Source organism: Anneissia japonica, unplaced genomic scaffold, assembly GCF_011630105.1.
Source record: "Anneissia japonica isolate Jap-2015-1 unplaced genomic scaffold, ASM1163010v1 scaffold21_len1647178_cov195, whole genome shotgun sequence".
Classification (NCBI taxonomy): Eukaryota; Metazoa; Echinodermata; class Crinoidea; order Comatulida; family Comatulidae; genus Anneissia; species Anneissia japonica.
Genome location: NW_022750455.1, coordinates 3,830 through 62,075, shown reverse-complemented (window position 1 = coordinate 62,075; position 58,246 = coordinate 3,830). Strand labels below are relative to the sequence as shown.

Below are 58,246 nucleotides of genomic sequence, written 5' to 3'. Positions count from 1 at the left end.
CTGAACATTAAACGTCCCGGCATATATTCGATTCAACTATAAAGTTCCTTGATAGCAGGCCTATGGATATATCATGCGCAAATATAACTCCCGTAATTAAATAGGTTTTAAGGTAAATATGTTCTGTATACCAACAAATCGGTAAAACCTGAAAAATTCAATTAAGATCTTGAACAGCTCATTTAAATATGATCAATTATTAACTCCTAAAATGAAACCGATAAAAAAAAAAAAAAAAAAAAAACAGTTTTCGCTAATTCACGGAAATTTTACTACAGAAATACTTTAACTGGTCAGTCAATTTAAGTTATTTAAATGTCTGTTAATTGACGGGGAAATTTTTTTCACATTTGAATTTTGAATTCATAAGTTTGTTAGCTGATGAGAAGCAGTACGGTACATCTTTAACCAGAGAAGAATCGATTTAAATTTACCGGTTAATTGAAGGATAGCAAAAATTGATAATAAATGTTCCTGTTACAAAGAAGCTGTAGGCATGATATGGAATCCAGTAAAAATAAAACAAAACGGATGTGTTAAATTAAAATACAGGCCTATCCATTAAACTTGCCAAGATCGTTACTACTTATGCATACAACAGTTAGCATACTACTAGACTATGCGTCGCGTAATTTATTAGGCATAGGCCTACTGTATGTATGGACCAAATATTTTGCAAATGGATGCTTAATTTTTGATATTTGTTTCATCGATATGATGAAAAATAAACAGCAAAAACACAATATCGAGCGACTCCCGAATTAAATTTAAATGTTATAGAAATCGGACAAAATGTACCGTAAATCATCTGTACCCAAAAAAAGATCGAAGTCTCTACGGATAAGGTCACACTTAATCTCCAGAGAAATGGTGTAATGTCCAACCAAATTAAGGACAGTCAATAATAATGTTTTCCTATATCCGATCTACGAAGTAAACACAATTTTCATTCAAACTCATAAAATTCCATAATAATAAACGTTTATGATGTTCCAGACTTTTTTTTACGAATGCGATAAAAAAAAAAGTTCTTGAATTTAGCCCGTGGTATTCTGAAACTCTATTCCCTGACGATGGTGACCGAGGTCTCATAATCTGGAACAGTTAATTCAAGATTACGCGTATAGTTCTGATCAACAGTTCGACTGTCTGCATTACGACGATAAAAACGGATCGAAGTGAAATCGAAACCTTAACACTGACAATATTACATCTAAATAAAATATGAAACAAAAGTAAAGTCTTAGTCTACATTTCTTTTGAAATGATAATTAACTGTATCGAATGTTTATTGCCAAATGCGTTGCGCTTACCGGAGGATCATCTTTATTTAAATTGGTGCTCTATTTCAAAATATAACGGTTCATTTTTTTTTGCATAAGCTATAAAAGTTTGATTTGCACCTAACACAATAACGTCAAAACACATCACATCTTGTTTATCGTGTACATGGTCGTCCTATTTTGACGTCAACACATTGGGACAGATACAAAGTGAAGTTTATTTTATGTTCGTCTAATTTGAGCAGGTTCTTCAATCTATGCAATCTAATTTGATGCTAAATTTGATATTTTTTTTTGTGTTAAACCTTTTATTTAGTCATCTCTAAATGTCATTGTTATAAATCATTTCGACGACATGTTATTCGTGTAACTAGTGTGCCCGGGCCATATGCAAACCTACCCCTAAAATATAATTAGTCATTTCTAAATGTCATTCTTATAAATCCTTTCGATGACATGATATTCGTTTAGCTAGTGTATCTGAGCCATAATACAAACCTACTCCAAAAAATACAAGATATCACAATTTTATATTTGCCTTAATATTTCTTCGTCATTCAAACTTCCTGTGAGATGTAGGTTGGTAATAAATTACATAGGGCATTATTAGAATGGGTGAATATCTTATTCAAAATGACTTGAATGGGAAAGACAATGGAATATCTATTTGATTTTTATATGCACATAATAGGGCTATAGCAAGAAAACACAGTGGAATATCTCGTAAAATGTATCTCAGTATTCTATGCTGTCAACGTGGTCGAGTTCCTGTTCCTTTATACTATAAACGACGCGCACATAAAACATTATATTAAAGAAGGTTAACGAATATTGTTCAATAGAAAAAAATATATCGCATTAATAGATGACATGAAATTATAGATGGAATGTGCTGAAAGGTATGTTTGGCAATTGAATATTCGTGATTTGTTAAAGTATCATTACTTTATGTTCTTTTACAACGATTGCAAATATGAATTTTTGTTAATACAAACGTTTATAAAAGATTTTGAATGGAAAATAAAAGTGGTTTTGAACCACATTAAATTATATATATATATATATATATATATACTGTATATATATATATATATATATATATATATAAATCATTATTTAAATATAAACCGACTTGCAGTAATGCTGAAACTATTTAGACGGTTAAATCTATTAAATCATGATTTATTTATATAAAGTATCTTTTCTCGTCTTTGTCTCGTCAAATTCTTATAAGAAGAGGGTGTATTGATCTCTGTTATTTGCCATGCATCAAGGACTAGTGTTGTTCGCCTATGCATGAGTGTGAAGAATTTGATGCTTTAATCGGATTTGAATTCCCAACAAAGCTTGNTCAATTTGAGACCACTTTTTCCAAAGAACCACATAACTATCTCCCATCTTTTAACGCCAACTCTCCAAATTTGAGACTGAACCCAAGACCACCCCAAATTTTCAGGTCCCAAAGGTGGTCCCAGATTGGATGGCGAACTGTATATATTTTTTAATTTATTTATTTTTTGTTAACATGTTTGAATTCAGAGATTTAAAACCCAATTAGAATGCAATGCATAAGGATATTGTTGCAAATGATATGAAGAAAAAACAAGAAGTAGAAGTATCACACCTCATTATTCTTTATCTCCACCAATTTCAGATCGACAGAATATATATATATATATATATATATATATATATATATATATTGTATATGTATACAATATTCAAATTAACACACAATAAACAGATAAATAATAACAACGCTTAAATAGGAAATTATAATGTACAGTACATTATTATAACATATCTCACTCGGATATATTTTTTCACACAACCGATAAAATTTTTTTGTTGAAGGGCTATGATTGGTATGTATATAACATTAATTTTCACTAAATGCGAGCACTATTTCTATCATTAGTCTAAAACAAACTAAGCAGGATGTTCTAATTAGGAGGTTGATAATGAATGTAGGAACATGGATTCGGGTCACCAAACAATGTAAATTATACTTTAAAATATATTACACTTTAATATATATATATACTAAAAACACCACATACTGCCTCAGTATGACCATTCATTCATTTATTTGGCAAAAACACAAATGATTGAAGAAATATTACACCAAGAAAGGCATTAGGCAATTTAGCATTATGTAAAGTATAGTTGTACCAAAACATTATCTAATATATATACATCATTATAGTCTAATGAAGGGACGTATTTAATAAACGTTGTGACCGAAAAAGCAATTCCTTTGTTAAAATGGATGTCATTACTCATACAAAACTGTTATTGTTGTCCATTAGGGTATATCTGGGGTAGTCAAGGACAGCTATACAGTATCGTATAATGATAATTGAAGGAAAAAACACTGTAACGACAGTGCAGCGATGTTATGGAAACAGGGCCTTACAACCATACACAATGGACAACCCTGGGAAAAATTAATTGATGATGCTTCAGCATAAACCAAATGCATTCAAGACTAAAAAGTATCATACTACGAGATACTTATTTATACTCCTCGGTTGATATGAGGGAGCTTTCGATTTGTGCGACGACACGATTCTAGAACGGAATCACTCATGCGTGACCATCCTACCTGGCGTCCTACGTTCTCTGCACACGTAGATTTGGCCAAATTGTGTTCCAGAATCTACTCGACGAGGTGACCTTAACGTTCTAGCATGCGCAAATGACGTTTAGTGACGTCATTACGTCCTACCGTCGTCGTACAATTGAAAGCTCACTAATGATGCAAATTGGACACCAATTGGTTGGTCATCTTGAGCAGTAGACATGCACACAAATGTACAGGGCACCTTAACCCAGATCCTTATATTTTGTGTTGTTTTGAGATGCTTCTTGCTCATGGTATGTGTGTAGTAGGACCAAGTCTTCTTGGATAAGGACTATAAACCATAGCCCCAGTGTAATCCAGTACCTGTTGTGGATTTGACCCCTTGGAGTGGGAGTGGAAGGTGATGGGAATGAGTTAATCCAAGCACTATGTAACCATACAAAAAAAAGGCAATATATAAATACATTTAACAGTTTGAGAATCGAGTCCATCACATTAAATTTAAGAGCCAACTTCTGCGCTTCCACAAATTAGGATATGTAATATAAATACTAAAATGGCAGCACAGTGCATAGTAATATATCAACTTTCAAGGCATGAACCATTTCAATTTCAATTTATATTGCTATATTTTTTTTAATTGTTTAAATTTTATTTATTTACTATTATTTTTTATTTATTCTTTTTATTTATTTAATTTAATTTAATTTATTATTTGCTTATATGTATACATATACATTGTGTATATTTATTTATATTTCTTCTTATTTTTTAAAGGTCGAACATAAGAAATGTTCTTTCTTCTTGTTTTGACCTCTAATTATTGTCTTTTTTTATTTCATATTATTGTAAATTTCTATAATACATTCAAATAAACTGTGCAGTTTGCGCAATGCAACTGATATCATTTTTTTGAAAAAGTTACAAATATTATCCAATGTTTCTACCATATGTACAAAAGATTTGGTTAATTTGGGACCTTAAGTCAACAGCCATCTTACCAAAGCAACATGTCTTAGACTGCTACCTTTAATGAGGTTATCACTTTTTGGACGACAGAGACCGCGTCAACCAGTCAGCAAATATGTCGTGGATTGCTACCTATTATTCTTGGATTATTATCCTTAAGCCGACAGGCAATATCAAAGGAGACAACAACATGTCTTTGATTTCTAGCCTTACTAGGATCATCACCCTTATATCAAATCGACAGATACGATGTGAAAGCAGTTTGTAACATGTCTCTATCTTCACTTGGAGTCATAAACTTCAGGCCAACAGACACCATATATGAAAGCAGTCACTGATCTTCGATCGCTACACTTAGGTTGTCATCATTGCAAATTTCAATATAATGAAGAATATGTTGGAATCTTTGATTTTATTATAGGCACACTTTCCTGTAAAGAAAAAAAAATATGGAAAAAATTACAAAATCCAACAGATGGAAACATACACTGTATAAAGTTTATATAATTAGTTTTATACTGAATGAAAATATGCATTTCAAATGGCAATCAAAATGCAAACAAAGGTTTTAAAAAGTTCAGTTATTAAATTTAAATGGAACAAGGTCAAAATCATTGTATAGAATTTTTACAATCAGTTACAATGCTTACATCAATTAATGAGAGATTCAACCACATTTTCCTTTTTTAATCATTTATTTTGACATAATAATAATAATAACAATAATAATAATAATAATAAAAATAATAATAAAATTAAAAATATTTATATAGTACATTTTCAGATTTACATTTGTTCAATGTGCTGTACAAAAAAATAAATAAAAAACAACATTAAAATATGCAACACTATACAAATCTATTCAAGCAGGCCTATGGAATTTGTTAAAAATGTTATCTAATTAAAAACTACAATATTAAAAGCAAACATCATGGATATGAAAATTCTCAACTCAGTCATAAAAATATTATGTATTCACTAAAATAAAAATCATAAAAATACAAGCATTACAACAAGTTAACATAACAAGACAGAGGGCAGCGAGTTATGCTGGGATGCTTGATTAATAAGGGTCTCAGTTTGGCGCAGTGCAAATGGTTTGGCAACTTTGAGGTCTAGGTTTCAATCCCTTGCTGTGCATTTCGCTTGTGTCTTTGAGCAAGGCTTTATAAATGGGTACCTGGTGAAGGTTACCTGCTCCTGCTCTCAATACCAGTAGCAACACTTAAAGAATGTGGACTCAATGACCAGGGAAAAACAAAGTGCTTTTTAACATAAAGGAATAGGCACTATATAAATATACAAACTAACTAACTAAATACACAAAAAAAATATCATAATTTTCTCGCTTGTCATTCATTTTGTTTATTTATTATTTATTCTGCCTTCAATGTGAAAACATTTTCAGTGACACAGCACAAGAAAAGAAATGTGGAATGGATTGCCAGACTCAGTTACTAGCTGTTCTTATTATTCATTTAAGGTCTCCTGTAAAAATTAATTTCTACAGTTCACTTAGATGCTTTTGTTTATGATGATTTTATGGTAATTTGTCGTTAAGTGGGTATTGTTGAGGGTTCTTCTCGGCAGGACCAACGTTTACGAAGTTTATTCACTTTCTGTTGGTCTCGCTACTTGGTTTTCCCCATAATAGTTAATACAGTACTGTTGAATTGTATGTTTGAACCAAGTTAAATAAATTAAAGTTGAAGTTGAAATAAAAATCAGAAAAAAAGTACCAAAGTTAAACAAAACGATACATAAATATAAACATAGAGAAACATAAACTTAAATGTAAACAGAAAAAAAATGTTCTTCTAGATGAAGGCAAGACAACAGTGGGTGGTCAGAAAGACCTTATTAATTTTATGTTTTGATTTTAAGAATGTCATCCTGGGGCATTTTTTTCTAAATGTTTTCTTTTTATCAATTGTGGTGTTTTTGATAAGTTTATTGAATAAAAGTGATTTTAAATAATAAATATAAAATATTACAGCAGCACCAAACTTACAAAATTTCAATGGTATTAATTAGATACGTTTTCGTTGTATGGTGAAGCAAAAGGAGCTGTGGGCCAAATGAGCATCCTTTCCTTTTCTCTGTATTCCCACTTAATGTAAATAACCTGGCTAATGAAACGCTAGTCAATATCATTAATTTAATAATGATACTGTAAAATCAAACGCTCCCTTTCTTCCTGCCAAATTATACAAATCTTCTATTCCTAAACCAACATAACGGTATTAAATTAAAAAAAAACCTGGCATCTCCATTGAAATATAATTTATTGAATAACAAGTACCAAACCAGATCCATCTTGATTATCTATTTATTATGCACAATTAATAACGGTAGTTATGAATTATTTAATAGATCGGAAAGTTAAAACGAGTTAAATGTTTATTTAGTTGATTTAATGATTGTATCAATATAAACTCATTGTGGATGATATAACTTACATTTCCACAAGCATTCTCAATGCAGTTTAATGCTGTAAGTACTTTCTCTCTCCATGCCTTATTCATGGCTTGTTTAGAAAGCTGGAAAGAAATTCAAAATGGTATTATATTAACAGACAGATGAATAACATAGATTCACAAGCAAGAAGATCAGTGACTTCAATATTTTGACCTAATTTTCATGTATTAATATTCTACTGCAACATAAAAACAATAATAATGGTGATAATGACTGACGATTCCAGAACCCAGCACATGAATCTTTTGAGATGAGTAGGGGTTATCCCGGTGTACTTGATCATTCGGTCCCTGTTGTGAACATACGAGTAGCTGGCACAGGTTTACCGGTTAGCTCAAACGCGAAAAGTCCATCAGGGTAGAAGAAAGTTACTGTACAAGCCAACCTATGCTTCGAGCGCTTTAAGAATTTGGTGTAAAGCGCTATATAAATCCAACTACTATTGCTGTTATGATAATGATAATAGTAGTGATAATAATTGTAATTAATTGTAATGATGATGATCATGGTGATGATCATAATTATGATGATGGTCAATGAAAATGATGATGATGATGATGATGAAGATGACAATAATAATAATAATTAATAACATATTATGTACACACCAGTGTTAGCAAAGACTTGAGATGGGGAATCATGCCATCTCCAACTACGTTACTAAGCTGTACTAAAGCATTTAAAGCGCCCTCGAACACACAGTCATGTGAGGATGCCTGCAAGAGGAAAACATGTTTTAAACTGTTACAATTTCGTATCATGGTAAAATTGTAGTATCATTATTACATTGTACTAGTTTCTATAGTTAAAACACAGTGTGACTCTCTTATAATATACACATTCTAATTTATCCTGATTAAAGATAAATAAAAGAAAATACAGTATCTGAAAATAACTTCAAATATGCAATTAAAACACTGAATTTTCCTAAAATAACCTAACAAACCTTCCAATTAGACACTGATTGAAACGATTTCAGTTCTCACTGACTTATTAATTAAGAACTTATCAATTTAATGGCGGAAAAACATTTTTTGATATGTTATACAACTGATTTTTTAAGACCCAAAATGGGAGTTTTAATGAAAAACTTAGATACAGATTTTTAAATATTTAAAAACTAAGAGGGGACCTCCTTTTTTTTTTTATAGGAAAGAACTAATACAAGTTTATGCAGGTGGTAATTTTGGTGAGGAATATATTTTCTTGATTAAGTTTCAATTGAAACAAATAACCAACCATTAACAAACAATGTTCTTGTTTAATTTCTTGTGACAGTAGCATATTAAATGCCTGTGGGCTCTGGGGCGCCCCCAGTCCAAAGGGGTCCTGGAGTGTACGAAAATAAAAGTTGACTCCATGGTTTTGTCACACAATATAATTATATTCTTTATAAGAATACAGACATTGCATTTAATGTCCTCTTTTCAGCATTGATAATGGTTTAGTGAATACTTCACTGAAATTTATGGGCCCGAACACGTTTTTCCCCTTGGGCCCCATGACTCGTTCTTATGCCATTGGATGTACTGTCTACCAAAACCTTTTGGAAAAAACCTCAAAAACTAAAATAAAATTGTCTATAGGCTAGCTCATATAAAAGGATCAAATAATTTATAATTATTTCATCCTGACTGACAGATATTTTACTACAAAAATCTTTTAAATGATTACCAGCCAAATTTAAGCAAAAAATTACAGGAAAGGTATTATTTTTCTGTCAGTTAATTGACGGGGAAATTTTTCTCATTCAAGTTTTAATAACTTACTTAAAAATACAAATTAGGCAATTAAAATATGGAATTGAATGTGTTTTAGCTCATGACAGATAGTATATCATTAATGATGGCAGATCTGTAATCTCCCTATTTGCAGTATCATTTCAGTTGACAGATTACTTTGTCTGCCCTACAAATATTGAAAGATGAACATAACAGGCATAAACAGCATGTAATAATTTAAATTAATGTAGATATATCGGCTATAGGTTATGAATGTATATATCGTATGTACTGTGTGCTTGTGGGTTAATGGCTCTGTATCATACACCTATCGCAATTTTGGGATGGAAATTACATTTAAACATGGATAAAATATATTGAAATGATGATAAATATTATTAATAATAATTATTAATAATAATAATAACAAATTAATAATAATATATTAACAAAAAAAAATAATAATAGAAAAATAATAATAATAATGATAATGATAATAATAATAATAATAATAATAATAATTATAATAATAATACAAAATAATAATAATATAAATATCAACAATATATAGTGACTTACAAACGCAGCTCTTATTGGTGGGATGAGACGAGGGAGAAGAGGCATGGCCTTGACTTGTGCATCTGGAACCTCTAGCAGCTCCCTGAAGCCGTTCTGGGCCACAAACATATAGGGATGCTTAAACTCTTGAAGACCCTAATTGAAGTTAGGGCGAAAAAACATAAAACTAAGGCATGGTACATTATAAATGTTTGCCTCTCTTTACCAAGGAGTATAAATGGTGGAATGATATCCTTAGGCTTAGCTATGCACTTAATCTATGTATGCCTGAGACAGGGCACTTTACCTATATATGTCTTTCATCCCCCAGGAGTATAAATGGGTATCCAGTAGGACGACATCCTTAGGCATGGCACTTAATCTATGTATATTTCTCTTTACCCAGGATTTTGGGTACCTGGTAGAATGTTGCATCTGAGGCGTCTTGATGGTATGTTTTGGGGTTGATGAATGATGGAAAAAGTAAGGCGCTCTGGCTATAGAAATGAAGTATATGCGGTGAACTTTAATATGAGAATAATGTATTTGATCAGCAAATTTCAAGTAGGGCTGCAAACTTCTTCTTTTTTTGGGATGTGTACATGCTAACTGGCAGAAGAAACATGAATACTCCACATGTAGTCCGGGGGCATATGTCGAAAAATGGGCTCCCGTGGGATTTTCGTGATCATTTTAGTTTTTTGGATGGAATATATACTTTGAAGTATGCTGAATCCAATAAAATGAGTCGCCAATTTTTTTACGCACATCTTCATATGTAAATTAGTTAAAATATGCAAATTAGTTCTGAAAATGTAGGGTACTTATATCTCGGTAACCACTTGTCGTAGAAAGTTGATTCTTTCTTAAAGTTGTTCAGAACATGCATGTTTTTATTTACCCTAATGAAACATTTTCTTCAAAAATGACCGGAAGTGCCATTTTGCCGACCTTATTAGCATAAATATGCAAATTAGGGGTGGAAATATAGGGAGCTATATCTGTTTTTCTTCTCGACCGGGGATACCGATCGTTTCGGTAGAAAAGTCAGTTTGTTTGTAAATAATTTTCAACCACAACAGCCATTGAACAACAAACAGCGGTGGCTGATTAATTTCAGTCCGAAATCCAAGTTGATGAAGAAGATATAGAAACCTCCAGAAATTTCATGTAATTTTTTGAGGAATTATTCAATAATAATATGAATATGCATATTGTACACATTTTGTTACAAAAATAACTCTCTACAGCCAGTGGTTGCGAATATATATATCTGTCTCTTATACACATCTAGATGTGTATAAGAGACAGTTATAAATGTTTGCCTCTCTTTACCAAGGAGTATAAATGGTGGAATGATATCCTTAGGCTTAGCTATGCACTTAATCTATGTATGCCTCAGACAGGGCACTTTACCTATATATGTCTTTCATCCCCCAGGAGTATAAATGGGTATCCAGTAGGACGACATCCTTAGGCATGGCACTTAATCTATGTATATTTCTCTTTACCCAGGATTTTGGGTACCTGGTAGAATGTTGCATCTGAGGCGTCTTGATGGTATGTTTTGGGGTTGATGAATGATGGAAAAAGTAAGGCGCTCTGGCTATAGAAATGAAGTATATGCGGTGAACTTTAATATGAGAATAATGTATTTGATCAGCAAATTTCAAGTAGGGCTGCAAACTTCTTCTTTTTTTGGGATGTGTACATGCTAACTGGCAGAAGAAACATGAATACTCCACATGGAGCAGTGTGTGTTGTGCACTTCACGGGACGTGGATAATTAATTCAATGACCAGGAATAATAGTGTACCACAAGCTTCTACTGTCGGGAGAATCCAGCGGTATGTAAGGCTCCACCTATGCTTATTATTACCACGATACAATTAATTTATTTCACCTTTAAAGAAAAGACTTACCTCTGCTAGAGTTATCAAAAGAGGATCAAATGATAACATATTTGGGTCTGTACTCCACTGTAACTTGTGTTTAACAGAGCCATGTGATAGCCTAGAAAAACAAACATTTTAATCAATTTCAATTTGCTACTCAACAAATCAAGGATATATGCATTTAACATTATAAACAATAATAACAATAGCAATAAAAAACACAAAAAAATAATAACATTGATAATGATGATGACAATTACAATAAAGTTGTATTTGAATCTTAATTTATTTAATAATAGGTATTACTGTAGGAACAAATAAAGAATAAATATAAATATTTTCCTTGAATTGTTGCATGTAGAATCCTTATGAAAGGACAGACATTGACAGAACAAGCTATGGCTCAGTAAAATTGCAAAACGGTGAAGACAAAACAGAGTAAGATGGTGGCAATTCATTGAGGCCCTAGGCATGATTGATTGAATGTGGATGAACGCGTAGTTTATTAACCTATGAAGTTAGATATATTATTATTATTATTATTTATATTATTATTACTATTATTATTATTATTATTATTATTACTATTATTATTATTATTACTATTATTATTACTATTATTATTATTATTACTATTATTATTATTACTATTATTATTATTATTAATATTATTATTATTACTATTATTATTATTACTATTATTATTAATATTAATATTATTATTATTATTATTATTATTATTATTATTATTATAATATATGAACAGACTGCCATTACCTGCATGGTATCCCACCATTAGAGTACACACTGGCAAAAGCTGATTTGGGCTTTTTTGCATCTGCAAACTGAAAATCAAGAGTTAATGATACATTTTTATAGACTACCTTGCTAGACAGTAAATGAACACTGAATATATATATATATATAATATTCAATACCATTACCAAACACCCGGGAATTTATTCCCATTTTTTCGATTTATTTTTCCAAATAGGTTTTCCCGCTGATTTTTTTTTACATCAGATTATTTTCATTTTACTTTAAAAGGCAGAACATATTATTTTTTTCGACTATAGTATTAATTATTGTCTGAGTTGTAGCGTTATTCAAACAATTTGGCAATAAAAGTGAAATGAATGAATGAATTGACTAATTGACTCTTGATGCATTCGCAATACAGTATTAAGAAGCCTAAAGACAAATTGTGAGGAACGTTTTAAAAAGTTTAAATCCGGGTTTACATTTTAAATAGAGGAATGAAAACAGGATATCTTTATAACATTTGCTCTTTTGGAATTTTGATATCACACCTGAAACTAGTCGTTCTATATACCCATATTTGTCTGAATCAACAAAACAAAACACTTTGGCAAGGAGCTGCAATATTATTTCTGTATTTTGAGGTCACTGCCTATAGTGATTTCTACGATTATTACGCCTACTTTTATTGTGACAACTTGTCATTGAAAATGCTTTTAAGGGTGTATCATAATGTCCAGTGTTTGCAGTGCATCAAAAAGTAATGCTATTCAACCATGAGTGACCGAGGGGTAAAACAGGGGTGCTGCTAACTACAGCCTTAACATCGGCACTGGTTCCAGCCGCTCCACGCCCAGGGTTTAGTTGGTAGAAGTCTACTTGGATCTTCTTCTCGGGCAACTATGCAGCTAGTGTGTATGATCTTGCTTACGTGGTGTGGTAGGATTTGCAGGTAGGATACCTGACATGGGCCGCGACGTAAACGCTATTTCTGTGGTTGGACAGGGGGCTGAAATGAACCAGTACACCGGGGTAACCCTCTACTCTTCTCGAAAGATGTACCGAGTTCTTTAAGGTGCACATGAGCCAATTTGTGTACACTGGACCTTTACTTATAATTGGGTACTGGGTCCAAACGTCTGGACATAGAGCAACTACGGCATCTAGGTAGTCACGGACTACGGCCACCATACGCATTTCAGTACAATGACGCTGTGACTCTGAGTTAACTTATGGGTTATCCTATTACATTTACCTTCACATGTGCTAAAAGAGTGTGAAAATGAATCAGTTGCTAGACCTATGTTGCCCAGGCTAGGCCTCTCTAGGACTAGCCTAAATATATTATAAATAGGACCTAGGCCTACAATGATGAGTATGAATAGGGGCCTAGGAAATGGCTTTCCTTACTGTAACTATGCCTAGCCTCAGCCTATATGACTATAATATTATTATATAGGCCTATTTATTATTGAAGTAAATGCGGGAAATAGATCTTACAGGATTCACTGTTTTGGGGTTCAGTCGCTGAGACGGTTTTACATGAGTTACACCAGTGGAAGAAGCTGATTTTGCTGTACTTCGTGCCGAGCTAGCACTGCCGCCACTAGGCCTAGACCTAGCAGGCCCAACATGAGTATCGCCGCTTGGGTTAGCTTTGACCTGGCTGCTCGATTTTGCATTCGTCGTAGGCCTAGCTTTACTAGAACTTGATCTCGGTGGGCCGAAAGAGGACATTATAATTTACTTTGTGTCCTCATACAATATGCAACATTCTTAATGGGTATCCATACATATACGACATATCCAAATAAATACAGGTTTGCAAATAAACAGCAGTTTTACAATGAAACAGAGGAGGCATAGACTGCCTAAGCTTCGTGTTGCTGCGTTACAAAGAATGCATAGCGCCACCAACGTGTGATGACCGTCTGTTTTTTTTAGAGAGAGAGAGAGGCGGCTAATGGTTGATTGGTGGATAGAGGTTTGTGTTGCTCTTGGAGAGCGATACAACAAAACAACCAGGCGTATTTTTGAAATGCACAAACCTACAATAAGTATTTGTCAAAATGGATAGCAACATTAGGCAACTATTAAGTGCATCGCAGATATATGGTGGTATGCTTTCACTAATAATGATAATATATCTGAAATTATCCTTGAATTAAATGTAAACGCATTTATTAGGCGTAGGACCAAGGCCGGAGCCTGCTGCTTAGGCTCACAGGCTCAGAAATACAGTACAGCCAGTAGTGACACACTGAGATTTGAAGACCTAGGCCTAGGCTAGACCGGTGAGGTGACCTAGCACCTGTACTACTACGTAGGCCGCCCTAGCTATTTTCAGAAGACAAATTGACTTCATTCACCTTTTATAATATTATAATAATAGGAAAAGTAATTAATTTTATAATTAATATTAATATTAATTATTGTAATAATGAAAATATGAGCACCCAAGCTACAAAAAAACACATACCAGACTGTATAGTAAAGGTCTGTGTAGTGAATGTATCCTTCGCGCAAAAATTTGGCCCAGAAATCTGTCTGCACATTTCGTAAAATCAGGGCCGATTTCCACGCAGCTTTTACCAAAAATTAAGCTTTCCTTTGACCAAAGCTTAATATGTAACCAGTGCAATTATGCAGCAATTACGATTCTGTGCACCTATTTTCCTAGCAATTTTCCGCGCAAATTTGAGCTAATTTTTTGGATATCCACTGCGCAATTAAAAAACTTTACAGTATGGCAAGGTGCAGGCGCAAGACTTTTGAAAATTGGATTTGGTACAAGCTGGTTTTGCTTTCGAGTTGGATTTAAGTCCGAGTTATTTGTTTGGACCAATTTGGTTTTGATTCGAGTTGGAACTGGTTCAGTTGAATTTTTTTTAAGTGGGTTGCCAGACTCAGGTTGGTTCTGTTTTATATGTAGCCAAGTTAGCTTTGTTTCGAAGTGAACACCACCAGTCATACTTTCAATGGAATGCATGTTACTACCACACAAACCAAGGGGCCGACTAGAGACTTGGCCATGGTAGGGTTTATAGGGAGAGTTTGGTGCCACCACTGCTACCAAAAAGCTGCAGCAGTGTCTTCACTTTAATGAAGTCGACTTTATCACTCAACATTTGTATCATCATTTTTTACTGTATTACTCTATTGGAAATCAGTCCTCTTCCAAATGCATAAAATAAATCTAAAAATTAATTAGAAAAATATAAAGATATTATTGTGTCACAATATTTTTTTCATGTAGTTGAGGGAGAAGATTCCTTTCTACATCAAGCATTCGAGCAACTGAAAGCAGCATCTGATAGACGGCCTTCAAGTGATGGTCCGGAGCCTTGCGGTCAAGATCTCTATGTTCAGTGTGCAGAAATAGCTTTACAGGTAAAGAACTGGGATTATGAGAATAAAAGAATGTTTTTATTGATTGACAGCATATTCATGTCATTAATATCACACATACATGTCAAGGAGGTTAACTAGTCTCTAGATGCAAGTGAGGTTACCTCCAAGATCTCAACCAATTTGATCATAAAATGATAAATGCCGCCCCAAATTGAAATATTAACTTCTCAAACTTTTGCTTCACTATCCCTCATGGACCCTCTTGTCAGATGTTCACTTTTCTCAATCAATTAATATTAAATTGAATAATTGTATCATATAATATAAAATGGGGCAAACAGTCACAAAACTGGGAAGATGGGTGCTTCACTGGCCATAGAACTTCAAGTGCTACAGGAAAGTTCCATGAATTGAAAAAGGTCGTGAAAGATAATGAAGTCTATACAAAAACTAGAAATAAAATCTTAGAGGCTTGTGTTCGGTCCAGACTCCTTTACGGTACCCAAGCCTGGTTTCCGAATGAAAGTGAGATTAAGAAGTTGAAAGCGTGTTGGTACAAACTGCTGAGGCAGATGTCAGGAGAGGGTTTGACAGTGTAAGAGAACTATCGGAAGAGGAATGCTACAAACTTGTATATTCTACTGCACGGATAGGAGAAATTGTTGGAACATCACCAATGAGAAACTTTATATATAGTCATATATTGGTCATGGTTGCAGAGGGCCAAATACATCTCTCACAAAAAAAGATGTTATTTGCTGCTCCAGCCAGGTGGTACTACTGTGACCTCTGGCTTAAGATATCTCGTATTTTAAGCATAGAAGTTGGGTAAGCCGAAGCCATTACACAATCAAAAGAAAAACTCGACGAACACCTAAGTATGCTGTTTAATGCTTGACAGGTTTTTTGCTCCAGCTCTACAATGTAGAAAAGAAGGATCACATACGTAAGTAAGTAAGTAAAATACCGAGCACTCCCTCAAATGGGCGCGTCAAGACGTTTTACAATACACCTTTTATAAGTCGAAGATTAGATTAAATTGGAGAATTTTATTCCTCCATGTATTGACCAAAATTTTTAGTATTATTGGCAGTAATTGAAGTTCTTTTTTTCCAGTATGGGTTGACTGACATGACAAAGGCTTGTCTCAGCATGTACCTGCACCGTACACCACCTTCCAATCAGTTCCTTTGTAGGGCTTATCTCTGCCACGCACAGCTGCTTGCCCCGAAATCAGCGGAAGAGATCGTGAGTAAAAAACAATTGGTGATAATACTATACAATAGTATTATTAATTCAAGAGATATTACATATCTTTAAAACTATTTTTTTTTAAAGATTAAGTATTAACATAACTATTCTTTATGATCGGTGATACCAAAGATTTTTTCAAATCTGAAAAAACAAAATAAAGTTAACCTGTTTTTCGCATTGCCCTCCCCTTTTACCAGCCTTTCATTTCTTGCTTGTCCATCTTTTTACACTTCCTTTCGACCTGTCCCCTTCCAATTTCTTCTCTTCATATTTCTTATCTTGCCCATTTCCTGCCTACCTCTCCACTTTCAATAGATTCTCTGACATGCTTCTCAAAGGATTTTCCCCTAATGATTTTTTTTCATCCACAACAAACTCACTCATGATATTTATGGTTCTGTAGTCTTGTTACGTTCCTCTTATTCATTTTTGTTTCTTCCAGAGTCAGTTGGATAAGGCTGTAGTTTATATTTTGAAAGCCATCCAGTTTGCTAAGGAGAATGCAAGGTAGTGAGACTACAAACGATATTTGGAATTTACATATTTTACAAGCCGTTAAACAACTTCAATGTCTCATACTATTAGGTTAAACATATTATACACTTCTGTGTTTAATAATTATTGATTTTCTTCAGATGACAAATATTAGATTTTTCAGACTCTAATATGCATAGTTTACATATATTCTCTTCTACTTCTAGGTATAATTTTCTTGTATTCAATGCATCAGTCCTGTATTGGCAGTTCTGTCGACCATTCCTGAAGCCCAACTATCGGCAGCATCTATCGATCAGTCTGCACAGTGTAGTGAAGGCTCTGGATGATATTGATGACAAGGACTATGAGTGGAGAGCTCAGCTAATGTTAGCTCTCATTGAGTGTCATGTTGATGCTGGCAGAAGTAAAGAGGCTGCCGAAGTCAGCAAAGCTGCAGCGGAGTTCACAAAGGCCAATGTGCCTAAGCTATACAAGCAAGTCCTGCAGTTACAGGTATTGGCAGATATAGATAATTACAAAAGAGTGATAGGCCTAGAAATTGTTAGGTCTAAGACTTCTTTCATGACTAGTAACTCTAATCTGTAAACCCCAACTCACACTGCATCAGTCGACTATTTAAGAATGGAGTTGTATAGCTTAGTGGTTAAGGTACTTGCCTTCTAAATCCATGGTCCTGGGTTCAATTCCTGTGAGAGTAGGACTTTTCTCACGACTAAAAACAACTCCATTCCCTAAGCCTCATAAAGACACTTGGTTTATATAGCATTGTCAGTCCTGTAATTGTCTGAGTTAATCGCTGTTGGATGCAAATGCAACTGAAATATAAGATAAATCCATTATGCTGCGTTAGCACCTGTATGCAACACTTCATCTCGCCTCTCATCAGCCAACGTGGCATAAAATTTGATTTGTAATTCATGAAAAACTTCCATCTTCTAATAAGCCAGAATATACCAATTGTTGGTTAAATTAACAAATATAATGTTGATGTAGAATTTGATATGTTATGCATATTTTATTAGCAGTTGTTTTGTGTTATTTTGTGCTATCTGTCTGACTGTCTAGTGAAACCCACATAAGATACTAATCCTTGAAGGAGCCCACAGGTAATAGTAACACAATTTAGTTCAGCTTAGAAATTGTCTCAATCCGTTGAAGGATTAAAACACAACATCTGAAATTGTTCAAAATATATGTTTATTTTACAGGTCCAACATAACTTGGTTGAAAGCAACAAACTGGCCAAGGAAATCAAATCAAACGGAGACCTTACAGGGTACTATAAACTAGCCAGAATGAGACTGTAAGTAGTTGATTAGTGAGGGCGCTCTTTTTATTAACCTCATAATAATTTTTGAAACCAATGGCAACCATTTTTCTCTATTTAGTTGTCAATAACATCAAAACTGGCAAGGATTCTATTCAATGGAAAAGCATTGCTGGGATAAAATTCTGATTGTTTCATCTTTTGTACATTGTTCAATTTTAGCACATAAACATAACATGGTTTGATGTATAGATTTTGGGGGCAATACATACAACATCTATGCCAGTGTATTTTGTCATGTAACAGGCAGATTTAGAATGTTATATGTTTAGAATTATAATTATTGTGTGTATCATTATTCATTATTTTAGATCACTTGAACAGAATGATGTGCCGGATATAAAAAGTAGTTTAGAACGTCTACTCAATCAGTTCCTTCAAGAAGATGATGACATTACTGCTAACTCCAGGGCATCTAGCGTTATGTCAACATTTGGACGCAAAACGCCTCAGGCCGCAATTCCGCAAACTCCAACAATAGAAGAAAGGTAAAGTAAATTGTGCTAAAAAGTACACATTAATTTTCTGATCTTCATCCATTTTTTTTAGAATTAGATAATTAGGTTATATTTTAAATGGAATGATGAACCCATATTGAATTAGTTAAATTGATAATATGTCTACATGTATTTGTTAATGGAACACTTGACAGATAGTCTTTCCTCCCCCTAAACTACCCCCCCCCCCAACACCTTTTTGATTTTTGATTTAGTAGCATTATTATGACTTACAATTAAAAAAAGTCTGTATATAATATTTAATGTTTTACAGAATTATATATAAAGAATAATTATAAAAAAATGTATTTATAAATATACAAATATATATATCTTCATATAAAATTATACAAATGTATATGTTAATATAAAACATTTTGTTTTATATTCAATACATATATGTATATATGATGAAACTTACATAGCAACAAACTTTATTTTTATTATGTCATTGGTGAATTATCTGCTGTTATCCCGATAAATTGACATGAAAGTAAGGAGATTATATTAGTCAAATTCACTGTAACACATGTCTACTCACTTTAAACGTTTTTGAGGGAGAGAATATATGACAGTGGAATTTCGCTTGTAAAAAGACATTGAAAGCATAGCAACATTTATACTTATTAAACTTGCTGCATTGTCTCGCTTAAATTGCCAAGTCCAATTACATTTTTCTAATGTTTTTCTGCTTAGTAACATTAACACTCTGACCACCAGGCGTTTGATAAAAATAGTATCAGTCAACGCAAGATTTTTTAGCAACTTTTAACACTTTCCTGAAGCTCGTTGAGAGTGCGAATGTGATCAGATCGACATGTAGTGAATACTACAAGAATTCCAAACATTTTAGCTTTACAATGGTACAAAACACTCTATTCTAATCACAATCTGTGACCCGTAACAGTAAAATGACTCACTTTTGGCGATTTACGCAATTTCAAACAATGAAACTGAGAATAATCGCGATTTTGTGAAAGTAAATAAATACCGCTCTATGCTAATGTAAACAAACAAATAGTGAAATACTTACGGTTCAGAGTGAATATAGTGTTCAAATTGTTAGTACATGTAGTTACCCCATCTATTGGATTCTGTAAAAAAAACCTGAAACACAGAGATCGCCGTGTTTGGTGGTCAAGCGTTGTGTTACCAAACACGGAGATCTCCGTGTTTGGCGGGCAGAGTGTTAAGCAACCTGTCTTGTAGCTAAACCATTGTGTTTAAAACTACTATTGTAGAAGCACAATGGAATATAAATTAAAAGCAAGAGATGACAAAAATTGCTATTAATATCTATTGACATTATCCCTAATATTCAGAAGTGGATACAAGCGGGTCCAGCAGAGCTCCCTCAATAATTTTGAAAATACCATAAAATTCTGTACCTCAACCAAGATATAAATATTATGGATCTGGCATCTAGTACCTATTCTTCCTATTTTAGACAATCTGACTATTCAGAAATCTTTTTTCATACATATTATTTATTTATTTAAAAAAATTTTTATTATGGTATATGGTATATAAATACAGAAATACAAAAAAGTAGCACAAGGCTAAAATTGTCTGTATTACAATAAATTTCACATTAAATATCTTCTTTACAGCTCCACATGCCCCAAATGTCTCCTCTTTATTCATAAAAATCTGTTAAAGCAATTTCATTTTTTTTAAAAAACCAAACTCTTTTTAAATGTTGCTTGCGCATAGTAAAAGTAAGCCCCCAACAACAATAGGTAATCAAGGCAGTAAAGGTAGTTTTGCCTCACTGGTAACAAGTCTAGTAAGAGGAAGCACAACATCCAGCGACGTGTAAGTTTCTTAGATGTTGTGATAACCATCAAATATATACGATGGATTGTTTTTGCGACACCGTAATAGCACTCAGTCACGTTTAACACATGCATGTGTGACCTTTCAAGAAATGTAATTTTTGTTTCAAGTAAAATTTACATTAAGTGTGTTCTGATGGTTCTTTTTTTTTCTCAATAAAATTTACATTGATTAACAAGTTTAATCCAAACCATAGCCTTAAGTGATATTGTATTAATATAAATGTAGACAACATTACTTGTTTAATTTTTTTTATTATTTTTTTTTTCAAACACTAACAGCAATAAAAGGTAGCCACTTTGAGGCTGTAAAAATTTACGATGTATTAGTAAAAGGACAAGTGACCTGTGACCCCTCTTGATGATAAGAAAAATTGAGTACTATAAATGGATTTGACCTGTAACATTCAAAATGTAATTTATTACAAACAATGTAATGTGATTGTTTAAAGGAACAGCATATTTGGCTGGTGTATTTTTGCTGCAGTAGCATGGGGGTGCATTCCTCCAAAAATGTGTAAGAAGCGCTCCACCCCTACCCCTCCACATCCCCATATTGGTACCATACTATAGAAAGGCTGTAAATTTACATAGGAAAAGTCTCAATAAATGCCTTTTTGTAGGGTAGAAACAAGTACTTGGAGACGTCTTTTTAAAATCCTCCATTGTAGCTTTCATCCAATAACAAAACTGCTAATTATTAAATATATAAATTTACTTTAAATTTGTTTGTATTTCATTTCATAAGACTAACATACTTCAGTATATTTATTTATTTATTGATTTTCACTATTGAATTAATTGACACTAATCATTAATTATTGTTGAATTTTGTTTGTGGCTTAAAATTAACGTTTTTTGCAAATTGAGTGTTTTTTGCATACTTACACACTGCAGCAGTATGGCAGGCAATGGTTCTCCACCATTAACTGATGAGAGTTCATCTGAAGATCCTTTGCCAACAGTATCAGAGTTGTGAGTGCTCTGGGCTTTGTTGATTTTCTTCCTTATTCATTGCACTAATGTTTTCCAGATGATTCTAATATGGTGCCCCTGCTTCCTCTGGTTCTAATGACAAATGTAACTTACTGTTCACCAAAACAAAAAAATATACCTCTATTTGAAACAGTCATTTAAAACATAATTATACATACTTGTTCATGTATGAAATATGTATTTATTTCATATTTTAAAAATTGTATTCAGGTGGCAGTAATTAGGATAATAATTTACTAAATACTGAAAAATAATATCTGGTGTCGCATGTGAAAAAATCTGATGTATCTAAAATGATGTGTGACTTCCCAAAAAATACAAAAACATTTTTTTTATTGTTAAAAGTAGAAATTACCTTTATATATGTATAACATTGTGAAGATTCATAACATAGAACATTGTGTTGCATCTTTATTATTTGATCCACTATTTATTAAGCTTATAAAACTTTTCCCTGGTTGATATTTGGTATTCAGGCCTTAGCATTTGTCATTAAGAATAACTGCAAATTGTCTAACATAAATTTCTTTCCTTCACTTCATTACTATTTCAATCATAAAATATGTTTTCTTTGCACATAATTTTCTACTGACCTTATAGCTTCTCATATTTCACCACAGTAAATCCAAAAGTATAGTCAATTCTTATTTGTTTATTATTTTTTATGAAATATAATTTATATGGGAGGAATTAATTTACATCATTACATGCTATTCAAGTTTACTTAATTGGTCAAATATGTAAATGAACATATTCATCATCGTCAGTATCATAATTCATCATTTTAAAAATCTTTTTTATTATCACAATCTTTGTCAACTACACTACATAAACAAATTTTGTACAAGATTGATACATTGGCCAGCTTCAGTCTTCACAGACCAATTACGAAAGACATATACTTTATTAATTTGTTAAAAAAGTGACTTTTTTTTTCAAATCGTTTTTATTTTTCAAACATACCTTATATATGGTTCATTGCAAATATATGATAATTGTGATGATGGCTCCATTCTATTATTTTTTTTATCACTATTAATTAAAGATAAATTAAAATATTAATAACTCGATTAAAAGGAGCAAGTCATTTATTAACATCCAATGACAGACAGATCAAAATAAATGCCCTATAAATATTTACTACTTACTAAAAATCCTTAAAATTTATTACCAACTAATGTCAAAGGTCAATACATATAAGAATATAGGAATGGTATTAATATCTGTTAATTGGTTAGCAAATTTTATTTCTCAATTTACATTTAATTGAAGGCCAAAAATGTATATAAAATATACATGTCAAATATGGATTATTTTATGTTTTTCTCAGATGTTATACATAGACTGTAATCTATAGTAATAGTATTAAGAGAGCTAGTATGTAGAAATTGGAGCCATTGTGATCATTTTCATTATACATTTTTTTTGCTTTGTTTTTTCTTGCATCTTTTGTTATTTATTATATTCTGCTTGCTTTTTTCTGCATGCTGCTTATTTTGTTAGGAAATCTGCTGTCTCTAAGTGGAAAAACACACCAAGTACAGTTCCGCTTACCAAGAAAGAGAAGTGAGTCTGCCCTCAAATGAAATTTAAAAAAAACCCCTGTTCAGGTTGTAAAAAGGTCTTAGAAAATGTTCATATAAGAATTTGAACCAAAGACCCTCAAGTTATCATTCAATTCCTCTGTTAAACTAAACACCATATTCCAGATCTGACCTACTCAGCCTTAAACTACATTTACTTGAATGTTTGACCGTCCTAGGATATAAATTTTAATCTCTAGATGATCTATATAGAAGCAGTGGAGTATCTAGGATGCTAGATANNGATCCCCCCCCCCCCCCCCCTGCTAGATATGCTACTGATAGCTTGTACCATACAGAATGAATCCCTTGCCCTCCAATTAAGTCAGAAAAGTTTTCTTTTGTGTCAGAAGCCACTCTGAGATTACCTTCTTTCTTCAATATTCCCACCAATCAACTTTTCAGCTTTTAACCAGAATATCACAGAATCAACTCAGATCAAATAAAAACAATCATATAACAATATGCGTTTATCATTCCTCGAGTGTTCAAAGCAAAACACTCAAAATAGAGTAAAAATCTGCATTGAAAAACTAAACCATGCCCCCTCCTTGGATTTCCCATATTACCTGAGGAAAAGTGCGATTGATATCAAATAAGATGTTATTCAATCACTTATTGTTTTAGTACTACTGTAATCTTTATTGTTTTTGCATGTGTCTACCAATAGATATTGTGTACAATGTTTTAGTGTGTCATGAAGTTACACTAAATTTATAATTGATAAGGTACTGCCCACCTCATCTATATTGCTCGATGTTTAGAAAATTCCCTTTTTTAAAGTTGCATGATAATAAATAATGAAAGATCACATTATATTTATAATTTTATGTATTATGTATTATTTTGATGAAAATTACATCATCCTCATAATTATAATCATAATTATCATCATCATTACATATTAATACTTGCGGTACACCGCATAGATGAGAAGAACTGTTGTTGGTTGAGAATGTCTCGACGTTTTGATTGAGTTGCTTCAGTCGTCTTCAGGAGAATAATATCTGCAGAAAATTGCAAACAGGGAAATGATTATATGTTTGGGTAGAGAGGCTTGCTGCTGATTGGTGAAAAACTAAACAATTAATTTTATTTTTATTCAAAATCACCATTATTGGTGAGAGCAGCGGGTTCACTAAACAAGGTATGCAAAAAAGTCTCGCCTAAGGGTGGGCGTGGCTAGAAAGCCAAGACAGTGGCATTATTATTTTTGGTATTTAACGTTATAATTATTTTTATCATTTTTATCATTATTGTGACTTTGATATGCTTCATTCCAGGCCTCTATTATTAATTGAATTATGTAGACTCTGTTTGGAACAGGATCAGGCTGATTTAGCCAGCCAGGCTATCCAGGCCATCAAAACATGCCCAATCAAGGTTAGCTCATTAATTAAACTTTAATTAAATTCATATATGATAATTTATTCTGGATTAACCAAAAGAAAAATTCATAATTATAACAATTTTGTCCTTCAGTTATTTTTTTGACAAACAGTATTCAATATCCATTAATTACGAGAGTTCCATTTATGTCTTGTGCACATTTTTGTCCTATTTAAAGTTCTTATATTATTTTGAATAACAAGAAAATTAAATTTTATTTATTAAATTATTTCACTCACAGTCTATTAGAGGAGAGGATAACATTTGTCAATCAAAAGATAATATCTGATGTTTGTCCCAAGAAAAAATATATATCGGTAAATTTAATTAAATTGCTGTATGTCAGTAAGCAATAAATAAATAATTACCAAATTTTTCATATTATAGTAATGTTATTCATATTTTATTATGCTATTTTTAATCTTGACATAGTTATTACATTGCCAATTGATTATAAGTTTTATTTTCTTTTTTAGGAGACTGGTCTTTTACTTGAGCTGGAGTTCCTTGAAGCGGAGCTCATAGTTCGTAACCTAGGCGACAAACAAGAAATTTACAGCAAGAGCTCTGTTGAGGTGAGTGAAGATGATTGCCAACTTGACGCTATAGTTTTAGTTAGATATACCAATGTGTAAGAAAGTATAATACATACTCCAAGCATTGAAATACACGCCATCGTGTTGGGATTTAATATTTCGACATTAATTATGTCATCATCGGGAATGATGACATAATTAATGATGGTGACATAATTAATGATATATTTTTTCTTGAGAAAAACATCAGAGATTATCTTTTGATTGACAAATGTTATCCTATCCTCTAATAGACTGTGAGTGAAATGATTTAATAAATAATGATGATGACATAATTAATGTCAAAATATTGAATCCCAACACGATGGCGTGTATTTCAATGCTTGGAGTATTATTATACTTTCTTATCTGAGATTAATCAGTGGACCTTTCGGTATACCAATGTGTTGTATGCAAAATACTTATGAATACAGTTTAATATATAAAGCTATTCTTTGTATATAAACAATTCTTTTATATACTGCCGCCAAGATACATTATGTGTACGCGGTAATAATGGCGACGCCATCTCAAGATCTAGAGGGTGCACATTCTTCCCCTTTGTGTTTGTGACTGTTCATGCAATCATTATTATATTGATAGTAATTGTTTTTCTAATAGTTTAATGTACAATAACCAAACATCAATATCATGCTCTTTTACTGGATGCAGTAATTTTAGTTTCACATTGAACTCTGATCCTAAACTGTTTAATCCTAAATAAATAATATTCTTCTTGGAAACAAGCTATTGTAATTTTTGTTCAATTATTTTTTAGGTTCGCTTGCAGTGTATTCATAGGCTGAATGAGGCTCTTCAAACTGCTATCAGGCTTGGCGATCCAAATGTCTTACAAGTTGGTTGTTCAACAATGTGGAACGTCTGCTTACCTCTGCTACAACCAAATCTCAGACACCATGTCAGGAAACCGCTAACAGTTATTGCCGAAGCATTAGAGAATATTGACAGGTACGCTCTGATTTGAGATAGCACATTAGCGGGCCGTAGGGTAAATTGACTTTATAGGACAAATACTAGTGATTTTCCCATATATGGATGTGATAAATGACATCATTATCTTGTGTATAGTAGGTAAATCATAGACATTTTGTCACAGAGAACTTGGAAGTGTCTGGCCACATTATTAAGTATTATGTCACGAATATCCATGATTTGGCTATATAGTATGATATGATATCATTATGCCCTAATACGGGTTTAAGTATTGAGCAATAGAAAATAACAAAATACTGTGTCTGCAACCATTGAATTTGAATCATCATGGACCATTCACTCTCTTTGGAAAATTTCTCATTGATTATTGAAATCATTATGGATAACTTGGTTTCTTGTGTAATAAATTACCATTCCTTTCCTTACTTTAACATATTTAATACATAGAACATTCTAGAATAACATTTAATTGATCAAAGAAACAGTGTAAACCACATTGGTAATTTTAGGAACACATGACATCATGTAGAATCCAAGAGTAATATATGGAAGCTTCTGGAATCTTGGGTACTATAGAGGCAAATAAGTCTAATTGGTTAATTATGACGTAAGGTGACCAATGAGGAACATAGGCAATATAGAATGATCTGGAATGCTCTGGAGTAGTGCAGCTAGGGTATATAAGCTGATAGTTTTATCTTACTGGAGCTCTTTTTGAAACACATGTTTATGTGAATGTTATTGTGTTATTTTGATACTGGATTCTTGTTGGAGTTTATACAAAATAAAAGTTTATTTGAGAGTTGTTTTACAACATTGTGAGCTGTGTTTATATTTTATATGTCAGAGGGATTCCTAGTCATTTCTATACCACTAGGAAATACGTCAAGTAGGAATTTGTGACTTTGAACAAGTCATCTAATCATAAGCCTGGTTCTCACGAGAGCCCTAGTATCCAGATCCGGAGCTAACCGTTAGCGCTAACCGTTACCACCTGCGTGAGAACACCCGATCAGTTAGGACTAACCGTTAGCGGTATCTGGATACGCTAACGGTTGGCAAGTGCTGTCGGTTAGCAATTTGAGGGTGTTTCTGTCATCAACCAAGCACAAGTACACGTTTACAATTTCCAGTTTCTTATTGGCCAGTGATTCGATCATCATATTATTGGTATCCGGATCGGGATTTTCTTGCATGGACGCACGGCAGCTAACGGTTAGCAGGATCCGAATCCTGCTTACCGTTAGGTGCCGTGTCAGAACATAGCCTAAGTCTGGCGAAGATAGCCTGAGTAGTGACTATGTCAAGACCAACACTCCCTGGGAATTTATTGATAAAAAATTGAAATGTGTTTTTTTAGAAAGTATATACATGGCTAGCTAGTGTAAAGTATTTAATAAGAATAATAGTGTAATATATAAGCCCTATAAAACCATTTGTATTTTGTGTTTTTCAGTTTGTTGATACTCTTACGATGCCAAATTCACACAGAATTAGCACGGTGTGAAGAAGATGTAGAACAAGTTGAAATTGCTATGTCGCATCTGAAGAAGGTACCGTAAGCCAATTGTATACTTTGTATCATCATGGTGATATAACAAATTCTAGCCAAATTTGTTTCAACTAGTTTATGCATGTTTTTCTTGGTAAATCTATATTGGTTTTTTTCCCCCTTTTTTTTTTATAGTTTTTTTTTCTCTTGACGGTATTAATTTTTTCTTTAGGTTTAGAAAATGGTCACATTGATAAGTATTGTGGATAATTTAGTGTTCACAAACAGCATTCATCTATTCCAACATTGATTTTTCAATTTTAATTTTAAGAAAATAAGTGATTGTTGAAATTAATGTATGCAAGATTTCTAAAACTTTTTCCTTCAGGCTAACAAAATGCTCTATTTAATTATTAAGTAGCATGGTTAAGTTATTGTTAAACAAATACCAAAAATGCATTTCAGTCAATACATTAATTTTTTAATTTAATGTAAATAAAGTACATTAAATTATTATTGTTCATTATGAAATATATTTTGGCAGGCTCTTGCATTAGATGATGGTGGCCATTACAATGAGCGGCTACAGCATGCCCTACAAAGGCTAAGCCTTCGAGCTGAATTATACCAGCAACCTGAAAGAATGGAAGACCAGGCAGCAATGATCATTGAGCAGGTAAAAATTATTAAAGCATATAGGTGTATCTAAGGATGAGGCCTGGGAGATTATTTCCTCACGAAAACTTTACCATTCTCTCCAATTTGCTGAGCACCAAAGTAGTTAATAAAACACCACAATCTTCCAAGCTTGCCTAGCTAACTTTACTATTGCGCCCTCTGGTCATGATGTGATTTCATCATAACCATATTTGGCATGTTGCAAGTTTTTTTTTTTTTTTAACTATGGTGCCCTCTCATCAGTTTTGCCATATCAGTACTCTGAAGCTCTGTCTACAATATGAAATTTTCTGTGACAAAAAATTGTTGTACAACCATATTATATAGTTATGATGTGCCTATATATGGTCATGATGTGATGTCATCATGACCATATTTAGTCTTGTCACAAGTTTTTTGTCAAATCAAATTTGATGGTCTGCACAGGGCTTTAGATATGCCACAATACAATTTATATATTTTATGGATAACATCAATTAATCAATTTCCGGATGTCATGCCCTCCTTTCTTTTTATCCATTGGCTACATATTCAATAATACACATTTTTTTTCCCATTTATACTTAGGCCCGTACTAGTGCTGAATCTGGCAGCATCCGAATGAAGCGTTCGCTGCTAGTGAGAGCAGGCCAGGCGCTATCACCGGACGCCTTTTTACATGTACTGGATAGTGAAAGTGACACTAAAGGTAATGATGATTTTTTTTCCTGCCTCCTCCTCAGATCTTTAAAAAAAAAGCTGGGTAGAAAAAATTTTAAAAGTCTTACCTTAATGTAAAGAAATTTTGTGTCTCTAGTGTGATATTTACGTTTAGAGTTTCTGAGAAATACATATTGCTCATATATCTGTTCTAGTACTTCATTAGCATTAATTTTTATAGCTGTTCTTTAAAAAGCAATATATTGCTGCAATAACATTGTTGTAATAGATTTGAAATGTTTTTGGTTCATGAAAAAATGATTTAATGGCAACCTAATTTAAATTATCCAATTTGTATTTTCAACTCAGGTGTGTGTAGTCATTCTGTCAGTATGTTTTTATAACAAAGGCAATAAATTCAGGTTGTTGAAGGAAAGTTTTCTAAGAATTATTTCAATTTATATGATAAATTAAATTTTTCATTGTCTACAGACTACAATCCAACACAAATCAACATTGAATATAGTAAAGAAATTCTTTATTAATATGAAAAGGAATTCCAATTTTATTATTGGTTATGATGTAAAGCAGCTTTTATAGATGCACCACACTGAATGAATGTTTTCTAGGAACTATTTAATAGTTTATGAATAATTGTCATACTCAGCAGTTTATATAGTCCAACATGATTAGACATAGAATTCAATTAAATTAATAACTGTGTACTTTACACTTGCAGACCTCTTATCCTTGTTATCCTCTCCCAATATACCTTTATTTAATCTTTTCGCATTCTGTTCTGTAATGGTTATGTCTGTTTTGCTTCCATATATTGATCTTTAACCATGGCGAATACAGGAATTTGAAATAGAGGGGAACAGAGAGGGACATGTAACATGTAGAATTGATTATTGCAATGGGGTCATTTATATTTTACCAGGAAAAGTAATCTATTAGATACAGCTTCAGCTAAACACAGCAGCCTATCTTGTCAAACAATTTTTAATTTTTCCTAAGTTTCTTTCAATGTTCCTTTTAAATCTGTTTTAATTTGTAGTTAAGTTATCCATCTTTTTTGGTTACCATATGTATATATCTGCTTTTAAAATTTTGTAGTTAAGAACTGAACCACTTTGGAAACCAGTACTATGTATTGAAAGTGTATATTCAGTATAAAGAAAGAATAAATAAATAAAATACCTAAAGGACAGCACATCACTCTCCATTAGCTACCAGTTAAACAGCGCATTGCATTCCAAATTCTTGTTCACACATACAAGAGCCCTTTTCCATCTTTGCCCGACAACCTGTTGCAAAAGACTTCGGTCTACCATAAGCCAGCATACACCTTTTACTCCAGGGTGCCACTTGAAAGCTCTGGAATGAACTTCCCATCTACATTCGGGAGTATTCCTCGCTCTCTGTTTTCAAGCAGAGCCTTAAATCACACCTTTTCCTTTCTTTTTAATTTGTATTTGTTTTCTATTAATTTTACTTCTGTTGTTAGGAAAGGCTATAGGCCAGATGCCAACACTATTCGATCACCTGTGAGTCGTAACTGCTAGTCGGTGGTCTCAAATTGCAGGTGAACAGTGTGATAGTGTTGTTTCGGTTATTTATTTTAGCATGGTTAGCTTAGTTGACCTACTAGAATAGATTTTGCTTTTTTCGTTTTCTGTATAGCTCATAGAGACCACATATTATGCACTCCAACCCTTACCATTACAGATAAAAGGTCTAGACCACTTCAGCTCCAACCACCAACCATAATTATAGCACCTTGAGATGGTACTCTCACTCTTAAGATTGAATATAATTTCCTTTTTTCTTCATTTAAAAATTTTGAAAAATTTAGGGCCCCCCTCGAATCTACCACTGTAAGGAATAGGTGATTAAACTTTGGGGTGAATATGCCAAAAGAAAAGGTCAAGGTCAAAAATTTAAAAAAAATTTGAAATTTTACCTGTCAAGCATAATGGAATTTCTGTCTTTACTATGCCCTATAGGTACTGTATTGTTCTGTATTCAAGCATTAAGTGGAGGTATGCACTCAACAGTTTGTAGTTATTATTATGTAGAGAAAAATTTGGCTGTGGAAATATATTGTTAAAATTCACTTTTCAGCTGCGGCAGGAACAGGGCGTGGGTATCAAGGAATTTTAAGCGAGTTTGGATCCAAGGCCAAGAATTTCAACAAGTGTGTACGCAAGCTTGAAGGTCACCTGAAGAGACTCGGCAACGAAAATGACAGAGAGAGGTACTGCATATTAATATTCAAATTATTAACAAACTTTTTTTATGCTTACATTGTGATAAAAAATGGAAAAAACTAAATTCTATGTTGTCATTGTAGAACTGTTTAATCGATAATAAACCAAGCACAATTTGATGTAAACTTACTGTGAGCTTTCGTCTATGTTGTCAAATTGTACTTGGTTTATTATTGACCAAACAGTTCAACAGTAAGCATACCAGATGAAAAAGAATTCGGTTGTTGTCATTATTTTAATCACCCATGGCACAAACAGATGATCAACTTCAGACTTAAAAGAAGCATGGAGCTTTATTATTGTGCCACAATGTACCAACCCACATAAAGTTTCACCCCTATTCTTTACTTTCTTTTTATTACCATAGAAGACTCTATAATGTAATTAAATAAATGAATAGAACGTAAATGTGAGGTCTCACTACAAAATAAGTCTCATCGTTTAGAAAATCAAAAATGATTTTATATTACATTTTGGTTGATCACATTATAAGCTTTAATTTGGTCTTAAATAGATCCAGAGATGTGAGCATTTCAAATTTAGGTGTATGAGAACCACGTTTTGAGAAAATCGGCCTCAAAGATAAACTAACCTGTACAAATAATAGGACTAGAATTACAGAATATGCAAAGAGAACTGTTTTAGTAAGAAAATTCACTTAAAAAGTACACAATCATAAAATATAAGTATCAAGTTATTCAAAAACAATTTTGTAAAAATGTTGCCTTTAACCTATTTTGGTGAATATCTCAATATGATTTCACCAATGATGCATCTCATTTTGTGTTGAGACCTCACAAATGACAATATATGTATTTTCCAGAGCAAGACTGTGGGCTGACATTGCCAAGACGGCACGTAAACAAGAAGTGTGGGACGTTTGTCGAATCGCTGCTCGTTATTGCCTTCTTTATGATGATGATCGATGGCATATGGCACGCCCTCAAACTGTATCACATTTAGAGACACACAGTGAAAGGTTAGAATGCAGTGGGGTACATGAATGTAGTGCTGAAATTATGTAAAATGTTTAAAATGGTCTTATTTTAGTTTAGATGCGTTTTCATATATATATATGTGGCAAAGACAAGCCAAACCAGTCACTTGTCGCAAAACCTGTTTTAGAGATAATAGCCAAAACATGCTGGAATGTCAAAATTTTGGAAATCTATTTTATTGCACTAAACTAACCTTTATCTATCTATATCTATATAATGCTATGCTGTTATTTTCCTCATTTTCAATGTTAAAACAACAATTTTTAACGATTTGGTGATGGTTTCTGCCTAAGAAATGCCTGAAATCGTAAACTTTAAAGGCTGATTTCTCAAATGTGTAAAGTCATAACGAAGTGTCGGATTTAAATGATTCTTTTACCATTTTATAGCTCTCATTTTACTGTTAAACCCTGTATTAATAACTAAAAATTGATTTTTCCGACGAGTGGCTGGTTTGGCTTGTCTTTGCCACATATATGTGTTCAGTTTTGAAATTTTATGAGCCACAGTTTTGCCAGTTTGGAACTTTTGTGTTGATAATGATATTAATTATATTTATGGTAGGTGAATTCCATTGGGAATAGGAGTTTATTTTCCTTTATAGCCTGTCATCTCTATCTAAGAGTAAAACTAAAATAAATAAATAATAATAAATAATATTTTGTTTATGAAGTGTTGGAAGGGAATCTGTAAATGAGACGCCAACCGGACAACGTAAAAGAACCGGAACGGCAGAACAACCTAGTACAGGGCTAAACACTCCGCATAGTGACAAGGATCTGATAAGAATGCTAGCTGAGATCTACTTCTTAAATGCTGAGGTTTGTCTATGAGCTGAGATTTTCATATTAATGATAATTATTTAGTAATATAATATAGCACATTTGAATAAAACTTGGAATCACTGCACATATGCTAAAAGATGAGAATTATCATAAATGCTCGAATAAGCGCCGTGGCGCTTGTATAATTTTTTCAAAGCGGCGGTTATTCGAGAGCGGCAGTTTTCAAGAGCGGCGCTTATGAAGAAATATATTGGCTTGGCGCTTTCCATGCTCTTTCGTATGTTATCTATCTCATGTATTCCCGTACTTCAGTAGGCCACATCATCGTAAATAGGCATTTTTAAAGAAATGCTTGTATCTTCATTGTGTTACTTCTTGTTTCTCAAAGTGTTTCATTACACACAGGGTAATATATACTGTCGATTAAGCGCTGCGGCGCTTTTTCGAGAGCAGCGCTTATCGAATAAAAAATTGGTTTGGTGCAGTGCTTATTCAAGAGCAGCGGTTATTCGAGAGCGGTGCTTATTTGAGCATTTACAGTATGTGTCTCTGGTTTTATTTCTCCCAGAATAAAAAATGATTGCGTGAATATGCAATACCTTGTTTAACAAACCTTGTTTTAAAAATTGTTAGAAGAGAATGGAAAAAACATATTAGTTTTGACATGTAGGTAAATGCTTCTGCAAGAAGGATCTAGTAAGGGAGATAAAATAGCCTGCTCCCGCCCTTAATATCTTTCTATACTTTTTACATGCAAAAAGTTTTTATTAAACATTAATTCTTTGTTTTAACTCATAGGCATTGATTCATCTCCTTCGTTCTGAGGGAGTAAAACTGAATACGAAACCGATCCCACCAGAAGATAAGCGCAAGCATCCAAAAGGTTATGTATCTAAGAAGCCAGAGGAGGATGAGGATTGGATAACATACAGGTATGAGGTCTTGGCTAAAATGATCATTAAATTTCTTTTTTATAACCTGAATTAAAGCTTCCCTTTAATTTTCTGGTCTAGGAATACAATAATAATATAAAGCAGATATAGTTGTAGTGTGTCTAGATACACCATTCGCCTATGTAATGTTCCATAATTATCAATTTGTTAAATAACTAATTTTGTCAATTTGCCTGGTCTGTTGTGCAATATTTTTTAAAGTTAATGTGTTTTTGTTGTGTTTTTTGGTATTTTTTGTCCTCTCCTACATTTTTCTTCATTTCCCCCAATTTGATTGTTCCTCTTTTTACTTGTGTCTTCATTCATACTTCGTTTTATTATATTTCAATATTAATATTGTACCTTCGTACCTGATAATTGTAAACAAAAGTGTATTTAGTGTATATTGAATTGTATTGTTTCTTATTGTTTGGTCTTTTTAGTGTTAGAATTTTTAATTATAAATTTGATGTAATTCAGCTACCAATTCAGCTGCCAATCAAATATAAAATAAATAAAAATTTAATCGAAAGTGAAATTGAAAACTTTAAAAGATTCAATTAAACCACATAATTGCTCATTTAGATAGAACAAATACTTTCAATGATAGAAAAACAATTCAGTTTATATTGATTTACAGTCATTTTACTAAAAGTAGGCATGAATTGATTACCAGCCAATAAAAGGTTTATGGAAAAGGATACAGGAATAATGTTATTACTATAATGATGAAGACATTCTTTTTTCCTATAACTTCAATTACAGCAAATAATATAATAATAATAATAATAATAATAATAATAATAATACTGTATAGTATAATAATAAAAATAATAATATAATGTACAATTATTTAAGATACAACTTAAGCAATTCATAATATTTTTTTTTTTAGCTCATCACAGCTGGATGGTGTATCTTTAGTGAACATTTAACTAAAGATACAAATACCCTATGAAGTAGGCATTGACAGCCAGCAAAAGCTTGTGTTAAATAAATTACTTCTTCAAAGTAAGTCTCAGAGTGCTGCCTCTTATTACATGTTATTAATGTCTTTTTAACAGTGAATGGATTGCCTCGTTATCTCAGTCGGCCACCCAGTGCTTTTTGCGTGCAGCTGAGCTCGGTTGTGCCCTCGGTGAATCCTGGATCGTCTGCAATGCAGCAGCCTATCTGTGGAACTACAACAATCATCTGCTGATGGATGGAAGACATAGAGAACTTATTGAACCGTTCAATAAGTTACTGAAAGCAATGAAGCAAGTAGGACATGCTAGGTAAGATAATTAAAAAGATGAATCGATGTATGCCATTTTATTGTTTTGAAACCTAAAACAATGGTACTCTGCAACCCAGGTTGTTTATATATAATGTATAGACAGTATGAAATAGGCCTCATCAAACACCAAACATATAGATTAAAATAAAATCATGATGTTCTGTAAACAAAGTCTTAATTTGCTCATTATATACTAATGAATCTGTTAGTCAGTCGTGGCACCAGTAGCCGAGGCTCTAATCGGCCTTTTGTTTCTGACCTGCCTTTCGAACATGGTAGACACCCCTGTTGGCAAAGTTCTGGAGCCACCACTGCCATTAGACTCAATAGTCAATAGACATTGTTCCATAAGACTTTTTGTCTGATGAAGTAGAGTATTGTCAAACTTCCTACATACATGAGCAAACATACTTTGCTTGACCAGATATATCTAAAGCCCTGTCCTGACTATCATATTTCATTTGCCAAAAAACATGTGACATGGCTATATATGGTCATGATGACATCACATCATGACCATATATAGGCACATTATGACTATATATGGGCATACTACAAATTTGCTAGTCAAAATCAATCATTGTTGGGTCTAACAGACAAAAAAATATGATAGTGGGTTAGACAGATAAATTGTGGCATTCTAGGGTTTGAACCCAGAAGATAGGAATAAAATTAGAGCACCAACAAGTTCCCACATTTGTATTTTAATGTCATTAAGAATAGTACATGATTATCAGCTTTTAGATCAAACTCTTCTTTGCAAGCAACCTCATGTCTTTAAGGCTTACTTTTGTACAGAGAAACATGCCTTCTTGTGAACCTATGCAATGCTCTTGCAATTGGCCTAATGAAGCAATGGATCCCGGTGCAGCCTAAAGACCGACCCATTGAAACACCGCAGAAGGCTGGTAAAGAGAAAGATGAGAAAACACCAAAGGCTAAAAGTGTGGCAAGCCATGCTAGTGCAAAGAGTAAGATTTTGCTGGTGGATGCTGAGGCTCAAGATGACCTCAAGAAGGCCCTTGAGGTAGTAAATAGCTCCTTTTACTTTTATTATTTTATATCATTCTCATTCAACAATGGGAGAGTTGTGAGCTATAGGATGAAATACACTATGGACCAGTTGTTAAAATTTGGATTGGTGTTTCTCTTGTTAAGGTGTGTGACTATGCACTAGAGGTGACCAATGGTAACAAGCCCTTGGACGTTGTTCCCATCAGTGTGCGACATCATCTTATTAACACATGGGTGCAAACAAAACAGCTTTTGCTTCAACAAATCAACAAAGGACTTGGAACAGAAGATGAGGTTGGTAAACATTTATCATCACAAGGGGAGCATTTATTATTTAAGGTGGGGGTCAACATAACCTGAATATTGCAGAGGGAAGAACCAGAATTTTAATATTTGATGTGTCTTCTCTTCATTTTGCTCTTGGAGTCTCAAAAACCTACATAATTTAAGTTGATTTGACTTGTATTAAGCTAAGGTGAGGTGTGTGATACACTTAATGCACCAATGAATCTTTATACACCACCACTATTACACATACCCCACATAAACACCAAAAACGCCGATCTGCACACGCACACCCACAGATCCACGCATGAATTTACAGACCCACATCTTTCACACACCGAAACACATCACAAACCACACCTGCATCCACAGACCGACCACTCATACATGCATCTCAATATTTTCTTTAGATCCACGCATGAATTTAAAGACCCACATCTTTCACACACCGAAACACATCACAAACCGCACCTGCATCCACAGACCGACCACTCATACATGCATCTCAATATTTTCTTTAGATCCACGCATGCATTTACAGACCCACATCTTTCACACACCGAAACACATCACAAACCACACCTGCATCCACAGACCGACCACTCATACATGCATCTCAATATTTTCTTTAGATCCACGCATGCATTTACAGACCCACATCTTTCACACACCGAAACACATCACAAACCGCACCTGCATCCACAGACCGACCACTCATACATGCATCTCAATATTTTCTTTAGATCCACGCATGAATTTACAGACCCACGCGTATTGGTTGTCAAGCAATTTTGTATTCTTTACCACACAAAAAGTCCTTAACAACAACAGTGCATATTTTGATGCGCTTTTTTGATTTCACGAACTAACAGAATTGAATTTAATTGTGTTAGTTCGTGATGTGAGCGACGATACATACCTGCACCTGCTTCCAGACAAACAGATCACTCATACATGCAGCATCCTAAAGAAGTAGCGAACGACTAGGGATACTCCCCAGGGAGTAGAGGAAGTTGCACTTTGTGCCTGTTTGCCATTGTATGTTATCCAGTGACCAGGGGTAATAACGCTCGCGCCTTTGATCATTCTTGGAATTGGCGCCTTATAAATGTTTGAGTATTATTATTATTATTTCTCTGTAAAGCATACTGTGCACATATTATTATAAGAATGTTGATTCACAATAGGGCAATAGCAATGGACAGCGACCGATGACAAGATGCCTTGTTGCTCTGGAAATGCATTCTTTGAGCAGTAATGGCATTCTGGAATTCAAGGAACAACCCTCACTTACTGAGGTAAGTAATAGGAATTGTTATAGAACACCCCTCAATATAATAGAACTTGTTCATTCCAGGGCACTGTTTTCAGGGCTCAGGTTATTGTGGGCATTGGTACGATGGATTGTTCTATTATTTATGTAGGGGTGTTGTAGTTAAGTACCACAGGTAATTATCAGTTCATACAGGTAAATATGTAAAACCACTAATAATAAGCTTCAATATATATTTTTGTTGTAATTAGAATTTTTTTTGTTTCTATAAAAGTGATATGATTTTTATCTGTCTCTTTGAAATTTCTAAATAGCTTGCTAATCTGGTAGAACAGTGTAAATGGTCTGAGCCATTGGTTGAGTTACAAGTTTGGGTCCGTCTCTCAGAAATGGCGTACAAGACCTGCAATCATCAACTCGTCTTAAAATCTACCAGCATGGCGCTTAGATTTGATGATAATATGTATGCTAGCAAAGTCAAGAAGTTAGATAAGTATGTACTCAAATTTGATTTGATTTGATTTATTTAATGTGCTCTTTAAAAATACAACAGAAACAAAAACACATGAACAGGTCAAATCACAAAAGAGCGTATCGGGGATAACGCTAAAATTGCAAAAAAGACAATTATTTCCATAGGGGTCCCCTACATGAAATTATGTGAAATGAAAAAATATAAAAATTGAGTTTATGATTATAATTATCAATTAATCATTTTTTTTTTGCGCGAAATCAAATTCACAAATTATAACAACAAAGCGCAATCAAAAAACTACAAATACCATTACCGAAGCTATTATTACATTTTAGAATTATCTCATATTTTATGATTATAATTTATTATTAAAATGTTAAACAAGGTCAAATGTGAATAGGATAAGTTACGTTGTGTTGTGTTTTTTTTCACAACAGAAACTTTTATAAACACAATGCATAGATCTTTAATTTAATTTCACTATTATGATCATCATTTTGAATTACTGTATTGTTTTTATTGATTTGTTTTGTAATTTCTCTTTTATAGTTTTCATTATTTAATTATTTTATTTGTTTACTAAGTAAAACCTTTTTTCAAGCTTTTGCTTCCTTAGTTTCCAGTACTCGTGTTGTATTTTTACATGAATTATTATTACATGTGAATAAATGAATTTGAATTTGAATTCAGCGCATAGATAAAATTTACTGTAATGTGCGCTGTTAGAATTGTTTCGCATTTACTTTACAGGCACAAGTACACAGTTTGGCAAGAAATGCTGAGCTTTGCGAGCTGCGTTCTTGGCAAGAGTCTCATCAACAATATGCACGGGAAGAATGTCATACGAAGGTCTGCCCTGGAAGCATTTCTTAATGCTACTAGGTGAGTAACTTATCGCAATGTTGTCATCTATGATATTGCATTGAATCTGGTGGATCACAATGCAGTATCAGTGATAATGCATTTGGAAAATTTGGAGCTTGTAGTAATATATATTATCATCACCTCACCATCATTGTCAAAATATTATTATCATAATCATCATGTACACCATCATTGTGTACATCATTGTCATTATCCTCATCTCCATGATGTCCATCCTCATCATCATCATTATCATCCTCATCATCATCATCATCATCATTACCATCATCATTATCATCATCATTATCATCATTATCATCATCGTCATCATTATCATCATCATCATCATCATCATGATTATCATCATCATCATCATTACCATCATCATTATCATCATCATTATCATCATCATCATCATCATTATCATCATCATCATCATCATCATCATCATCATGATTATCATCATCATCATCAATATCATCATCATTATCATCATCATCATTATCATCATCATCATCATCATCATCATCATCATCATTATCATCATCATCATTATCATCATTATCATCATCATCATCATCATTATTCTAATTCTTCCTAGTGTCAACATAATGACCCTCCTAATGACCATTCATTTAGGTATGGACGACGTGCAGATAACTACATGCAGGTAATAAGTTCAGCAAGATATTACTGGAACACTTGCTTACCATTGGTTTGTGAAGTTATTGAAAGGCAGCTTTTGATGGAGCCACTGAACATAATATTAGACTGCATCACTGCCACCTACTGCAATCAAGCTGGAAAAGGGGTAAGTTTATAACACAGTTTTTTGTTCATGATTAGAGCGACGAATGCACCATTGAGTCTTCTGTATTCTGTCATGCAGTTCCTTTGCAGATAAGCGTTATGAATGATGACATACGGTGGGGGGTTGTTCGTGGATACAGTATTTGTATTTTCAGTTCTATGCTTGTTTAGAATGTAACATCCAGTATTCTCATGATGTGATTAGCTGTGTGAAGCAATTCATAGCCACGCTGTCTGATTTTGTCCGTCTATAATGTTTGGTCAGATTTTGATGAAATAAAGTAGAATGGAGCTTTTGATTGCATGACAACGGTAGGACGTAAAATGTAATGATGTCACTAAGAAGTCATCTGCGCATGCAAGAACATTAAATTTGTGTTGTTGAGTAGATTCTAGGCCACAATTTGCTCTTGGAAATCATCGTAGTGCAGAGGACGGTAGTTGGGTCAAGTATAAGTGAATCAGCGTCAAATTCTTGTGCAAATCGAAATCTCCATATTGTCAGACTTCCGACAGGCAAAGCAATGACTTGTTTCATCACATATGTCTGAAACAACCATACACCATCAACTAATGTCTGAAATAACCATACACTATCAACTACCCCTCTAGAAATATGTCTCTTAGCAGCGGTTCAGAGGACCATTCACGAATATTTTCTAATAGTCATTCTTGTAATTTTGCTTGTTCTTCATGTCTTTTTTATTTACTTGTTTGATTTATTAAATCAAAATCAAATCAAATCTGTTGAACAGACAGCAGTTGTTTTAAATTAATGTGTGGATCATAGAAAAATGACACCTGTATACTGTACTCATAATTATGTTACTTCTGAAGCACATAGATCAGTTGTACCAGTACTATAGAGATATCATAGATAGTGAATTTGGCACTCTCTGGTACAAAAATATACCAGGAATATCAAGTCAGGTGTTGAATTCACTATGAATTTAGAATCGGTGTTCAATTTCAAGAAGGCTAAAATCTCTGACATCAGAAAACATTTTTATGTTGCTTCTATTGTGTTCTACATTAATGGCAACTCATCTGTTGCTATTCTTTTGAAAAAAACTATAATTGTGTACAGCTTAATTTTTGATTGAGGAAATATTTGATTATTAGCAATAAAAATAAGAATACACATCAAAAATTACACATAAAATCCAAACACTTTTAAAAAAATATATATTTGTATGTAAAATATTATTATAGCAATGTGCGTTTCTAATTCGTGCAATTCTACCAAAAAGTGTGCATCAAGGAATGTGCATCAAGGAATGTACACAAAGCGGTTTATAAAAAACCTAGTCGTTACAAAAGGAATCACATGTGCAGTTTTCACATAATCATGCTCTGATACACTGTGTGTTCACCTATATACTATACACATCCCTTAAAATCATAACAAGGAACCTAATTTTTGAGGATACAAAGTTAAGTACCTTCTCATTCAAACAATGTGATTAGTATAGGATTTGAACTTATATCCCTGAGATTGTAAGACCAAATACTATTGCTACAGTATAATATGCATAGTAAGTACAGTCTGACCATTTTGTGTAAGACTATCATACTTTTAAACTTGTTGCTTGCTAAACAATTAAAATGTGGTAACACACTGAGGGAATTTATTCGCTCTAACCAAAAGCGTCGGTTCATGCACATTAACATTTTTATTAGAGTTTTTTGCTTCAGCGAAGTCAGTAGTTTGAATTGTTTATACTTTTCACGAAGCAAAAAATGCGTAACTAATCAGGAAACGAACTGACACTTTTGATTTGTATGAATATATTTGCCTAGTGTAAAACAGAACATGCTTTAAAGTTGTTACTTACTAAACAATTAAAATGCATTAACGCATGAATGCATAATGAAATAAACAAATGAACATACAAATAATAGAATGAATGAATGCATAAATAAATAAATGAAGGAATAAAGGAAGGAAGATCATTGAAGAAATTCATCTGTATCCAAAAAGGATGACTTGAAACAAACAATTGAAGTTGAACCTTCATCTTGAGTCATTAGGTTAACATTAATAGGAAGGGAAAATATAGAATTGAGATATATATTAAAGTTGTACCTTCATCTGAAGTCATTAGGTTTGTTTGTTTGTTTGTTTTTATTGGTTTCTCCACACACAACATAAATAGTACAATGTATTCAAACTTTAGGTTAACTTTAATAGTAAGGGGAAACATGGAATTGAGATATATATTAAAGTTGAACCTTCATCTGAAGTCATAAGGTTAACTTTAATAGTAAGGGGAAACATAGAATTGAGATATACATTATAGTTGTACCTTCATATGAAGTCATTAGATAAGGGAAAATATAGAATTGAGATATAATTAAAGTTGTACCGTCATCTGAAGTCATTAGGTTAACTTTAATTGGAAGGGAAAATAAAGTTTTACCTTCATCTAAAGTCGTTAGGTACTCTAATGGGAAGGATAAATATAGAATTGAGATAAACAATCAAAGTTGCACCTTCATCTAAATTCATTAGGTTAACTTTAATAGGAAGGAAAATAGTTCACCAATGAGAGAGTAGCATTGAAATTGAACCCAAAAATATTTCCCCCAATTTTGTTATGTATCCTTCTTCTTTTTTGGATTGCAGTTGGAGTCATTAGCATCATAGTTGAAACTTCTCTTCCGTGTCGATTTCATCTGTTGTAGCTCATTTGTCAGGCTTGTGTTCCCACCCAATAGCTGTCTATTCTGATAAAACAAGAGGTTTTGCCCATTGTAGAAATGTTCATTCTGTTCCATAAGCATTCTGTTCTTCTCCCAGAGGAGGCATGTTTTAATTCTGTTGTCAGTTTCTTGTTTGGCCCTGGTAGCCTCTGTAGCCCTATTCATTTTCATGATTTGGTCATTCTTTATTTTCAGATGAGCATTTTCCTTTTCAAATATTTTCAACATTCCTTGGAGTTGTCTGATTTTTTTGGCACAATCTCCTGTGCATGATCTAGGTGGATCACTAACATTCAAATCTGGTTCATCTTGAAACTCTGTTGAAGAAATTGTTTTTAAATTTGTTAGCGTGTATAATGAATTCTATAATTTATATATTTCTTTCATGGCTTTAACATTTTATTGGAGTGTATTTATAAATACTTTCATGACATGGGATGTTTAACAAAGGTAAATGGTGTTGGTGATAGCGATGACGATGAATTTGTTTACAATCAATTAAGGTTGTGGTGGTATGTTGGGACTTCCTTTATTTTGTTGTTTTTAGCTTGAGTATTTCAATGTGCAGCTCAAAGGAAACAAGATCATGGCTATTAAAAATGGTTGCAAACTCAAGTTTTCCTGTTAGTTTTAATTGAAATGTAACATTTTATTTTTCTTTTACCTTTCTTCACTGTAAATTCAAAACCTGTGTTGTTTCCCACCAGTTCTTCATTTAGTTTCTCTGGTTCATCATTTTCTGTTTAAAATTAAAACAACAGCATCATTGAACATCTGAATACCATTAATAATTACCTCAATATATTACTTTTTACTATTTATTTGGGAATGTATTCGGTACGATAACATATCATTTAAGGCAAAACATCACTCCTATGATATTTTCCTGACGCTGCTACTTGGTGATAGGATTCAACATAGTCACTAATCACAAGCTCTGTAATCTAGTGGTTATGGCGTCAGGCTAATTATCTGAAAGTCATGGGTTCGTTTCCCACCTGAATCACTTCGGGAACGTACTGAATATTTGGTATTATAACACATCAGATAGGGCAAAACACACTCCTATGATGTTTTCCTGGCACAAACTCACATCGGTATAACTCAATATACCAATGACCATATAATTTTAAAAAAAATATGAACTTCAGCACTACAGAAACAGAAAACTAATTACTATGATTTTGCTGCCATTATTATAATATGGGAGGTGATAAATTTTTATTTTTTTAAAATTTTTATATTAGTCAATGTAATTATGATTTTATTACCTTGGGATGATTCCTTGTCATTCAAGCAATCAAGCAGATGTGCCTTGCCTGACTCGCTCACAGCTTTTACGAAAAGCTGAAATGCCGTGCGTCCTTTCTGCTCCAATTTGTCTAGCATTGTTGCCATCGGTTTTCTGTTTGGATTAAACATCTCTCCATAGTCAGCGGGAACAAACACCTCATAGGAAATCAGTTGTGCCCAAATATCATCAACTTGTAAATCCTCCTCAAGTTTTGGACGATTTTTGCGTAATATTTTCTTATGTTTTTGATCCATTTTCTGAGGATAATAAGTGTTCTATTCAGAGAATATTATTTAATAAACAAATATAATGGTCAGTGTATTTTCAATAGAAATAGTACTACAATAAATTAAACATAGCAACTGACTTGTGGTTTGTTGATTGGCATTAAACTAGGTGGATAACTTCAAGGCTGGGTGGTCCTTCCCACTGCCATCATAACTATAATTATCCCTGTGATGGTCAGAGTGTAGGACATAAACCACCCAGGGCAATAACCACCCTGACAGAAACCACCGAAAATGGGCTATATCATTGTTAAAGTGGGGTGGCTATAAATTGCACAATTTAGTAAAAGTGTATTCTATTACTGTAATGTAATGGAGAGTTTAATTAGATTGTATTCACTATTATTAAAGTAAACTGGTTTTACTATTAAAACTGTACATGTCTCTTTATAACTGTCATTAATATAAGAAGAAATATTAATTCAATCAAAACAGATAAAAAGATAAAATAGTAAGATCTTATTAACCTACATTCATTAATGGTTTTGACTTTTGTTCATTCAAATTATTATTATCAAAAGAAACTTTTTATTTAAAAGTAATTTTTAAAGGAAGCAGCAACAAGCCCTTTTTAGAAATTTAAATTTAGAATACTAAATATTAGACAAATACCATACCAGAAAATAAGTATGTAATTGTACAGTCGACCTTCCCATTTACGAACTTCTCATTTACGAACCTTCTATTTTCCGAACGTTCGGCCGATGATGTCATCGCTAGATTTATTCGTCTAATTTCTGCTATTTTTATTTATTTTAAGAAAAACGAATTATAAAGGTCATTAAAAATGCATTATAGTACTATTTATACCGTACATTTCATAAATACATCATACTACTTTAGGCTTAGAAAAGTCAAACCAATACATGATGTAAAATATTCAAAACTAGCTGAAATTCAGACAGGCAGTGCATGCTGCTAGGCCTACCTTGTCTAGGCTAAGTGCAAAGGGGCAGCCTATACCAAGGGGCATACCCTACTCTGTCTTATGGTTACCTGCGGTCTAAATGCACTGTAAATCGAATCAGCTAGTTTGAGTATAAATTATGGTAGCATCAACCTTTTATCCTTTTAAGAATAAATCACTGTTCGGATATTCAATAACCATCTATGTTATTTGTTTTTCACTGTCAAAAACGATTAACAAGCTGCTCTATTTTTAGAAGATGACATCAGCAATTACCCATTATTCAATGCTACAGGCACCAAAACCACATGTTTGGAAGTCAGGAAGGTCGGAAAAAATAGGAACCGTTTCTTTTTTTATATTATACAAAAATACCTTGACTAAATTAAATAAATAATAAGCCTCTAATTAATATCAATGTTTGTTTACTAATTTGCTAAAAAGTACGGAGAGATGACAGCTAAAGTTAGCAGAGAGCTGCTGCTAGGCCCAGCTAAGCCTTGGCTAAACCACCACTGTATGTTGAACAGTCAGCCTATTAGTGACATGGAAGATTAGGTCAGTCTATCCATGAGACGATTTCCTTAGCCTATTATGAATCGTTATTTAATATATTAGTTTGTCTTGCATTAACATTTAATTGATTCTTCAACAATTTCTATAAACGTTTATTGAATACTTAAATGCAAAATTAAGACTAGATGTTGGTAGGCAGGCCTACAACTTGGCGTTTTTAAACTTGAGTGCGCTATTCTTACGAACTTCTCATTTACGAATTTTCTCAATTACGAACTGCTTTCAGCCCAAGGTGTACGTAAATGGGAAGGTCGACTGTAGTTTAAAAAAAATGGCGAACTTAAAGCACAGTTATTTTTTAAATCTACAAATACATTGCGTAACCTACATGCATGTTGTCAAAAGAGTTGAGTGAATTAAAGGCGTAATAGCAAGTCACAATGCCCAAACAAGCCAACCCAACATTATGCACTCCACAGTCCATCCCATTTTAATATGTTATAGTTCATTTTGGGTGGTTTATGTCTGGGTGGTTATTGTCTGATTTTGGATAGCCTGAGCATCAGCAATTATCATTGTAGACAGACAATATGCTAATATCATGAAGTTTTTTCAAGCGTGGCATTTGTGCATTTCATTTTGAAACTGTAGACTAGTGGTTGGAAAGTACATTCCAATTCTTCTGGGTTCTAATCCTGTGATCAGGACTTTTTCTCATTAATAATAATAAATCTATTCCCTAAACAAGTGCCTTACAGAGCATCATTCCATATAATACTGTAACTGGCAGTTCACTTGAAAAATTACATTTTCTTTTAACAGGAAATATTCATTTTATATACTGTAGGTGATGATTCATGGTTAGCATATGTTATAATAGATTGATGATTGTAAGCAGCAGACCAATAAAAGTCATTGTCTTCCTCATAACAGTACTGTACTTTCAGAAATGTTTTCAGAAAAATAAACTGCTTTTGAATTAGGCATGCAATAAGTAATTGCCTTTTTGGACAGCCCAAAAAGTAGAAGACATGTTGTCTTTTTTAATAAGGGTTGTCATTTATTTTTTTGTAAAAAAATGGATTCCTCGGATATAAGCCCATTGTGTAAAATTGGCCCAATTTTGTAATCAAGGGATGGGGTCTATAGTAATACAACAAAGGTGAACTACAGTAATAGGGGTAACTCAGCCCACGAATTTCACATCGGCAATTGGCAATTGCTGACCATGTTGTCGAGCCAGAATTACTACATGACGGCAATTTTTTGCCGACCTAGGCCTAGATTTCTTTGCTTCGAAATCTGCGTGGAAAGTCAAAAACTGAAACAGGCTATAGCAGACACTTAATTACAATCGTCTTGTCTTTCTCGCCTAGTCGTTTCTTAGGCTAGGCCTAGGTAGGAATGACGCTAGCCAGCCAAGGCCTACAACATCGCCCAATTGATCCTAATTCTTATCTAAATCTATTATTTTACTTCATTTTACAGTATTATTATCATATTTAAAATGTTGTTTATTATCTAAAAACAACAAAATTCAACATATTGTAGGCCTAATCCTACCGTCCATAAACGCAATCACGATCGTATCGTGACTTCACTATTGATAAGTACTGTACTGTACATGTGTGGAGAATCTGAGCATGCGCATAGACATGCATGGGCAGTTTTGAAGCAGCCTGTGATGATACGGTTGTAGCTTTTACTAAAGTGATATTTTCCATGCCAAAGATAGCAATAAACGAACGCTAAAAACGAAATTTTTTCGGCGATTTTCTTATGTAAAACATGTATTTTACTACACTATTAAATTGATACAAGTATTCTTTCACCATTAATATAGTGATTTAATAGAGAAATTATCAAAATCACAATCTGTAGATGACGATGTAAGGTCGAGCGTTCGGATCGTAGTTTATACTATATAGGACTAGGTAGTAAAAAATTGCCGAGGCTGCCGAACTCGGAGAATTTAAGGTCGACAAATTTCATGGGATGGGTAACTTGTGCAAGGATTGAAAGCTAAGATAAAATTAAAATGCTTTTCATGTCAATTTTTTTAAATACAGAAACAAACATTCAAGAATATCATACTCTAATACTATTTGAGTTTTGATATCACAACGGCAATTGCTTATTGTGGTATCTATACAAAAGTTACACAAGATAATAAACAGCAAAATGATCACGATATTACCGATAAAAGACAAAAATAATGATGATTGATTAGTTCTTGCTTTGTTGTTCTTAACAGAATCCATTGATTTCATACTTTTTCAACCTACATGTAAATCAAAATAACACTATGGTAGTCTTCAACAGAGCAAGCATAGAACAAAAGTATGTAGCTGGCTCTCGTGATTTCCCTGACAGGTGCGGGTGGAGCTCGAAATGCTTGCTGTTTGATAATACGTCATGAACCAGACTGCATAAAAACTTAAGCCAGCTACACATTTGCAATAAAATTTTTGTTCTGGTTAGGTTGGGAAAATGTGAAAATATGGAATCAAATCAAGAATATTAAGCACGAATCATAATTATATACCTCTGTATAATACATTAAAAATAGCATAAATATTAATTTAGACTAGATTGATTTTATAAAGATGCGATCGGTAATATTTACCTGGTGAGTAATTGTCCTTGTTACTGTTACTTCTCTCTCTACCAAATAAATAATAACAATGGGTGCAGAACAGAGGTTTAAATAATGTGTATTGGAAATCCCCTTTTATTTAAGTAAATAAAAGGGGATTTCCAATACACATTATACAAATTCAGTATGTAGAATTTGTTGGAGACGCATGCCTAAAGCCCTCTTGGCTTATGGCATCACACAATAGAAATTGTACCGCAAAATTGTCTTTTCGTTTTCTATCAATTTGTTGCTACATATATATTATTAATTTTACCATTTTGATTAGTTTATCTTAAAGAATGTATTAAAATATCAGTGTGTGGAACAATGAATTTAAAACTCGAATGCTTAATATTTTACTTCAGAATGGAAGACTGTTGCCTTTTCTATGCTTTTAATTTCTTATTATACTAGTTTTTCTAAACCACCATACTGATTTCTTGTGCTTTTTATCAACTATTCTAATTCAAATTTTATGTTACTTTAGTTTTCTTAACATATGCAACCTCTTTTAGCTAGAATAGCTTCTAAAGCCTAGTTTGGAATTTGTCATACCATGATACCTGGTTGTTTCCTGCTTGGGATCCGTAAATCATCTCGTTGTAGGCCTAAGTAGCTACATTCATTTTGTTACCAGAATTGACAAGCATTTTAAACACCATATAGTTCAATAAATACAGATTCACTGAAGTAAATAAACATTGATAGAGTAACCATTACAAGCCACTTTTGTAAATAGTATACCCAATTTTTGAAGGCTACTTACCTGGTGAGTAATCGTCTTTGTAATAATTTAGGGCCTAGTTCTCTAGTATGCAAATTATACAATGGGCAAATGACTATGCCGAACTATTAACTATTATTGACCTTACAGTATCTCTATGAAGTGCTTGTTAACAATTGATTTTATGAGAGATTATATGAAAAAAAGCACTAGAAATTATACAAATAGGTGAATATATAAATGCAACATTTTTAACAGTTTGAACTGAATCTAATATTGATTAATTTTGTATGTAAACTTATTGGTACAATACAGGAAAATTAATATTGGAAATCCCCAGAGCTTTTATTTGGTCTATAAATAAATGCATAAGTATAATACTTTTAAAGCTTATTTTGCTACATTTGAAAAAAAGATCATCCTTGGCGCCATATTTCATTTATTTAATTTCATTTATTTCGTCCAATTTTAATCTCACGGCGGTTGTAAGATTGTCGGCCGACGAATCCAACCCCACTTCCTGTGAGCGCTAGCATGAGCAAGTGGCAGTCTGTATAGATGGCATTAAAGACGATCAGTTGCATTTGTATCGTGGCATTGCATCCTTCGCAGAATGATGTCAGCAGACGATTGTTGAGCGCAGTGAGTGTCCTGCTTCAGGGTTTGTTCTCACAGGTGTAATTCACAGGTGTAACTCACAGGTGTAATTCACAGGTATAACTCACAGGTGTAACTCACAGGTGTAATTCACAGGTATAACTCACAGGTGTAACTCACAGGTGTAATTCACAGGTGTAACTTACAGGTGTAATTCACAGGTATAACTCGCAGGTGTAACTCACAGGTGTAATTCACAGGTGTAACTCACAGATGTAATTCACAGGTGTAACTCACAGGTGTAATTCACAGGTGTAATTCACAGGTATAACTCACAGGTGTAATTCACAGGTGTAACTCCACACTTTTAAAAGACACTTTGTGATTTAGTATAAAAGGTTTTATCCACAAAGCCCTGATGAGTCAAAACGCTCTTGCCTAAACTCTCTTCCTAAAGTTAATCTTCCCAAAGGAAAATTAGCTTTTTAATTATCACCATGCAGTACAGTTCTCAAAACAAATCGAATAGTAAGCATTCTCAATTTTGTATCTATGATATTAGGGAAAAAAAAAATACAAGAACCAACTGCAAAGTGATTGATTTGCCTATCATTTGTAGGCCTATAAGTGTGTATGAAGTATTGACATTTTGAACTGCACTAGGTTACGTTGTGAGACATTAATGTGGATTAACTTTTAAGGTAAAGGTGGAGAATAACCCATAAATTGCAGCGTCATTGTACTGAATTGCGTATGGGCATGGTCCGTGACTACCTAGCAGCCAAAGACTTGGTTCTACCAACCGAACCATGGGCGAGGAGCGGCTAGCTCGTCATAAAGGTGTCTTACTGCTAGAGCATGGGTTACTAATAGAGTACTTGGCTTCTATTAAAAGTTTTGCACAAAAAGCAATTCCTCCTGTGCATGTTTAAAATTATAAGTTCATTGTGATTTTTTTTACGTTGTTTTAAAAAAGATTTAAGAGGAGGGAGGCAAAAAATGTGATTCTTTTTTTTCTCATTTAGTAAAAGAGTTGTGCTTAAACCAAACATAAAATAAAAATAAAATTTTTTTGACAAATAGGTAAAAAAAAGTCAATTGAGGGTGTTCTTAGGCTCTTGCCCAAGGTCACGTTGTCTGTTTATATTAAATATGCTGTTGGAACGTAATCTGTCAAGTATTTGAAATAATTCTTTGTATTCGGTGGCCATGCAACATTGTAGACTTTCAAGTCAGTGAAAGTTAGTATGTACTTTACTGACACATTTGCTTCTTAGCACTTTTAATATTTCCTGTTAGGAAGTACCGGTAGTTTTATAAAGCTACATTAATATATTTTAAACTAGTCTTCAACAAAGCTCTTTATTTATTTATTTTATAATAAATTTGAAAACTAATAATAATAATAATTTAACAAATATTTTGATGCGTCATTAAATGTTTGAAGATACAGTTGGAGCAACCTGGTATTTTTTAGAAAGATCAAGCGATATAGGCCTACATTAATTTTAAATTTCAATATCATTTCACCTTTAACCTACTGTAGACACTCGTTTCCATTTTGTTAAAATCTTACCTTTATTGTTGATGCCTCAACGCATTTGGTCTTCTTGTATCACTGCTGTCATAATAAATCTTGTCTAATGTCAATGCAGTAATAACGTGTTGGTCTGATCTTCATAGCATCATTGTACTATAGTTCGTCTGGTATAAGCTACCCTTTGAACACAAAATTGGGCCGATTTTTTTAGGGTGGGCTAAAAGTCAGCTTTGTTACTCATTCAAATCATACATTGACAAAAAGCTCACATTTTAGTAAACATAAATTAAAGAAAAAAATATTTTTAAAAACGACTCTAGAGTTCCAAGACCCATAGAGTTCTTTGCAGGGGTCGCAAATCACAGGAGTCTCTCAGAAATTGGAAAGGGCCTCCCATACTGCCACGGGCAAGCAAGAATTTAATTTTATTATTGTATTATGAATTGTCTTCCAGAAGTTAGTGCCAATGGTGTATCACCATCCACAGCAAAATATAATTAAATCTCCTGGGATTTTGAGCTGAGAGGTTGCATTCACTATGAATCGGGATCAAATTGAAGGAGACTGAAATTTCTATTCTGTCCTACAGTAATGGCATCTAATCTGTTGCTACAATTGAGTAAAGCTTTGATTTATAGAGATTTAGGAACCAATATCTGATTATTAGCAATGAAAAGCAAAATTTTACTTAAAAAGTTTATATACAGTGTAAACATTAATCCCCATATTAAAGCTGTCTTGTTTTCATTTTTTTTAAATTTGATGTATATGGCTAACTGGCTTTCCCAGGTTGTTTACAAAACTTTCATAAATAAAGAAAAAAAAAAATTATATTTTAAATATTTTTATTCAAGTGCGAAATATCATTTTAGTGTTTGTAGATTACAACAAAGATACAAACTCACACCATGTTGCCTTCAATGAACTATGTTTATTTATCACTCAGCCTGTTCTATTTCTATGGCACATTACGAAGTAGCTAGTACAAAACTAAAAATTGAAGTACAATGAGAATTTCTAATCAGGGAGTTCTTGCAAGCTTATTAAAAAAAAAGATAACGAATACGGTTACGTCATCAATTTCTTAGATGACCCTCCCCCTACAGTAACATCTAGGCGATTCATGTCTTTTGCATGAATGAGGGATCATATTCAAGTCAGACAACATATTGTCAAGAACGTTTTAATCATGAATGATGATAATGATAATGATTTATTCATATTCGTTATTGTTTTTATAAGGTTGCGAAGTCTTCCTATTAATGCAGTTTTACCAGAAAAGAAGGAATGTATACAGTACATAAGGAATGTACACAAATTGGTTTATAACCTAATCATTACAAAATTAAACACATGTACAATCTTCATGTAATAATTCTCTGACATACTGTGGATTCAATGGTCATGCATTTTTATGGTGCCTTCCGCAATAAAAACAGTCTCAAGGCTCCACTAAAAACTACAAACAAAATTTTTAACCTCAGATTTTGAGATGGCGTCCCCATCGCTACTGTGTACAAGCAGGTATCTCGGCATCAATATCCGAAGCTCTGGGAGCTTCCACCGAGGATAAGCCTGCAGCTCTATGTAAACTATGCATTGCTAAGTTTGCGACGCCATCTTGTCGGGAAAAAATTAACAACTAAAATTATATATAAATAGGAATTAACCAAGTTAAACAAGAGATGGGTCAATTTCTTCTCAAATGCTAAAAATGAGGATGCCTCACAAAGACCTGCATTTAAGGAATTTTACAAATTTGGAGCAGCAACAAAAAGGCCATGTTGCCTTAGGTCTTTAAATGTGATGACAGAACTGAAAGTATTCAGAAGTGTATGCATCCTTTAAATCCTAACATGGTACCCAGCTTGTTCATTGAGGTAAACAAACATCTGTATAAATATACCTTCACATTCAAACAATGTGATTAAATAGAATTTGAACTTATACCCCTGAGAGTGTAAGACCAAATACTATTGCTATAGTAAGATATGCATAATAAGTACAGTCTGACCACTTTGGTATAAGATTATCATTGTACTTTTAAACTTGTTTAACTTGTTAAACAATCAGAATGCAATAACACAATACTACATGAATGAATGAAAAAAGAAAGGAAGGAAGGCTTTGTTTTCATAAATCAAATGTGAGATATGATGATTTTTTGCCTGCTGCAAAGGCATGTAATTAGAAAGACATTGAATTAGCTTACAAAAATAACAAAATCTAGCTGAAACATAAGTAACGTATAAACAACATGTATAGAAAACTTCTATCATATGATTTAAATGTATATATTACATTAATTACATTTATGTTTGTATTTTTTTATTTATTATATAGCAGTTAGTGTAGTTGAATATTATACACTAGAGGAAATTATAATATGAAGGTTAGACTGTTGCATGAAAGAAATTCCAGATTTTTGAAGGACTTTTTTTAATGCATTAATCTAACAAGTATACTAATTGCTTATTACTAATGATAAGTAAATAAAAAATGTTGTAATGTTAGAAATGTAAATAGCAGTCATAGGTTGCTATAGTGACTTGATCTGTTCATTTGTGCACGTATATACATTACATGGCTGTGTGTAAGCCTAGGCCAATGCGAATTGTTGCTGCAGTGAATACATGTTTAATTGTGTTTGTTTTGTCATTAATTTCCTATTGATTAACGTTCTGATAAACATTAATCAAAAGAAACAATAATCTCATCTAAGCTATTTAACTCCACTACTATTTTAAAGAAAGAAAAGGCTCATAAAGTGCCTTATTCAAAGGGAAATAAAACAATCCTGTCGTCACAGGAATTTAACCCAGCACTCTGGGATCTGAAGGCAGTTATCTTAACCACCAAACTATTCAACTCCACTACTAAGAGAGAGAGAGAGAGAGAGAAAGGCTTTTAAAGTGCCTTTAGTCAAAGAGAATTTAAAAAAATCCTGACATCACAGGAATTGAACCTAGCACTCTCAGATTGGAAGGCAGTTATCTTAACCACCAAACTATTTAACTCCACTACTACTGTGATGAGAAATGCTGATAAAGTGCCTTTTTCAAAGAGAATTGGGCTTGGAAGGCATTATCTTAACGACCAAGCTATTCAACTCCACTACTAAGAGAGAAAAAGGCTGTTAAAGTGCCTTTAATCAAAAGAGAATTTAAAAAAATCCTGATGTCACAGGAATTGAACCTAGCACTCTCAGATTGGAAGGCAGTTATTTTAACCACCAAACTATTTAACTCCACTACTAAGAGAGAAAAAGAATGATAAAGTGCTTTAGTCAAAGAGAATTTTTAAAAAAAGTTGTGATGTCACAGGAATTGAACCTAGCACTCTGGGATTGGAAGGCAGGAATCTTTACCACCAAACTATTTAACTCCACTACTACTGTGATGAGAAACGTTGATAAAGTGCCTTTTTCAAAGAGAATTGGGCTTGGAAGGCATTATCTTAACCACCAAGCTATTCAACTCCACTACTAAGAGAGAGAAAGGCTGTTAAAGTGCCTTTAATCAAAGAGAATTTTAAAAAATCCTGATTTCACAGGAATAAAACCTAGCACTCTGGGATTGGAAGGCAGGCATCTTTACCACCAAACTATTTAACTCCACTACTACTGTGATGAGAAACGCTGATAAAGTGCCTTTTTCAAAGAGAATTGGGCTTGGAAGGCATTATCTTAACCACCAAGCTATTCAACTCCACTACTAAGAGAGAGAAAGGCTGTTAAAGTGCCTTTAATCAAAGAGAATTTTTAAAAATCCTGATTTCACAGGAATTAAACCTAGCACTCTGGGATTGGAAGGCAGGCATCTTTACCACCAAACTATTTAACTCCACTACTACTGTGATGAGAAACGCTGATAAAGTGCCTTTTTCAAAGAGAATTGGGCTTGGAAGGCATTATCTTAACCACCAAGCTATTCAACTCCACTACTAAGAGAGAGAAAGGCTGTTAAAGTGCCTTTAATCAAAGAGGATTTTTAAAAATCCTGATTTCACAGGAATAAAAACTAGCACTCTGGGATTGGAAGGCAGGCATCTTTACCACCAAACTATTTAACTCCACTACTACTGTGATGAGAAACGCTGATAAAGTGCCTTTTTCAAAGAGAGTAAAACAAGTTCTGCTGACACAGGAATTGAACCCAGGACTCTAGGATTACAAGCCAGGCATCTTAACCCACCAAGCTATTTTGAAGGGAAAGAAAGGTTGATAAAACCTTTGCCATAGAAATTGAACAAGGACTCTAGGCTTGGAAGGTAAACATCTCAACCACAAAGCTGTTGAACTCCACTGCTATTTAGAAGTAGAAATAGAAAGAATTGACAGATATACTATGAGCACCATTATCATAAGGAAAAACTTTCTTATACCTTGTTTTTTTAAATTAATTATTTTTTTAAAGATCATCAGAGAAGGGTGGAAAAAAATAAAAAATAATTTTTATTCTTATTTAGCAAATGGTTTTGCCAAAAACATCAAGACAGAGGAGAATATAAAAATAAACTTTTATTGGTGAATTGTGAACAGTGTAGTAATGGGATGGTTAATGATTAGGAAGAAATATACATAATCTTACTTTTGGAGATTTCAAGGCAGCAACTGGCATATTAAAAATAATGATAAACTTTTATATCTTTCTGAAATTTCCATTTTTTTGGTGGGCGTGCTAATTGGCTAGAAATAACATTTTATTTTTATTCTAAATCATTGTTGGCGGGCTTGCTAAACAAGGTATAAAAAAGTCTCGGCTGAGTCATTAGGAAAGTGGAAAAGTTGATTTTAATTGAACATTAATCAGTTAAAAAGAAAAATGAGAATAGATAGAAATAATATATAGGGTTTACAGTATGTATAGGGCCTACAAACGGAAGGTTGCATCATCCTTTTATATTACTAGGTTAAATATTTTTAGAAAACCAAAAAAGCCTGATTTTCATTGAACATTAATAAGATAAAAAGAAAGGGAATATGATAGAATTGAAGCTATCAAAGTTGCACCTTCATCTTAAGTCATTGGTTCAACTTTGATAGGAAGTACAACAAGGCTGATTTCAATTGAATATTATTAGGGGGAAAAGGTAGAATTACAATCAAAGTTGTAGTTTCATTAGGCTGACTTAGATAAAAGGAAAGAAAAATATCCGATGTTAAACACACCAAGGATAACCCACAAAATTTTCAGTGGGTAACTTCTGTTGGTAAATTGGGCAGTACAATGTGGGACAATCCCCTGCTTTTTTTTAAAGAGTGTACTATATTCTTTAACATGCACATGGCCCATATCGACACAGGACCAATGTCTTAAACAACGTCCCAATCAAAAGACCGTGCGCTATTGTAAATTGCATTTCAGCCTTCCAGCTGAAACACAAGGAGAGCAGAGATGGATTTGTACCAGGAGCCAAAGATCTAACAGTGACTCCATGATTCAGCGCACATGCAGTGGCTACCACCACTTTAGCCAACTGAGCTAAGCTGCTCTCTTTGTAAGTCCTGTCCAGGTAATCAAATTGTACTGGATAAAACTCTTGTATACTCAATAATGTATACAGTAGTCATATAATGATACATTGTCATGTCCATATTTAGGTAGGTCACATGTTTTTGTCAAATAAAGTAGTCTGGACATGGCCTTCATCCAAAGTTATTAGGTGGACTCATTGGCATAGCTGGGAAAAAATAATTACAGTACAAACAAAATGTGTTGTGTTTGTCTCTAAACAAGCTATTTAACAATAATAATGTTGGCCTACACTATGTTTTTTTGATATTAGGTGAAATTGAATACCTGCTTCATTTGGCTTATAGACTCCACAGGTGAATGTATTAATAATGATTACAAGTGGCTTCAGTACAAAAAATATGCAAAAAAATATAAATATAAAATATAAATTTAAAAAAAGTTTTGACAGGTACAGTATGTTAAAGGGAACCAAACCATACCTTAATCAATCTATACTGAAAATACTATAATAATCCTTCACTTTTAACAGTCTGGGGACAATGTGGCCCAACTGTTTCTAATGGATATAAACATAGAATACTGAGCCTAAGCCTTGGATATTCTTGCTAATGCCCAAAGATCTTATAAATTACAAGATAGCGTTCTCTAAGTTTTCTGCGTGCAAATTCTGTAATAACACAGTGTAAGCCGCCCTTTTGCAAAATTGATTGCTTTTCAACTTTGACATCAGAGATCGTTAACTAAAGATAGCGCATCTTTGTGCAAGTTCTATAACAGCCATGGAAACAACTAGGACGCCCTCTCAAGAGTGATTACTTTCTGTTTATTTTTACTGAATATCTACGCTTCTATTTGTTAATCGTAGAATTACAGAGAGCGCTATCTTATGTTTATAAGATCTTTGCCATGGTCCCACAAAAGGATAGCATAAATGTACATAAACACGTGTTTGTGGGACACGCATATTCCTGGCACTGTCGTTTTGATCTCAAACAGTAAACATAATATTAATGATACTAATGTATGTTGTCAAACAAAAAACTAATTAACAAAAAGAAGTATTTCATCTTTGGGTATTGAATGGAACATATTATGTCCAGGTGTACTATTCTAAAATAATTTAAATGTGTTTAATAAGAACCACATTTTTAATAATGTCCAAGGTAAATTTTTGTTCTTTTGGGTTCAAACAGAAACATTTTTTTTTTTTTTTTTTTTTTTTTTTTTTTTTTTTTTTTTTTTTTTTTTTTTTTATTCTTTTAT

General features: G+C 33.1%; 3 protein-coding genes across 9 annotated transcripts; 1 reads left to right on the top strand and 2 right to left on the bottom strand.

Moving 5' to 3' along the window:
- Positions 1-3,340: 3,340 nt before the first annotated feature.
- Positions 3,341-14,156, bottom strand: LOC117121363 (PACRG-like protein). Its single transcript, XM_033266538.1, has 7 exons — positions 13,748-14,156; positions 12,266-12,333; positions 11,516-11,606; positions 9,615-9,749; positions 7,923-8,030; positions 7,296-7,376; positions 3,341-5,267 (listed from the first exon to the last, which is right to left on the bottom strand). Exons 1-7 carry the CDS (start codon positions 13,982-13,984, stop codon positions 5,214-5,216), a joined length of 774 nt encoding a protein of 257 aa, XP_033122429.1. The 5' UTR covers positions 13,985-14,156; the 3' UTR covers positions 3,341-5,213.
- Positions 14,157-14,219: 63 nt separating this feature from the next.
- LOC117121360 (cilia- and flagella-associated protein 46-like) lies at positions 14,220-50,026 on the top strand. Of its 3 annotated transcripts, XM_033266530.1 has the most exons (27): positions 14,220-14,365; positions 15,504-15,637; positions 16,715-16,846; positions 17,295-17,359; positions 17,554-17,842; positions 18,559-18,653; positions 18,989-19,165; positions 20,888-20,989; positions 23,509-23,571; positions 24,872-24,971; positions 25,454-25,552; positions 26,331-26,521; positions 27,963-28,059; positions 28,543-28,674; positions 29,244-29,364; positions 31,440-31,572; positions 32,409-32,564; positions 33,257-33,404; positions 34,167-34,300; positions 35,365-35,577; positions 36,378-36,606; positions 36,738-36,887; positions 38,066-38,176; positions 38,466-38,644; positions 39,377-39,508; positions 40,130-40,301; positions 49,860-50,025. In XM_033266530.1, the coding sequence occupies exons 1-27, from the start codon at positions 14,317-14,319 to the stop codon at positions 49,893-49,895; spliced, it is 3,639 nt and encodes a 1,212-aa protein (XP_033122421.1). In that variant the 5' UTR covers positions 14,220-14,316; the 3' UTR covers positions 49,896-50,025. The 3 variants fall into 3 exon arrangements, with proteins under 3 accessions (XP_033122421.1, XP_033122422.1, XP_033122423.1); XM_033266531.1 differs by lacking the exon at positions 23,509-23,571 and having other exon boundaries at positions 49,860-50,026; XM_033266532.1 differs by lacking the exons at positions 20,888-20,989; positions 23,509-23,571.
- Positions 40,956-49,841, bottom strand: LOC117121361. 5 transcript variants are annotated; one of them, XM_033266536.1, is made up of 5 exons: positions 49,412-49,841; positions 48,634-48,669; positions 44,275-44,554; positions 43,668-43,742; positions 40,956-43,320 (listed from the first exon to the last, which is right to left on the bottom strand). In XM_033266536.1, the coding sequence occupies exons 3-5, from the start codon at positions 44,549-44,551 to the stop codon at positions 42,896-42,898; spliced, it is 777 nt and encodes a 258-aa protein (XP_033122427.1). In that variant the 5' UTR covers positions 44,552-44,554; positions 48,634-48,669; positions 49,412-49,841; the 3' UTR covers positions 40,956-42,895. The 5 variants fall into 5 exon arrangements, with proteins under 5 accessions (XP_033122427.1, XP_033122424.1, XP_033122425.1 ...); XM_033266533.1 differs by lacking the exon at positions 49,412-49,841 and adding an exon at positions 49,201-49,395 and having other exon boundaries at positions 44,275-44,572; XM_033266534.1 differs by lacking the exon at positions 49,412-49,841 and adding an exon at positions 49,201-49,395.
- Positions 50,027-58,246: the final 8,220 nt, after the last annotated feature.

Bases quoted from the DNA above. Each gene is read 5' to 3' on its own strand.
- LOC117121363 (XM_033266538.1), bottom strand. From the start codon at position 13,984: ATGTCCTCTTTCGGCCCACCGAGATCAAGTTCTAGTAAAGCTAGGCCT. The intron at 12,334-13,747 runs GTAAGATCTATT...CTTGATTTTCAG, and splicing joins ACCCCAAAACAGTGAATCCT to TTTGCAGATGCAAAAAAGCC. The intron at 9,750-11,515 runs GTAAGTCTTTTC...AACTTCAATTAG, and splicing joins TTTTGATAACTCTAGCAGAG to GGTCTTCAAGAGTTTAAGCA.
- LOC117121361 (XM_033266533.1), bottom strand. The intron at 43,743-44,274 runs GTAATAAAATCA...AATTTTAAACAG, and splicing joins TGACAAGGAATCATCCCAAG to AAAATGATGAACCAGAGAAA. The intron at 43,321-43,667 runs GTAAAAGAAAAA...TTTCTTCAACAG, and splicing joins TGAATTTACAGTGAAGAAAG to AGTTTCAAGATGAACCAGAT.
- LOC117121360 (XM_033266530.1), top strand. From the start codon at position 14,317: ATGGATAGCAACATTAGGCAACTATTAAGTGCATCGCAGATATATGGT. The intron at 23,572-24,871 runs GTGAGTCTGCCC...GCTTCATTCCAG, and splicing joins CCGCTTACCAAGAAAGAGAA to GCCTCTATTATTAATTGAAT. The intron at 35,578-36,377 runs GTAAGATAATTA...ACTTTTGTACAG, and splicing joins AAGCAAGTAGGACATGCTAG to AGAAACATGCCTTCTTGTGA.